This window comes from Fukomys damarensis, unplaced genomic scaffold (assembly GCF_012274545.1).
Source record: "Fukomys damarensis isolate Sample0158 unplaced genomic scaffold, DMR_v1.0_HiC HiC_scaffold_8, whole genome shotgun sequence".
Classification (NCBI taxonomy): domain Eukaryota; kingdom Metazoa; phylum Chordata; class Mammalia; order Rodentia; family Bathyergidae; genus Fukomys; species Fukomys damarensis.
The window spans coordinates 16,453,971-16,526,059 of record NW_022900920.1 but is presented as its reverse complement, the minus strand read 5'-3'; positions in this window follow the sequence as shown (position 1 = coordinate 16,526,059).

Sequence of the window (72,089 nt, the reverse complement as noted above, 5' to 3'; positions counted from 1 at the left end):
ACAAATGGCTCTTCCCAAACCCCCATCCACTGAATCCTACCCTGACTCCTCAAAACCCTCTCTCCATTATTCTGGAATAAACTTGATCTAGAAACCGGCTACATTATTCAAGTCTACCCGGTTTATTGTTTCCCTAAAATAGAAAAAGCTTCCAGAAAACTTCTAAATTAATACAATTAAATCATGAATACAACTATGTCAGAAGGCAATGCATATAGCCATCCTTCAGTATTAATTGAAGTGTGTTTGTTCCCCACACCCAATAAGGAAGTCTGAGACTTGAAAAGCAAATTATCTGATAAAACTATTAACTACTGCCAACAACCTATAGCTTTTATCTCCTTCTTCCATCCACCTTTAGCCACGTAGCACTTGTGAGCTACATACTGTGAAAAATATCAGCACTTGTGAAAACTTACAGTGTTCTGAACTACAAGGAGGAGGACCCAGTGAGTCTCTTTGGGGGCTCTCAGTCATTCATAAATTTGTATGAATTAATTAAGTCAGGTTACATCCCCTCCTGGATTCTAACAGAGTCCCTGCACAGAGGGAATAGGAGTTTTAATACAAAATGAGATAACAGTACATGATAACTTTGGCCCAGAGATCCTGTGAGAGACTGAGGCAGACTGAATAAAATGCTGCAGTCAGATATCAAGGGATCATGGCAGCACTGTGGAGACGAACACAAAAATAGTCACAGTGGTTCAAAAATGGCATGGGAAGTTTAACAAAGACTGAAAATGAATTTTGGGAAATTTTCTGAGCCTAAAATCCATGAAAATGTTCTACTCAAGTGAAATAAATAGGACACACATGTGTAAATACCAAATAGTTTCTCTGGCATGCAAAATTAAAAGTGTAAATGAGGACCAAAATGTATAATAGATAATGTGAAATAGGAGGAAAAGGTCCAGAGGGGAAGAGGTAGGGGAAGTTGGGGGAGAAGGGAAAGCAACAAATATGAGAAAAGGAAAAAATAGAACCAAAGTCTTTGTAAATAGAGAGGGGTGGAGGGATTGAAGGGAGGGAAATGGGGAAAAAAATGAGAACCAAGACACATCATGTACAGGTACAAATTCCTAATGATGAATGTCATTATAGTGTATACCTAAAATGTACCAATGAACTTAATGAAATATATATATATAGATAGATAGATAGATAGATAGTCAAACTTTATTCCAGAGTCAAATTTAATGAAACATAGTCAAAGATTAATATTCTCACATCAGAGATAGATTCCTTGGCCTTAGAAATATGAAAAGTTCAGAATATTGCGGCCTTTCCCAGTGGTCACAGAGTCACAGGAAATAAGGCAAGAAGAAGAGCAGAGAAGATCCATGTGGGGGCTCTCAAGTTGAATAAAAGACCTATTTTTAATGTCAGAAATCTTCACAAATCCCCTTCATGGTATCATTTTGTCTCTTGATTAAAAATAAAAAAAAATAGAGGGAAGGGCAAGACAGGGGGATGACAGTAGGTGACATGACCAAAGAATGTCACGGACATGTACAAATCTCATTAATCCATATCAGCAAAACAGTGCAAAATTTAAAATACAGTGTAAATTTTTTTAAAGTAAAAAGCATAACAAACATTATTATTAATTTGGAAACTGAAGTGATTTACACTTTTAATCCTGAAAGCATTTCTGTGCACTACACTTGCATGCAAGCTCTGGCGTGCACATGAATCCAGGGATTCTTTTTACCATGAGACCCTCCACCATCATCTCTAGGATATCCCATATGGGTAGAAAATTCACCTGTGAGTTAGAGAAAGAAGGCCCTTCTGACACCAACACACCCATTCCGCTTATGATGCCCACGGGTAACCTCTTTGGAGAGAAACAGAGAGAAAACAGATGCTGTGCTTTGCCTTCTGTGAGACAGGTCAGGGGTGGTTTCGCTTTGGGCTGGACAACCAGAGCAGAGAGTACCTAATGTGATTCCTCATCAATTTCTGAGTTTTGGCACTGAAAATGAGCTATTGCCGCCCTGAGACTGTAACATCTGCTCCATTCTTCCCTCGGAGATATTTTCATTAACTATGCATTTCGCTAAACGAGAGCCAAAAGGGCTTCTTTTGTTGCAAACCGATAAATGATTCCTCCGAGAGCATCTGGTTCCTTAGATGTGTGAAATAGGTTGCCCCAATCACAAAGGCCTCTGGACCCCAAACTTTATCAAATGAAATGTTTTGGAGAGCTTGCTCAAAGCAAAGACAAGGACAACAGTGGGCTGAGTTAGAGAATTCAACTGAAGCACCTGATCCTCACCTGAAAGGTCTGTAACAAGGCAATGTTCTCTTAAGCTCCCCAGTGGGCACACAGACATTCTTCATACTCATTCTATAAATGTTTGTTTGGGTTTGATATTTTATTTTTGTATTTTTCTTTAAAAGGACAGAAAGAACAACACAAGAATATCATAACCAAGAAAGGAAAGATGTCTATAAATGCTAAAGCAATTGCACAAGGGCAGTTAGTAAAAGCCAGTAAATCATCACAATCAACAAAAATGACTCTGAAAGCATTGCCTGCTTTGTTAAAATATCAAAGAGTGAGCGCTTTGCAGATGGGTGATATTTTGGACTGTGAGCAACACTTTAGCAGGGCTGGTGGCCTGAGATAACAAAAAGCTAGCTTTATTCTCTCTAGGTCTCACTTTCCACTTCTGTGATATGTTGATAGGAATGTCTTGACCAGTGACTTATTTGAAAAATGAAATTACAGGAAACTTATAAAATAGTAAGCATGCATAGGAGTTGTGAAATAAATAATAACTCTTATTATCAGGCTATGAGGGAGAGATCTTGCTTAGTGTGGAGGTGTGCTCAGTGCAAAAGGGTCACCAGTTCTAGTTTGTTGCTTTTGTTACTGTTTTTTGTTTCTTAAACTCAGAAACTCGAGTTCTCAGTTTTTATTCCAGAATGAGAATAATGAATCAGAATTTCTAAATTAGAATCTAACCAGGTCCTTTTTTTATTTTGGTACTGGGGATTGAACTCAGGACCTTGTGCTTGGGAAGCAGGTGGTAGAACCATTGAGCTAAATCCCTGGTCCCAGGTGCATTTTATAAAAGCTTGACTGATTTTATAGTCAAGATGAGGTAATAAGAAGGGATTCACTCTCTCATCTGAAATAACCAAAGCCCAGGCAAAACATATAACAACAGGCATCATGAGACTGGGCAATGAAGAACAGTGATCCCTATGAAACAGAAAACAATAGTGAGCCCTACACTTACCTTGAGTGAATTTGAATGATATAGCATGAAACAGGGAAACTGAGGCAGAGCTTCACAGACTCCCTGAGTTAAAGATACAAAACTGAGAGTCAGGGAAGCCAGCTAGAGTTGACAGAACAGAATCCTAGAGAGAAATGAGCTGTCCAGAGAGAGAATCCTCTGAGATCTGTAGAGGGTCCTCTTTAAGGATTCAGCAGAGTACTCACAGTGGATGGGTATAAGAAAACTACCCAAGGCCAGGGAAAGACTCATACAAAAGGATTAGAGAAAATAATGTCTGATACACAGAATGAGTAATAGCACTAGTTCCCACTAGCCAGTCTAGGGGGGAAAAAACAACCTCATGATGCATGAGATATGGTGTAGACTACTTAGATGGCCTCACTTCAGTGGGGGAGACTAATAAGCCCTAGAATGAGCCCTGCTCTGGCCCAACCCAACAAATCGTACATGAAAGACTTTCAAAAACTAAACTACTTCCAAATAATTTAATTGTATCCTAGAGCAAAGCTAACGGGTATTTATAGTAAGACAAAAATACTCAGCACCTAACAAGGCAAAATAATATGATCTGGCATCCAAAGAACACCAGACACACAAAGTGGAGAAAAAATCCATGAAAAGTAGAAAAATCCATCAGTTGAAACTGACACAGATACTGATTTATCTGAGAAGGACATTAAATCAGTTATTATTGAACATATGAAATACAGAGTAGCAGTAAGTAGAAATAGGAAGTAGTGACATGGAAGATATTTTTAAAGTCTCAAATTGAATGTCTATAGATGAAAACTATACTAGATGGGATTAATGGCAAATAAGACATTGCAGATGAAAAATTAAAATGTAAGGCATAACAACAAAAATTATCCAAAATGAAAGTAAAAGTATTAGTTAAAACATATATTAGTGGGCTATGGAATAATTTAACATCAACTAACTTGTAAATAATTGGATGAACCAGTTAATCTTGATTGTCAATTTCACTGGATTCAGAGACTACTAGAAAGGTGATTGGATTGTGAGTGACTAAACCTTCTCAGTTGATGAGTTCATAACTAAATAAGCTATTAGATGGTGGGTCCTACTTGAAGAAAATGGATGGCAATAGCCTTGGGGACTGTATTGGAATCTTGACCCCTTTGTCTCTGGCTCTTTCCATCCCAGTCTGCTTCCAGGCTGCCATGGCTTAAGCAGTTTTCCTCTGCTACACCTTTCCACCATCCAGTTGAATATGGACTACAATCTTTGAAATCATAAGCCATATTAAACTTCTCCTTCTTCAAGTTATGTCTCAGATATTTTGTCTCAGTGATGGAAAGCTAATACCTCAGATTTTGAAAAGAAGATACAGACAGAAAATATTTGTAGAAATAACAACTGAAACTTACAAATTCAATAAAAATTATAAACCCACAGTCCAAGAAACTCAACCAATCCCAAGCAGAACATCAAGAAAACTACAATATACAGATATCATAATTAAATAAATCAAGATATATGGTAAAAAGAGTATCCTAAATGTAGCCAGAAAAACAGACATGTTATGAGTGGAGGAATGAAAAATTAAGAATGACAGCATATTTAAAACTAGAAACAATGTAAGCAAGAAGACAGTGGAGTAACATCTTTAAAGTAAAAGAAGAAATTATCTGCCAATGTAGAATTCTGGCAAAAATATCTTCCAAAATCAAGATAGAAACAAAATACATAGCATAGGGTTAGATTATAATGCAAAGCATAACATAAATATACATAACTCTATGATATATATATATATATATGAATAATTTTAAAAATTAATGGGAGATAATAGACATATCTCACATGTAGAAGAATTTCAAATAATTTATGTAGAGACCACCTCCTCAAAGACATGAAACATAACCACCACCACTTCATCTGAAGTGTGGACTTCATGGAGCAATTGCCTTCTAAAGAGTACACTATAGGAGGGAGCCATTGTGAAGAATGCCTTTAATGGTGGATAAACCTGACATGCATTGCCTCCGCCAGGGGATTATGATCAGCACCAACAGTGATGAGTCACATTAATAGCACGTGACTATAACATGATAAAAAGAAAATTCACTTAACCCCTATGATTTTTCTCCTAAGACTCCATAACTATAGTCTAATTGTGAGACAAACTTAAGAAAAAAAAGTAGCATGTTGTAGGGCATTCTACAAAATAATATCTGAACAGATATGTCTCAAAACTTTCTCAGATTTTTTTCTTGTTCTTTATGGCCTTGAAACTGTCACAGCCAAGAGAAATCTAATAATACATCATGAGTGATTATATAATAGTAATAGTAATCTGGATGGTTTCCTAGAATAGAAAAAAAGATGCCAGATTTAAAAAAAAAAACTGATGTCTTGTTCAATATAGTTCTGGAAACACTAGCCAGAGCAATTAAGAAGAAAAAAATAAAAGGAATAAGGATAGGAAAGAAAGAACATAAATTATCACTATGTGTGGATGACATGATACTCTATATAGAAGGCCCCAAAAACGTCACCAAAAGACTTCTAGATTTGATAACCAAATTCAGTGGAGTAGCTGGAAACAAAGTCAACACTCAAAAATCAATAGCCTTCCTGTATATGAATAATGAATCACTCAGAGAGAAATTAGAGAAACAACACCTTTCACGGTAGCATCCAAAAAAATGAAATACCTCAGAATCAGTCTCACAAAGGAAGTAACAGACATCTACATTAAAAACTAATATACTCTAAAGAGGGATATGGAAGAGAATATCAGAAAATGAAAGGATATGCCTTGTTCTGGGATAGGAAGAACCAATATAGTGAAAATAGCCATACTTCTAAAACTGTTATACAGATTTAATGCAATGCCAATCAAAATTTCAATGACATATCTCATTAGAAAAAACAATCCTAAAATTGATTTGAAACCAGAAGGAACCTAGAGCAGCAAAGGCAACTCTGGGCAACAAAGGCAAAGCAGGGCTGGGGATTTAGCTCAGTGGTTCCGCTGCCTGCCTCACAAGCAAGGAGACCTAAGTTCAATCCCTACTACCAAAAAAAAAAAGAACACTGAATTTTTTTTACAAAGCACTTCCTCATTTATTTCATTTGAGCCTCTGAACCCTGGAAAAAAAAAAAAAAAAAAAAAAAAAGGCAAAGCAAAGGGTATCACAATCTCTGGCCTGAAATTACACTACAAAGCTACTGTGATAAAACATAGCATGGTACTGGCAAAAGAATAGATCTGAGGATCAATGGAACAGACTGAAAGATGCAGCAACAACTCCAGACACACTCAGCCACTTTATCTTTGATAAAGGAGCCAAACACCTTCACTGAAAGAAAGATAGCCTCTTTAATAAATGTTTCTGGAAAAACTGGCTTTCCACAGGCTGAGGATTGAAACTAGACTCATATCTTTCACCTAAAATCAAAATGGATCAAAGATCTAAATATTAAAACAGAAACACTAAATTGGCTAGAAGAGAGAAGAGGTAAAATGCTTAAGGACATAAAAGTAAGCCGAGACTTCACAAGCAAAACCCAGACTGCATGGGAAATACTACAAAGAATCAACAACTGCGACATTGTCTTATTAAAAAGCTTTTACACAGCAAGGGAACCACCAACAGCATGAAGAGACAACTCACAGAGTGGGGAAAGAATTTTTACCAGCTATTCATCAGACAAAGGACTACTATCTAGAATATATAAAGAACTAAAAAAAAAATGAGGGCCCAAGGTTTAAAAATTCAACCCAAAAAGCTGGGTGTGATGGCACTTGCCTGTAATCCCAACACTCAGGAAGCTGAAGCAGGAGGATTGCTGAGAGTTCAAGACCAGTCTGGGCTATATGGTGAGTTCTAGGATAGTCTGAACTACATAGTAAGGCTCCATCTCAAAAAAAAAAAAATGTTTTTCAATCCAAAAATGGGCATCTGAAATGAAAAGACATCTCTCAGATGAAGAATTGGAAACAGCAAATAAATATATGAAAAAATGAGGAACCTCCCAGACTTTGTTTAGTCATTCCACCTCCCAACCCTGCTATGTGCTCTGGCTGGAGAAGAGACAATTTGTCTCCTCCTAAAGTAGCAATGTTCTTTGCAGCTGCTCTTCCAATTCCAGCCCTTCTGGGGGCAAACTGTGGGTCTAGTTTCTGAAAAGTTCCTTCCATGGGACAAATGGATTCCTCTACAGTAAATCTATGTCCCTGCCCAGGCCGATGTAAGAACACCCTGTAGAGCCCAGGTAGGTTAAACCCTCAAAAGAAAAGAAATCTAGGACCGGAGATTTAGCTCACGGCACTGTGCCTGCCTTGCAGGTGCAAGGTCCTGAGTTAGATCCCCGTTACCAAAATGGTCCCAAGCACTGAGACATCCAGGCATCTTTCCTGTCTCCTTCAGGGAGCAGTTCTCCTCCGTGGACACCCCTGAGCAGGGCCTGTCTGAACAGCAACTCCAGAGGGCCCCAGGGCTCAGGCTTACCTGACCCAAGGAAGACACTCAGGAGCAGTGAGTGTGTTGTCTCACACAGTGAAGTGCTCCCAGATAAGCTGGCCCCTAACAAAGAGGCCTTATATTGTGCCGAGAGGGCAGCCTCTGACATTTGCTGCTTTTGTGCCACAGGCTAAAAGTGAGTTGGATGGCAGAAGCCTCTAGGATTACCACAAGATCATGTCCTTTAAACTAAGTGGCTCCTGGGCCACAGATCTGAAGGGCAAACTGTCTGCTCTGGGTAAACTCTTAACCCTGGGAGGAGAGAGATAAAAGAGAGAGAAAGAAAAAGTACTCCCTGTGGCATTCAAGCCTTGCCTGTCATGGCCTCCTTTCTGGATTATATCACTGTGTACCTGAATTCAAACCTGCAGGACACAAGCAATGCTAGGTTTCTGTGCTGCTGATTCCCAAAGTGCCATATTTGTGGACTCTGCAGCCCATCTCCCCACTGCCCTTCCCCAACCCCAATCGGTCAGCACTGCTGCTGCAAGCAAAGGGGCTCCGGGCACACAGCCTGCACCACCTCTCTGACTGTGCTGAGCACACTGCAGGGGTTCTGGCCAGCCCCACCTAGCCTGGGGATGGGGCAGGGGTGGCGGGAGGGGAAATGTCACACTATGAAAACTCACTGTGCCTGTACCCAAGACGATGGTCAGATAAAGAAACCAAAGCAATCCAAAGATCCCCTCTGCAGGTGCCCCGGATTCTCACCCAGCCAGCTGCACGAGGCCCAGGGGGCCTGCTCTTGTCTTTGTTTGGTAAGCTAAGAATCAGTACCAGGGTCTCATGTTTTGGAGGAAAGAGTAGGGTAGAGGGACAGGGTAGGGAAGGTGAAGCAGTACAGAAAGAAAATGAGAAAAACAGGCTGCCAGGTGGCGTGGCTTGAGGGCCACAGCACCCACAGTGAGGTCTCAGACAGGCGGCAATGGCATGGAAACTTGTCAGGAACGTCAGCTCTCAGAGCCCACCACGGCGCTGCAGAATGGGAGTCGAGGTGGGCCTCCAGCGGGGTTCAGCCAGCCTCCAGCTCAACTCGGAGTGGGCAGTTGGTCTTGGCCTTGGCTACACACTGGAGTCTCCTGCGGGAACTTTAAAAACCAGGATGGTGACGCCTGGTCTCCCACCAGTGATGTTAGTTTCATTCATTGACGTGGCCAGTCTGGCCAGTCCGGGCTATAGCCTGGGCATTACAGTCTCAAGCCTGGCTCTTGTCAGGTACCGTGGGACCTTCAAAGGAATACCACTGTCGTGCTAAGCTCTCCCCCTGGGTGGATGGATTTCGAATCTCCAGGGGGGCAGGGCATTTCTCGCAGGCGCCTTCCACCCATGTGGTTCCAATATGCACATAGTTTTTGAGAACTATAACCTTAGGAATTCATCTCAACAACTAGTTCTTCCCAGCCTAGCCAGAGGCCGAAGCTTCTAACACAACCCCAACCCTATTCAACCAGCATGACATTCACTCATTCAGTCAACGAACAACATCTCCCATGCCTACTCTTAGTTGTGTGCTAATCGCTTTAAAAACGCAAAAATAAGCAAGGTGCATCTATAAGTTGGCCACATTGTAAAATGAGAGTATGAGACCGGGGACAAGAACAGGAGATGGATAAGGAAGAATCAGAAAGGTGATTTTTTTCCCCCAATATAATGGGGATAATAAAATGAGGTGAGTCAGTCAGGAATCTCTGTGGAAATACCCAGGAAGGTCTGCGCACAAGAGCAATAAATGTTTCCCTTCCCACGCCACCCCTGCCCCACTTATTCCTAGGGAGGTTAAATAAACAATTTGTTTTGTCTTTTGAAAAGGGGTGTAGAAATCCATCACCAGGGGAAAAAATTAAATAGCAGTAAGCCAGCTGAGATACTTCCAAAGAACATAAAGGCCAGAAACAGAGAGCAGACATGCATCGAGAGGAGGGCGATGAGACAGATTAACCCGTGAGCCACCTGCCAACTCCAGCTGCCAAGCCAGGAGGGTGAGGCCCGGGGGCGGCAGCCAGAGCAGGGCAGAGCTGGTTCCGGAGCACTAAGTCAACAGCTCTGGAAGCAAGTGGTGCTCTGGATGGAGGCCTGGGCTCTCACCCGCCTCATAAATAGCTGTATTGTGATCGCTTGTTTACATGTCCCTCTCCTCCACCAGACGAAGGGCTCCTGAAGAGCTGGGACTACTGTCATCCATCCCCTGGCTCCCAGCATCTGGCACAAACCACCTGGCAAGATGTTTTCTGAGGCCCTACATAAATAGGCTATTCTTCAGACGCGATCGCGAAGGTTACATAAGGCTCTGGCTAAGTTCACACGGTAGGGGCGTGGAACAGGGAAGTTCATTATCTCAAAGACCAGCGCTGCACTATGAACGGTGTCATTGAGTAGGACTCCCCCCAAAATCCGTGTCCATCTGCAACCTGAGGTTGTGACCATATTCGGACACAGGTTCTTTGCAGGTATAAAGACCGAGATGAGAGCCTGGAGAAATAGCCTCCGGATCCGATGAGATCATCCTTATCAGGGACAGAAAAGGACACACAGAGACACAGAGAAGCCAGGAGAAGGCAGAGACTGGAGTGAGGCTCCCAGCAGCCACGAAACATCTGGCACCTGCAGAGCCGGAGGAGGCAAGGAAGGATCCTCCCTGCCAGCTCTGGTGACACTTTAACTCGAGAAACCTTGCGACAATACATTTCTGTGGTCTGAAGCCAAGAAAAATCGGTAGTGATTTGTTATAGAGGCTCTAGAAAACAAATACTGGCGATGATTTAAAAATATGGTCAATGTTTAAAAAAAATTGTTAACTTATTACAATAAAAGACACCACTGCCAAGAATAATCTGACATGGGTGTTTGAAGTGAGGGGGGATAGTTTCAATACTTGGAGGGGGAATTCGTGGCAATGTGTCTTATACCGTAATATTTTTTTTATTTAAACATTCATATATGTAACAGCAATCTCTGTCAAACATAAAAACATTACATTGGGTCCTCACCCGCAGTATTCACCATATCTGGTGCTGTGCAATTTTCTGGCTCTTCCCTCAAGTCAAAACGACCACGGAAAGTAAACATTTTTGAATCAAATGTCCAAGGCAGCAACAATAACCCAACTAAACGTGGTCACAAAAGAGGACTTCAGACTTATTGCAGAAAGTGGCAAAAACAATCGGTGTGTTCAAAGTGGAGGGGAATATCCTGAGGGGAACCAGTGACAATTTATCTTTCACTGTAATCATTTTTGTTTTCATTCAAACACCCATCACGGGCTGGGGATTTAGCTCAGTGGTTCCAGAGTCTATCTCGCCAACACAAGGACCCGAGTTCGATCCCTGGTACCAAAAAATCAAACACCCATCATACATTCTGATCACACCTGTACAAGCTGCCCCAGTGTTTGGACTTTAGTGCTCACTAAACTAGAAAGGTAGCTGTGCGTGTGACTTACAGGCAGGGGAAAGGACTGAGAGTAATGAAAAACAGTCGCTCAAGTTGGCTTTGCCAGGAACAGAAATCAGAGACTTGTTGCTTTTCTACCCCAGTAGAAAACTTCCAAAGGAAGGGAAATGAAACACTGGTAAAGCAGCAAGGGAGATGGATGGAATTTGCCCAAGGTGGGATCCCCGTACACATGGCCTGGATCACAGACCAACAACTACTCTAGACCAGGCAGGCCACAGATACGCTCCTTGGGGTAACACCGCCCAAGACGTTTCTGCAGGACTCTGGTGTTTATAAGGAAGGCTTCACCTTCCCAACTACAAAGACTTAGAGAGACAGGATGCATAATCAAAATGAACACATAAAAGGCTGAAGTACATATGCTAACCATAATGTGCTATTCCTACTTAGGGAAAAAGAAAAAACAGTCCATGTATTTCTAGAGTAAATGTCTGATGATTCTGTTACAAAATGATAGTAAAAAGCTACTTGATCTGACACAGGCATGTTAAGATCTTAAGGAGGCAGGAAGGTAATAAGGAGACATTAAAGAAAACAAAAACTTTTTTTCATTCTCGCTCTTGTTGGCACTTTCTTTGAAGGGTATTTGAAGTTGCTGGAGGCCTGGAGAATGTGGCCTTCCATATTTAGAATTCCTCTTTTTCTCCTTCACAACAGAAAATGCTTAAAACTAGAAGTGACATCCCTATTTACCCATGAAGTTGTCTTGAATGATTTTGAGGCTCCTGAAATATAATGGATGAAAAAAGGCAAAATAATCTCAGTTGTCAAAGAGCCTGCTTGCCTGCCTCCCTGTCTGGGCATGAAATTGGAGACTCCTTCATTGAGCATTCAAGGTATAATAGGGTTGTGAAGTCATAGCATGAGTTACTTCAAGTCCCAACTCCTTGGCACAGGCATTCATGAAAATGAAAAAAAAAAAGCTTTTATTTTAAAATCTACTTAAATTACAACTCTGCACGTTCTGAACATTTCTTTCTTCATCATCCCCCAGTTTACCCTGATCCCCACCTCTTCCGGGAAACCTTGCTTGGATGGAGGAAGTGGTAGGACAGGTGAACCGCAATGGACAAGAGTAGGAACGGGGCTTGGAAGGAGGTTTGCCAGATTTAGCAAATGAAAACACAGGATTCCCATTTAGGTCTAAATTTCATATTCTAGGGGCCAGATATTTAGCTCAGTGGTGCCACCGCCTGCCTTGCAAGCGCAAGGTTCTGAGTTCGATCCTCAGTACCAAAAAAATAAAATAAAATAAAAAGAATCTCCCCCTAAATGTCATATACTAAACAGCAAATGTTTTGTAAGAACATCTGAACTCATGGTTGGGGCATACATATGCTTCACAGCATTATTTGTTGTTTGCCTGAAATTGAAATTAGACTGGGCGCCTGTATTTTTATTTGCTAAATCTGGCAGCCCTGCTTGGGAGACAAGTCTGGATTTGCATGCCAATTCTGCTACAAATTATTCAAGCTGGGTAGGTTAGCTAACCTCTCTGAGTCAGCCCTCTTCGCCGTATAATGTGGACAAGTCCCAACCAAGGTGATGCTCAAATCACCAATATAGGGCAACCAGGGTCCTCACACTCAGTCCTTCTAGCTGTGTCTCTTGCTACCCCATTCTTTATGGTCCTTTGGCAATTACAAGATGCTCGGAGAGCCCCGTAGGAACCATGTTCTTTCTTACCTAATACTTTTGTTCATGTGGTTACGTTTGCCTAACACATTGTCCCTACCCACAGCACACACAACACACACATACACTCATCTCTGTCTCTGTCCCACCTTTTGCTGGGCTAAACCCTGTTAATCCATTAAGTCCTGGCTCTGACATCAATTCCCCCAGACATCTCTCCCAACTTCACCTCTTCTCTTACATGAGGGATTATACTGGCCCCCTACACACTCCCATCACCCCTGTGCATACCCTGGCTGTTCTGTAGAACACCCTTTTCTTTAGGAATCTGTGCTGCCCACAAGTCTATGGACTTCCTAGTCCTACTAATCTGTTTATCCCTAGCATGGTGCTTGTTGACAGTGATAATCTACCACATCTGCGTTCCCTTTGCTTCCCCCAAATCAGCAAACCTGGGTAGAAAATCTCAGTTGCTAGTCACTCAGCCCACAGGACTTCTGGAGACCTCCATCATTGTAGATTGTCTTTCAATTTGCAGACAATGAAGTCCTGTTGTACTTGAGCTATTTCCCATTTTCTGACATTGTTTGCAAGCCACCAACTATGAGTTCCTGTGTGTGATAGTTAACTGATTGCGCAAACTTGAGTAAGAAACACCCAACTAAATTGGATCAGCATAGTTCTGAGTGTGGCTGAGGAAATTTACTTGAAGACCGAAGATCCATCCTAGGGCAGCTTGTTGCCTGAATGAAAACAAAGAAGGAAGGATGGGATGGCATCTGTTTATTTGGGGATCTCCAGTCTTGGCCTTCACCTTGGACATTGTCTCTTGGCTTCCAGTGCAGACCCTTCAGCCTCCTGATATGGACTCACACAGGACATGACAGAGGGCTCCAGACCTTCAACTGGATCCTTCCGATCTCTACTATGAAGACACACCTTTCACATTCTTCTCCATCTCATTTTGTGGGCAGCCACTGTAAGCCAGTCTTGTAAATTCATATATATATTTGTATATTTTACATTAAATCTGTTTCTCTAATAAGCACTGAATGATACACCATGAAAAATTAAAATGCCTCGTTTAAAAAATTATCAAGAGTTTCAAGATAATAACAACAGAGGAGTAAACCAAGTAATGCCCCTCTCTAAGTGTGGAGACCTGGGCATCCACACAGGCCACAAGCCCACAAAGCTACCCTCATCCCATACTTGCTGTTCTTCCCAGTAAGCTGTGCAGAATGTTGTTCACCTAACATCTGTAGAATTCAACCTCCTATCTCCACCCCAGGGGTGCTCACCAAGAAATCTCTAGGCCTAGCTGTTGTGACATCTTCTGGGTCCCTCTTGAAGCTGGCTCTGGAAAGGACAATGAAATAATGTTGGATTGTTATTGTAAATAAACAACCAAACATTTTGGCCAACAGTTTCAAGTACACGGTCAGATATAAATGCAGCAGCTGAAGGCCTAGAGGCACATAGAGGACCTTACCTGCCAACTGCTCCCACTCAATCAGAGACCTTCACAGCTGCCTCCAATTCAGGCTAGAGGCAGGAGACAAGCAAAGCCAAGTGCTATGTTTATCTCCCAGAAGAGAAAAGCAATATAAAAAATCCTCACTTTATGAGGTAAAGAGCAAAACAGAAAGGCTACAACAGCATGGAGTCAGGGCAGTATCTGTGCACAAGCCACTCCCTGGCCTCATGAGCTGAGCCTGGGATGTACCCCAGCCCCCACACCAATGTAACCTGTCTTCATACAGATATAAACATGTGTTCTACCATGCAGCCACCCTTCCACGTGCCACCAACTCCCAGGCTCAGCATATACTCTGCCCTCCAACACTGCTGGTTCTACTGTCAAGTAAAGATGGCCTCATGTCTTACCAATGGTCTCTTACTTCAACTCCAACAATACATACAGTGCTAAAGAACTAGGAACTGCACAGAAGGCACTACTCAGATGTGTGGCCTAGATGCTACTGTTTAAAAGATCCACCACGGTAAGCTCGGAGTGATGGTGAATACCTGTAATCCCCACTAATCAGGAGGCTCAACAGAAAGATTGCAAGTTCAAGATCAACCTGGGAAACCTAGCAAGAATCTGTCTCAAAATAAATTTAAAGGAGAGCTAAGGATTTAGATCATTTAAAAAAGAAAAATGGTCCATACCAGCCTGCTCTAACCCTGCCAGAGAATGGGGTGAGAAACTGACATTCAACAACTGCCCATACTGCAGCCAACAACATGCTTATCATTTTGGCTCACCATCTCATAAATCTGCAAAACTAGCAGAGGATTATCACAGGTAACCAGTTAGCCAAGGTCTCCTGGACAATAGCAAGGTGATGTGAATTGTGATCATTTCATTTGGGCTCTGACACTTCTTTCCCTGCAATCACCCTCAGAGGACACCTTGTGTGCCCAAAGTTCAAACTCTGAGTCCCCTAGAGTGGAAGGCGCCCAGCCAATTCCTTTAGGGCTGAACAGGAAGTGTCTGCCTCTCTCCAACTCAATGTTTAAATGTCATCCAAAATGAGCCTGAAGCACTCCACTGACACAGGAGATGGTATCACAGGAGACAGGAAGGGGCCTGGGCTAGGGGATTGATCTTGGACTCAGCAGCCCCCCATTCAGCCCTGGCAGGAACCACAGGAAAAGGGATAGGCCTCAGGGCTCATAGAGAGTTCAGCCATGCTTCTCCCAGTTCTTGCCTCTGGTTCATGACTGGGGAGCAGTTCCTCTAACCCCCCTTGCATGAAGCCGACACCACCATTCTGGTAAAAACGTATCTCCAAATAACCAACATTAAAATGTGCAAACTGGCAAAAGTTTATGAGTTACCTACTTTAAATTCTCCAAATGGACTTTATGTGACTTTATCATAATCAAACTTAGGTTTTGGAAGGCAGCAAACCAGAAGTGATGCATTGCACTTTCCTCCCAGCCTCTCCGCTATCCTCTCTGCTCACCAAATCTCCACCTCCTCCAAAAGCCAGCCCAGGAGACTCTGCCCATCAGCAGCAGCACCCTCTCCCAGGGTAGCCTTCCTGGGTAGCTCTGGTGCTTTAAAATAGACAACTACCATTTTCCCCAATGTTACTATCTTCATGCATCTGCTATACAAAATCTAAGACCCAAATGCTTGTTTCAGTAATTTATCAACGTTAGCGCCTTTGGCCAACTTTTAGTGAGATTACCACCCCATGGCCCACACACATGAGAATTTTGGAGGTGCCACTGCTCAGCCCAAGCCCCTAGTGTAACCCTAGCCTCCAGCCCCAACTCTTCCACATACAGTGTACACGCCTGAACCTACAGCATGTGTCAAATACTGCCTGTGTTCCTGTGCCTATTCACTGTGTGACATAAACCACCACAGGGAGACATCAAATGCGAGAGGAAACAGAATTCCAAGATGGCCCCAGATTCCTACTCCAGCTTCTGTACTCTGTGTCCTGCCCTCCTCTAAGGTGTGAGTGGGAACAGTGATGCTAAGGAAACACCCACTCTCTGGACTAGGCTACATTACACAGCAAGTGAAATAGGCCAGTCCCTGCTATCATTGTGCTGCTGTATCTGACCCTCCCTCTGGGCAGATTAGAGAGAGATTCTCCTTTCCTGGTCTGGAAGATGTGAGCTACCATCTGATATGGAACCTTCAAAGGAGCCTCGGGGCAAAGCACCGTGGGTGACTTCTAGGATCAAGAACAGCCGGCATCTGACATCAGAAAAGCAAAGACTTCAGTTATCTTCTCCTACAACCACAAGGGCTGAATTTAGCCAGTAACCACAGGAGCGCTGAAGAGGACCCAGGCTGAAGAGTGAACCTATTCAATTACACCTTGGCTACTGCCTGTGACACCCTGGGCAGACGTTCTGCTAAGTCCTGCCTACTTTCCAACCCACAGAAACACAAAGGATACAAATGTATGTTTTAAGAAGCCAAATTTGTAGTAATATGTAGTAATAGATAACAAAGGCAAACAACCTAAAAGATGTTGAAACACCGTGCTGCCCAAGCATCTGCCTTCTACAGTCTGTCTTTACAAAGCTTTCACTACTGTCACTTCCCTCTGCGGTGCAGGGCTGATTAATGAAGTCTGCATAAAGAAAACAGTGGAGAGCTCTTTGCTTCAGCCTCCTCCAGCAACCATGTCCTAGAGCCAAAGCTTGGTGTACTAATCATGGCAGTGTTTAAAATCTAATATAAACAAAGTAATACTCCAAAAGCTGCTCCTGGGAAGAAGAGTTTGTCTGTGTTATTCCTCAGTGTCGTTATGTATTTCTCCCCCTGATGTGAGTCCCACACTCCAGAAGACAGTGCAGTGTACACAACAGCAACTCATGGGAGAGTCTTCAATGGTCTCCCAGATGTGCGCCTGCCCTGTTACAATTTCCAAGGAAAGAAGCATCGTCATTTTCTGCTAAATGTCACAATAGTCATAAACAGGGTTGATCTACCAGCTATCTGCCCCTCAGAGGTCTTTCGTCACTCACAGTAAAATACGTATCATTGAACTTCTTTGTCAGGTCACAAACTTGTTCTTCCAACCACTGGAAGGAAAACCAGAAGTTGTGTGTCCTGCACCAATTTAAATTAGGTACATGATGAGGCTGGTAGAGTTCTATCAGACCTCCTTTCATTCATATCTGTGCATAGCCTGTGTTCTCCACTAATAGTGTATGCAAAAATGCCAAGAAAAATGATACAGTATGGTAAAGGAAGTAAACTGTCAGTGCTTGTGATCGAAGTTCCATGTGTGCGTATGTGTGTGTGGGTAATGTGTTATGTTAAAAAGTGAGAACACTGAAGAAAGAGGTGGTTTTAAGCAGAAAACAGACTTTTTAAAGGATCTGAAGGGGAAGGGAGAGCATCTCCAGTTTTTGACCCCACACTCACTTCTGGGATTTGTCCCTGATGTCTTCTGGATGGAGAATCTTCCTCTGAGCCTCTGGACTTTCAAGATGATTCTACCTGTGAACAATGACACAAGGCAGGTGACTGAGGCCTCAATGAAGATATTCCATCTCCTGGAGACGCGTGCCCAGTTACAACCACAGAAACAATGAATGAGTCTCGCTGGGACTCTTAGGGAAACTTGTCCTTTGACTGCTGAATTCGAACAAAAGAGGCTGAGAGCGTGGAGCTGATGACAGCCCGTTGCCACCACTTGGAGCTGGAAAACTGAGTCACAACCAAGAGAAGAAGCAAGCAATGCAGAGAAGCCAAGACTTTCTCCCAGCCTCTGAGCTCTGCATCAAGGTATAGGTGAAATGTCTATCTCCCACATTTCACTTACTGAGTTTATGCATTATTTCTATTGGTTTTTCAGTCACTTGCAACCAAACTGTCCCTTCTTAGGACAAGAAGTTCTTTTAATTTTATAAATAATTCTTTGTTGCATTTCATGGGCCACTGATGTGTGACAATGGAATTAATCAAGTTCTCAGGACACATCTTTCCTGTACATTATATTGACTCTTCTTTAAGAGAACTTGTCAATCTTCCCTCATTTTGTTCTCCACTAATTAATAATTACTTAGTAAGGAATGCTTTCAGCTTCAAGTAACAGAATACCCAAGTAGCTTATGCTATTAGGCACTTAACAATTGGGCTAGATATTACCCAGACAAGACTGATTAAATAGCTCAACAAAGCCTCCAGCAACCTTGGCTCTTTCTGTCCTTCTGCTCTGGTATCCTCACACATTTATAAATCTCTCCTGAAGATCACCTGACAGCATCCCATCCAAACAAGAAGGAAGAGGTATATTTCGATTTAGATCTAAAATGTCACCCATATGTCTCACATTCAGAAAGAGAGCCTGGTCAGATGGGGAAAGTCACTAGTGGTGTGATTTGCACTTTCCCCCTCGGATCTTTCTTTCTCTGTCTGTTTCCTGGCCACTATGATGTGAGCAGCTTTCTTCCACACCTGGTCTTTCCACCGTGCCATTTTTCTGTGTTTGAAACATCTAAAGCTGTGATCCAAAAGAAACCTCCCCTCCTTTAAGTTGTGGGTATCAGGTATTTTGTCCCAGCAGTGGGACAATGATTAATACAGGGTGGAAGCAAGAGGGCTTTCTTCTTATAATGCCTCCATATGAGAAGTGGGGTGAGACAAAAGCTCACCGTGTAGTTCAGGTGGCACTCAAACTCACAGTGATCTCCCACCTCAGCCTCCCGAGGATTACAGGTATGCTCCACCTTACCCAACTTCCCTTTTTTTTTTTTAATCAAGAAGAACTTTTAAAAAAGAAAAGGAGAAGGAGAAGGACTTTGCACAAAATTATTCACATACTCCACATCATTGGGCAGAACTGGGCGTTAGGGTCCCCATAAATCACTCCTCAGTGAAAAGAGTAGAATTTCCATGACTTCTTGAGAGCTGTTCTATATCATTTCATAATTAAATTATCATTAGGGCTGTCTAAGGCTTAGTCTTCTTGCCTGTGAGCCAGGTATGGTATGCGGAAATATAACTCCCTTTTGCCTCCAGTCACAAATTAAGGCCTCCACGGTCCCATGATATTTTGACACTCAAGGGCAAGATTACATCAGTAGAAGACATCCTATTTCTTTGAGAATTGAATAATAAAAAAAAAAAGAGAGAGGAAGATTTCACCTGGGGGAAGGACAGATTCCTTATTACCCTGCTAGCTTGTCCCACCTACTACTGTAAGAATGCTTTGCCCATCTCACTGTCCTCATCAATATAAAACTCTCATCAACCTAAGACCCTCATTGATCTAAGATCCTTATCAATCGAAAATCCTCATCAACATAGGATTCCCACCACCCTCTGAGTCACCCAATGCTCCCTCTGATTACTGTGTGCACCCAGTAAATAGTGGCTAGCTGGGAGCGTCTCATCTCTGCCCACACTCTGAGGCACTGACCTCCCAGCCCCCCATGTACTATGAAATTACATCTCTACTGTCTTTCCTTCTTTAGCCCTTGCTACCTCCCTATGTAGGCAGATTGGAGGGTGGATCAGACTCTGATATTTGGTGCTCGCATGTGGGGCCAAAAGGCCTGAGCGGGAAGAACCTATTTGAGTGGAGGAAAGAATGCATCATAGAGAAGGTGGAGAAAGGACTCCACCGGATGGGTTCAGAAAGCGTCCAAAGAGAAAGTTAAAAGTAAAGTGCTTGGCGCCATGGGAAGTTTCTGTAGCTGGGAAAATAGGGAAGACCCAATCTACAGGTTACATCCAACTCTTATGTAAGCTGCTTAAACAAGTTAGAGCTTGAATTCATTCTGGCATCTTAACTAAAATGGTGTGTGGGATTATTAAATTCAATCCTTGGTTTCCACAGGAGGGAAACTTAGATTTAAAAGATTGTGATAGGATTGGTGAATTTAAAAAGAGTTCATGGCAGGGGTGAAACATTATGCCAATGCTAGTGAAACCTGGGGAGGATAATGATAGAGAAGATGAAAAATCAGATAGAATAGGGAACCAAAAATTACAACATGAAGAAGGATCGATACATGAAAAGATAAAAACTCCAAACACTCCCTCTACAATCAGGGAAGAACTAATGGTAGATATGACTGCTGGAGAAAATTCAGGGCCAGCACCTTCAGGCTATGTAGATGAGAAATGCCCTGCACCTTGCATGACTAGCTATCAGGCAGCCGTTGGAGAAGCAACAAGGCAGGGAGAAATCCTTAGACCTTGCTGCTTTCCAGTGGTCTATAGACCTGACCCGGCCAATTAATATCAGCTAATAGTGGAACATCAAGCTTTTGACTTTAAGTTGTTAAAGGAATTAAAACAGAGTGTAATGAATAAAGGAGCCCAAAGGCCATTTACTTTGGGTTTTCACTTAGATTTTTTTGTGGAGACTTAATGCCTAATGATGTGAGACATCATATCCACTCCTGTCTGTCTCCTAGACAATACTTATACTTTAATGTTCAATTACAAGAGCAAGCCATGGATCAGACTGACAAAAACGGGCATGATAGGGCTCATATAACTGCAGAAATGTTACTGGGAACCGGAGACTTTGCAGATGTAGTCCAACAGTTGCAGAACACTGTTCAGACTTTTGAACAAACAGGACAGATAATGAAAAGAACTTGACTAACTGTGCCCAAGGACTGTGTCCCAGTCTTTTCTTAATATCATACAAAGGCCAATCCCTGGCCCAACCACAAGAAGCTATGTGCAGACAAATTCCTCATGCTCAACCAGCAAGCATAGTTGTCCCCCAACTCATCTATGACAATGCTAACCAAGGCTGTAAGCAGGCTCTGGCCACTATGTGGACCTCTAAAATTGTAAACAGTTATATTAAGGCTTGTTAGGATATCAGTTTGAAAACTCATAGGGGGTCTATGTTCACTCAAGCTATGCTGGCTCTTATAAAACAAGGTAAAAATAATAATGCTAAAAATATTCAATCCTTTAATTGTGGTCAAATGGGACATCCTTGCTGACAATGTATGTCTGCAAACCAAGGTAATGACTCTAACATTTCTGAAACTTCCGCTAATTCTAATCTGGGATACAATGAGGCTGCCCAGGTTCCCAGCAGTGGGCTAGGCATGGGCAGGGACCAGCGTAGGTAGGCATGGCCTGCTGCTCACCCATGGTCCAGGCTCAAAGATGCTCCAAAGGTGCCAGTAGCCATGTGCAGGCCCAATAACTTACAAGGTTAAAATCAATCTGGTTGCTGGTGGCTCTAAACAAATATTTTCAGCTTTTTTATTCCAAATATATAATTTTAAAGACTAAAACTTTCATTTTATCCCATACAGTCCTCAGAGACAAACAATTGTCTAATGAGCCTATCAATCTTTAAAGCACAACTTCTAAAACCAAAAGGGAGAGTACAGTTACCTCCACAAGCCTGATTAGATCCTGTTATTTTCATTTTAAATATTTTAAACCCACTTGTGGAAAGTAAATATACTCCATCAGAATTCCACTGGCACAAAGGCATACCCTAGACACAGGTGGTATAAAAGGATGTCCTAACTAAAAGGTAAAATAGCTCAATATAATTAATAATTATATTATTGGTGAAAGGATTTGCTTCTGTTTTAACAGAAAATGGAAAAATGCTGTGGCTGCCACCCAGAAAGCTTGGGTTGCCTTTTTTCCAGGATAAAGTATGGACCAATAGGGATTTGATCTCAACATAGGAAAGAAGGATCCTATATTTAAAGCTACATAAAAATGTTCACATTGGTATTTGTAGCTATAATCCTTACATTTTTCTTTATGGCAGAGGAACCTGGAGAAAAAAGACTCCTTTGATTATGATAATTGTGTACCCAGTCATCCTTACAGACATGAAAGATAAAATAATTGTTAATTATACTCCTCGTTTTACTCATCCTCCTCTGTGTGGAAGACGCCTCCATGCAGTCTAATTCTTACTATGCCACCTCATTTTAGGCTTGGTTGGCTCGTCCATAATCCTGAAAACTTTGTTATGTTAACTCTGGGGTCCATTCACGTGACTGGAGAACAAATAGACTCCTTCCTACCCAAATATCCAACTTGACAGGCTCATATTACATGGAATGGATTTCATAAAGACGCGCCTTCACCATGGAATATCTGTAAGAGCCGACAAGGAATATATGGAAAATTGGGAACATATGAATTCATTGACTGGGGACCATGGGGAAATTTTATGAGGGGAAATGGATAATAATAGAGGATGGTATAAATTAAACTGGACTAACTTTGATAATGTAATTTAAAAAAAATCTGTCCCCACTAAGCAAATAAGTTGGATAGAAAAAATGCTTAATACACCTTATCCCCAGTTTTTACATTGTGTTGAGAGCCATTCTACAGGATTTTAGGGAAAAATCGTTTCATACTTCAATTATTACTAGGGCTGTCAAGGGCCAATGTCTTCTTGCCTGTGAGCCAGGTATGGTATGCGGAAACATAACTCCATTTTGCCTCCAGTCACAAGTTGAGGCTTCCATGGGCCTGTGATACTGGGACACTCAAGGGCAAGATTACATCAGCTGAAGACATTCTGGTTCTTTGAGAACCAAGTAGTAATACAAAAGAGAAAGGTTTCACCTGGGGGAAGGACAGATTAGCCTGTTATCTCATCCCACCTACTATTGCAAAGTGCTTTGCCCATCTCACTGTCCTCATCCACATAAGATCCTCATCAACCTGAGATCCTCATCCACAGGATTCCCACCGCCCTCTGAGTCACCCCATACTCCCTCTGAGTACTGTGTGCTCCCAAACAACAGTGGCTAGCTGGGAGAGTCTTCGTCTTTGCCCACGCTGACACACTGACCTGCCAGCCCCCCATGTATCATGAAATTACACGTCTCTATTGCCTTTCTTTCTTTAGCCCTCATCCTTCCCACTTTCTAGGCAGATAGGAGGATTGATTGGCCTCTGACAATTATGGTAAACTTGGGCCTGCCCCAAAAATATTATGGAAATTGGCTCTTCCCTATATTGAAGGAAGCATATGGACTGGTAATGATTTAAAATCAGACTCTGACAACACTCTATTGTTAACAGAGTACTATTGGCCTGTTCGAACTTTTATATGTATCTATAACCCATATGTTTTATGTATGGGAATATACAATGGGATACTAATACTTCTCTTTTCTTTCTCTTTTTTTTTTTTTTTCTTCTGGTACTGGGGCTTGATCTCAGGACCTTGCACTTGCCAGGCAGGTGTGGCGCCACTGAGCTACATCCCTGTCCCTAATACTATCACCTGTCAAAAATTCACCTTGAGTCATTGTATTCCCTTTGGATCTGTACAAAATAAGACTCCATTGATCCTAGGGCATATGCTAAGAATATGCCCATCCTGTTAATTTAACTGAATCCTGGTCATATACACCTACCACTCATTTGCTACAAGTCTTGCTTGATCATCTTTTATACATAGAACAAAGCGAATGCTGGGACTGATCCTCATGCACCTAAGATCCTAAGCAACATAGGATTACCACCACCCTCTGAGTCACTCTATACTCACTCTGATTATTATGTTCACCCAATACATAGTAGCTATCTTGGAGTGCCTTTGTCTCTGCCCACTCTGAGGCACTGACTGACTTCCTAAGCCCCATGTATTATGAAAGTATGACTCCATTGTCTTTCTTTCTTTAGTCCTCAATAGGATTGGTCAGCCTCCCATAATGACTGGTTTATACCAACTGAGGTCTAAACTTTATCAAGTAGGAAGACAAAATAACTCTAGGAAAGTATCTAAAGGTTTCATTAACCTATCTCTTGGAACCAGGACTCATGCAAAGAAGGCAGGTGAATTCACCAGGCAGATGAATTTCAGTTTCACCAAAGTCATGTACAGCATTCTTCTTTGCCCTTTAAAGTAAGATCAGAACGCACCAGAGGGAAAGGATCCAATGTGAAAGAAATTATATTTGGATCCCCTAGAGCTAGAAGAGACAGGTGAAAGCCAGAGGGCAGGGCTGGCCCGATGCACAGCTTTATCTGCCCCTGGCAATGAAGTCTAAAAATACAGACCTTTGACAGTCATCTATTTTAAATAGCAAACTCCACATATAAAATCTCTACTCCTTCCTTGCTACATATTAATTTTTCATGATGAAGGAGAAAAGATAGGCACAGTTTGCTTTAGTAGAAAAGGAAAGGTGACATGTGGAATCTCAGAGCTAGCATTTTCTAGCTGTGTGGCCTTGGGCAAGCCAGTCCTCCTCTCTGTGCTTCTGTTTCTTGGGTGTAGGGCCACAGTGTTAATAGTATCCACCGGGTACGTGCCAGCTGCGGGCTGAGACAAGTCAGTTCGGTTGCTTCTTTGGGGGAACTATTCACAGTTTCCAGCAAGTAGATGCAGGTGGCGTTCTACTCTCGTCCTCACAAGCTCCTACCGAGGTTATAATGAAGCCTATCTCAAACCAAATTGTGCCTCAGATCTGACCCCTTATGGACCGGCTGGCAGAACAACATTCACACTGCCTGTGCTATAAATTGGGGAAAATCTTAGCCCTTCTTTTAGGTGCTCCTCTTGCATATGCATGAAAGGGCCATTCAAGGTCAGTACTGTAATATCCAAGCTTGGACGCAGGCAGCAAAAACTGTCCATAACACTGGATCAGTCCAGCATCGAGCCTGCAGGCCAAATCCAAAGGGATTAAACTTCTGGGCTCCCCAGATTCCTCCACTTGCTCATCCAGTTGGGCAAGGCTTGTAAGACATCATAGCCAATGCACACTGAACATGTAACCCATCGAGGAAAATCATTTCTCTCATCTGTTAGGCTGTCAACAAAGCCTCTTGTCTTGACTGTAGATAAAGCTACCTAAAGCCATTCAGTAACTACCTCTATGGCTTCCCTTTGGAACAATCTTTCAAATACTAGGTGATCTCTTCTGGGTGAATGTTGAAGCTTCGGAGGGAAAGAATACCTGTGAAAGGCTTAGAACAGGAACTTGCAATCAGTTAGAGCACAGTACCTGTTCGTGGTACTCCATACTTAAAGCCAAAAGTCAGTACCTGTACCTTCTCCTTTGGAGGAAGTACCATTGCTGTCCCGTGCTCCTGGCCAGGCTCATGAATGCTGGAAGAAGGCATGATGCCCCTCAGTCAGAGACCAGGGATTTTATTGCTCACAACACAGCAGGGAGCCTGAGCTTCACTTTTATAACAGGATGCAACCAAAGCTGCCTGAACTTTGAAGCAAGTAGTATTTTTATTTTGCCGGACAACAAATAAACCTATTTTTTACCCCAGAGGAAAACACTCTTCTGGGGCTGTTTATTAGATACACTTCCCTGGAAAGACAGTCTGGACAAGAGTCTTGGTGCCTTTTGCTCACAGGACATGCAATGATACAGGCAACTATGGAGCATATATCTATCCATTTCTATCAGTATATACTCAAGCATAACAACTCAACCGGCTCATTACCCTGTGCTCAAAACATTTATGTACATTTTTTGTGTGTGGGTGCCAGGGATCAAACTCGGAACCTTGTGTGTACAAGGCAGGCAATGTACTCTTTTTTTTTTTTAGTTTTAATTGAGTTTATTGGTACATTTAAGGTATACAGTATGGCTACATTCATTATTGGGATCTTGTACCTTTACATGACAGGTCTTAGTTCTCATTTTTTCCCCTTGTCCCTGCCCTCCCTTCACCCCCTTCTCCCATCCCCATTTACAATTTATTTCCATCTTTTCATTTTCTCATATTTTTTCTTTTCCCTTATTCCCTTTCCCCAACCCTTCCCACTTTCCCTACACCTTTAGCCCTTTTCTTCCCATTTCACATTGTTAATTATCTCATTAGGATCTTATGTACTAGTATAGTTTTTCACACCAGAGAAACTATTCAGTATTTATACATGTGTGGCTTATTTATTTCACTTAGGAGTATATCCTCAAAATGTATCCATTTTCCTATGAATGAATCTAATTTATCATTCTTTATTACTGAGTAGTATTCCATTTTATAGAAAAATCACATCTTCTTTATCTAGTTTCCAACTAATGGGCAAATGGGCTGTTTCCAAGTTTTGGCTATTACAAACTGTGCTGCTTTAAACATAGGTGCACATATATCACTGTGATATGATTCTTTTAATTCTTTTGGAAAGATACCCAGCAGAGGGATGGCTGGGTCAAATGGAACCTCTAATCCTAGTTGTATGAGATATCTCCATATTGATTTCCACAGTGGTTGCACCACTCTGCACTTCCACCAGCAATGGAGAAGGGTTCCTTTCTCCCCAGAACCCCACCAACATTTGTTATTGGTTGATTTCTTGATAGCAGCCATTCTTTGTGGGGTGATGTGGAATCTCAGTGTTGTTTTCGTCTGCATCTCTCAAATGACCAGTGATGCGGAACATTTTTTCATATATTTACTTGATGCTTTTACTTCTTTGTCTGAGAAATGTCTGTTCATTTCAGATGCCCATTTTTGAATCAAGTCTTTATATTTGGGAGGGCTGATTGTTTTGAGTTCTTTATATATTCTAGATAATAGTCCTTTGTCTGAGGAGCAGCTGGTAAAAATTTTTTTTCCACATTGTAGGTTGTGTCTTAGTTCTGTTGATGGTTTCTTTTGCAGTGCAGAAGCTTTTTAATAAGATGAGATACCAATTGATTCTTTGTGCTAGTTCCCATGCTAATGAAGATTTGTTCATAAAGTCTTTTCCTATGTCAATATCTTCAAGAATTCTGCCTAACTTATCTTCCAGCAAGTTTAGTGTTTCTGTTTTAATATTTAGATCTTTAATCCACTTGGATTTTAATTTAGTGCATGGTGAAAGATAAGGGTCTAGTTTTAAACTATGGCAGGTTGAGATCCAGTTTTTCCAACACCATTTACTAAAGAGGCCATCCTTCCTCCAGTGGGGACGGTAAGCTCCTTCATCAAAGATGAGGTCGCTGAGTACATCTGGAGTTGTTTTTATGTCTTCCAATCTGTTCCACTAATCCTCAGGCCTATTTCTTTGCCAGTACCATGCTGTTTTATCACAGTAGCTTTGTAGTGTAGTTTCAAATTGGGAATTGCTATACCCACTGCCATGTGCCTGTTGCCTAGGATGGCTTTTGCTATTCTAGTTCTCTTATGGTTCCAAATGAATTTTTGGATTCTTTTTTCTAGTTCTGTGAAATATAGTGTTGGAATTTCAATTGGCATTGCATTGACTCTGTGTAGCAGTTTTGGCAGTATGGCCATTTTCACTATGGTGATTCTTCCTACCCAGGAGCAGGGGATATCTTTCCATTTTCTTATATCCTCTTCTATCTCTTTTTTCAGAGTGCTGTAGTTTTCAGTGTAGAGGTCTTTTGCTTCTTTTGTTAGGTTGATTCCTAGATACTTCACTTTTTTGGATGCTATTGTAAAAGGAATTGTTTCCCTACTTTCTTTCTCAGTGAGTCTGTTATTTGTATACAAGAAGGCTATTGATTTTTGGGTGTTGACCTCGTATCCTGCTACTCTGCTAAAAGTGTCAATTAAGTCTAGAAGTCTTTTGGTGGAGTTTTTTGGGGTCTTTAATGTAGAGTATATCATCAGCAAATAATGACCGTTTAACTTCTTCCTTTCCTATCTTTATTGTGTTAACTTCTTTCTCTTGTCTAATTGCTATGGCTAATGTTTCCAGAACTATATCAAAGAGGAGTAGTGATAGTGGGCATCCTTGTCTTGTTCCTGATTTTAATGTGAAGGTTTTTAGTTTTTGGCCATTTAATATGATGTTGGCTGTTGGTTTTTCATAGATAGCCTATATTAAGTTGAGATATAGACCATCTATTCCAATTTTTTGCAGGGTTTTTATCATGAATGAGTGCTGAATTTTGTCAAATGCTTTTTCTGCATCTATCGAGAGGATCATGTGGTTTTTGTCCTTGACTTTGTTAATACAGTGTATTACATTTATTGACTTACATATGTTGAACCATCCTTGCATCTCTGGAATAAATCCGAGTTGGTCAGGTTGTATGATCTTCTTGATGATCCTCTGTATTCCGTTTGCTAGTATCTTATTAAGGATTTTTTGCATCTATATTCATTAAGGAGATTGGTCTGCAGTTCTCTTTTTTAGTTGCATCTTTCCCTGGTTTGGGAATCAAAGTGATACTTGCTTCTAGGAATGAGTTGGGAAGTATTGCTTTCCTTTCAATTTCATTGAAAAGTTTGAAGAGTAATGGCAGTAGTTCTTCTCTAAATGTCTTCTAAAATTCAGCAGTGAATCCATCAGGACCTGGGCTTTTCTTTCTTGATAATTTTTTGATTACATTTTCAATTTCACTGATTGCAATTGGGGTATTTAAAATGTTTTTATCTTCTTTGTTCAACTTTGGTAATTCATAAGTATCTAGAAATCTTTCCGTTTCTTCTGTGTTTCCCATTTTATTAGAGTACAGGTTCTCAAAGTAGGTATTGACTATCCTCTGGATTTCTTTCGCATCTGTTGTGACTTCACCTTTTTCATTCCTAGTTGCATGGATCTGCGCCTTTTCTTTCCTTTTTTTGATAAGCTTAGCTAAGCGTTAATAAATTTTATTTATTCTTTCAAAAAACCAACTCTTCAATTCATTTATTTTTGTATCATTTTCTTAGTTTCCATTGCACTGATTTCTGCTCTAATCTTTATACTTTTCTCTCTTGTTCAAGCTTTGGGTTTCTTCTTGTTGTTTTTCTAGAAGTCTAAGATTCATCGTTAGGTTGTTTATTTGAGCTCACTCTGTTTTCCTAGTGTGGGCATTCAGTGCTGTGAATTTTCCACGTAGAACTGCTTTCATTGTGTCCCATAGATTCCTATATGTTGTATTGGCATTTTTGTTTATTTGCAAAAACTGTTTGATTTCTTCTTTAATTTCCTCTGTGATCCATTGATTGTTCAGGAGAGTGTTGTTCAATTTCCATGTGTTTTTGAAGTTCCTATGGTTTCTTATGCTATTGATCTCCAGCTTAATTGTACTATGATCTGATAATATACAGGGAATAACTTCGATTCTTTTGCATTTATTCATACCTGTACTGTGAGTTAGTATGTGGTCTATCTTGGAGAATGAGCCATGTGCAGCTGAAAAGAATGTATATTCTGATTTCATGAGGTGGAACACTATAGATGCCTCATAAGTCCATGCATTCAACAGCTTGATTCAGTTCTTGTATTTCATTGATGATATTTTGCCTAGATGATCTATTTGTGATAGTTGGGTATTTAGATCCCCCACTACAATTGTATTAGTGCTTATTTGGTTTTTCAAGTTTTTTACTATTTGTTTTATATAGTTGGGGGCATTTATATTTGGTGCATATATGTTTATGATTGTCATCTCTTCCTCTTGAATTCTTCCCTTTACAAAGATGTTGTGGCCTTCTTTGTCTTCTTAATCAGTTTTGGTTTGAAGTTTACTTTGTCTATGAATAAGATTGGTACCCCTGCTTTTTTCTGGGCTCCTGTCACATGGAGAATTGTATTCTACCCTGTCATTTTCAGTCTATGGGCTTATTTTTGCACTAGGTGTGTTTCTTCTATACAACACATTGTTGGATTTTGCTTCTTAATACATTCTGCCAGTCTATTTATCTTGATTGGTGAATTGAGGCCACTGACATTGATGGTTATAACTGATATGTACTGACTTATTATTGTCATGTTATTGTCCTTTTGTTGACTCTTTTTAATTTTTTGCCCTCTCCTTTAAATTTCTTGCCTTAACTATTTGATTTGCTCTGTTGGGACTCATGGTGTTGTGATCTTTATCTAGGATATTGTTTAGAATTCCTTGTAGTGCTGGTTTGGTATTCATGAAGTTTCTCAAGCGTTCTTTGTCATAGAAGTGTCTTATTTCCCCATCCATTTTGAAAGAGAGTTTTGCAGGATACATTAGTCTTGGTTGTAGGTTGTTTTCTTTTAGGACTTGAAATACTTCACTCCAGGCTCTCCTTGACCTGAGGGTTTGTGTTGAAAAGTCTGCTGTGATTCTGATGGGCTTTCCTTTGCGTGTGATTTGTTTCTTCTCTCTTGCTGCTTGTAGTATTTTGTTCTTCTGTTGGGTTTCTGGGATCTTGATTATTATATGTCTAGGTGTAGATTTCTTTTTTCTTTTTTCTTTTTTGTTTTTGATAGTGGCTTATTGGAGCCCCATATGCCTCCCTTATCTGTATGTCAAATTCTTCCCCTCTGTTTGGGAAGTTTTCTGTCATTAATTCTGTGAACAGCTCTTTTAAATCATTTGTATTTTCTCCTGCTACTTCATGGATTCCTATCAGTCTTATGTAATTCTTTGCATCATCTAGGAGTTGTTGGATCAATTTCTCATGATCCCTTACTGTTTTTAAGAGATCTCTCTTTTCATGGTCATTGTCTGTGATCCTATCTTCTACATCTGAGATTCTATCCTCGCATTCTTTTATTCTGTTGTGTACACTTTCAATACAGTTTTTGATCTCCTGGATATCTATTTGAATCTGTTTAATGGATTCCATTTCTTTCCTAAGTTGGGCATTCATTGTTTCCATTTCTTTCTTATGCTGGGCCTTCATGGCTTCTATCATGGTCCTGAGATGATCTATTTTTTGTCCATTTCTATTCTAGAGTCTCGAATCATGATTTCCATTTTGCTCACCACCTCTATGGTTATCTGGGAAATTATTTCTGTTTTGAATTTTTCTAGAGCCTGATTGATCTGTTTTGTTACTTCCTGTGCTGTGAGTTCTGAGTGTCCTGGTGATTCACTATCAGACTTTTCATCCTCATTTGCCCTACTGTTTGCCATTGTTGAACTGGAAGTCTGTGTTTGTGTCTTGCTTAAGTGTTTTCTCATTTTTATTTTTGCTGTTGGGTTGTCCTTGATTCAATGTCTGGGTTATTAAATCTCCCTTATATATTTGTATCTTAGCTTTTGAGTCTCTAATGACTCATAGACATTCTCATTTTCACAATATCAGAGAAAACAACTCATCAAATCAATCACTATCCCTTATCCCAATCAATACAATCAGCAACACAATTACATCAATCACAACTTGCAAATTGACCACTTGTGGTAGTCATTAATCTATCAGCTTTAAACTATGGGAATTAAATTAAAATCAAGAAGCAGCCCAAAATACGTTTGCAGTGAACAAACTCCTCAACATAGCATATTTACCATTTAGGATGGGGGCCTAGACAGAGTTAGGACCAGAGGAGTAGATAAGTAAAAGAACTGGAGAAGGTTTCAAGTGAAGCCAGAGGACACAAAATGACCACACAATCTTTAGGAAACTGTTAAACTCAAAAGGGATAAACAGAGTGCAAGTATAAGGACAAGAATATATCCCCTTAACAGCAATAGGGGCTCACTTTCCCTTGAAACTACTGACCCTTGAGTGAGGCACAATGATAGAAAAAAAGAACATTAAGAAAAAAGAAAAAATTATAAAAGAAGGAAACTGAGTCAGGGCAGGAGCAAGAACAGAAAGGGAGATGAGGGACAATATGGTGGAGGAAGAGACTGAGTTGGTGAAAGAGGACAGAAAAAAGAATTTACAGACTGGAATGAGGAAAAGAAAGAAAAGAAAAATGACTTTGAAGGGCCTCTTTCAGACTATATCTCTGCTGTCATAATACACATCGTGTGCAGCCATGTGCAGAACCAAATCCCATCTCAGCTAGCCAATGGAAGACCCCCATGATGCAGACTGACCTCAGACCTCAGGCCCAAATTGAGCTCCCCGACCTTCTGCAGGGTTGAATTCCAGACAGTTCTACTACAGGTTTCCCCCTCCCTTTCTTTAAAGATGTTCAAAGTTGGGAGCTCAGAAAATTACCCTTTATAACCCGCTATGCCTCTGTGGAGTGGGTCCAAGGACTGGCACAATCAGAAGGTCTGAGGGGGGGTGCTCAGGGTGCTGGAGCAGCAATGGCACTGCCCGCAGGGGAGAATGCGGCTATCCAGTCCCCAGGACTAGGCCCCAGCAGGCCAGAGGGAGAGCAGATGTCAGCAGCTTTCCTGAATCTGACCTTCCTGGCATTGGAGCAGCAATGGCCCAGGCAATGTACTCTTAACATTCATGCTTCTCTTCATGAGGCTATGCTCTTCACAGTTTGTTTACTCTTTTCCCCTCTCACTCTCCACTTGCAGGGACCAATATTATCTGTATCCTGAAAGGATGCCAAACACTCTTCACTGTCTCTTCCCAGTCCACCTTGCACATACTGTGCCTTCTAAGAACAGACATTGAATTATTCTGTCCCTGATCAGAAACCCCACTGCCTCCTGGATTAAGTCCTAATTCCTTCAAGGTATTTCATTCCTTATTAAATAATGATTATCTTTAGAAGAGGGAAACTGGGTCTTAACCCTGACACTTTGTGACAAATATACTTAGATGTAATTATATGATGGATTTCATAGCTGTGTAGCCTTTACATGCAAAACATGTAAGTGTGCACTAAAATTAGGATAAGTTAGAGGGGAAAAAAACAGAAAAGTAGAAATAAGCCATTAAACAGGCAGATTTTTCCCTTTGTGAAATGTTTTGTTTTACTTGGGACATATCTTTATTTAATCAAACTCTGCCTCAGACATCCAAAATGTAGGGCTTCTACATGAAGGAACACAGGAACTGTCTTTTGGCATCCCCCTTCCATGGCTTCTAGTGAGGGAAGAGGGGCTGCCAGAGCTGAAGAACTGAAACCCTACCCTCCAAGCCACAGTGCCCCATAAGTGAGAGGATTTTTTTTGTGGAACTAGGCTAGGTCAGACAAGTGTGGTTGTACTTTCAGGAGTACAGTTTTAATCTGGGTCACCCTTTTTTTAAATTCAAGACAGATGGAATGAGTCTGAGGCATTCCGAGGAAAGCAACATCACATCACTCCTTTTTAAGTATTCTTCACCAGCTACAGGATGAATGACCCGGTGACCCCTGTTGACCCTGTTACCCATGGTCAGCTCACACATCATTAAAAAGAGTCAGTTCAAGTCATGGGAACTTTCCCCCCAAAGACCCAATATTCTGTTGCCATTAGCATTGTGTATTGTTCAGAATTTTCCGTACTTACTGAGATTTGGTCCCTCAGGAATAATTTTTAAAGGGTAGAATTTTAAATAACAGCATCAGGAGACAGTGGCCTATATCCAGCTCTTCTCCCCCAACCCAAGTCCTGTGCTACCTAAAATAGCCCGGCCTGCCATCCTGAAGCATATAACTTCCATCGAAGGAAGGGCAACCAGGACAGCTACTCCCCACCCCCTCACCCCACAACCCAGCTGAAGAACCACTGGCTGGGTGGTTTAAACAGGGCTGTGCTGGAGCTGGCTGCACCCACTCACAAAACCACATTCTGTAGTTCTCTCCCCAGCTCTGTTCTGTGACAACATCCTGGCAGCATGAAGTTAGCCCTTGCTGGAGTATTTACACCATGGAAATGGGCAAATGCTACAGATCAGGGTACCTTCCACCAACCCCCTACCCCTGGCATGCTCCTACTTATTTGGCAACCAGCTGCAGCTCTTTTCTTTGCTTCAACAACACTTCTAAATAGAAACTCGAACAACCCATACTTTACTTTGCAGAAGTTACAATAAAACTTCCATGAATTCCAACAAAGCAAAGATGCATGACTTCTGCTGAGAGGTTGGGCTGCCCTCCTTTTATCAAGCTGTCCTCTAGAACCATCTCTCATTTCGTCCATTAAAGCACTTCCTAAGCCTTTCCCCTCAAAACTTCGCAATAAAACAAACTACTCTTTATTGCTGCTTCTCTCCAGGCCCCCTTGAAATTACATTTTCCAGTCTATAGCAATCTCTTCTGCTCCAAGGAAGCCTGGGAGAGGAGTGCCAGGTTTGATCAGGTTTCACTCTGTGTTTTTCTTTGCAGTCTTGCATGGACACACATTCAAGAACTCCTTTGCTTAAAAATCTTCAAGTTCTGCAAGAGCTTGCATCAAGCTCATCAGGAGGTCACATTGCTCGATGGATTCCCAGCCTCTGTGACTCTCTGTTGGGCAGTTCGAGAGCACTGGACAAACTTGAGGTGCACCTAAGCTTACAGTCTATGCCTGGGCCTGTGCCAGTGCAGAATTGTAGGCCTCTTTCTTGCCATCAAGAAATAGAAGCACCGAATAGTCAGCAGATGGAAAATCAGACCTGAGCTAGTTGCTGAACAGATTGTCCTGTATCCCCTTGCAGTGCTTGACCAAGGGCCTCAGGCCCCTCTACCAGTGGATGTGCAGGCTCAGCCTGTTGAGGAATGATTCTGCTTGGAACCGGCCTTGTCTGAACCAGGCTGTCCCCTGTGACTGACACAACACTGAAGTTCAGCCTTCCACAGAGCTGCTCAGAGCGAGTAGTATTTGGACCCTTCACCTGAGAGTCCCTCCTGCTTTCCTTTTCTGGCCCCTATCACCCCTTCCACATCATTCTCTCTGCCACACCATCCTTACTAAGTATCATCCCCAGAATGTGTAAATACATGTCTCCTTTCAAAAACCCCTGAAGACTAAAGGTCCTCCACAATCCAGGAATGGGGCTCATCAGGTAGACTCTGATCACTGCACAGGCAGGTGCATGAATGGTGAAAAGAAGGTGTATTAGGGCCTCCCCACACCTAATCTGTGCACCATGAGTAATCACTGCTCTAGCTTCACATGTGACCTACTCCCTCCTCCTGTGGAAGATGCCATGTGATGAAAATTAATTATTTAATCCTAGCAGGGAGAAAACAGATTGTGCACCTCAGCTCATCAGAGCCACCATTCCAATAAGCTTTGAGATCAAAAGAAAGCCTACAGGAGCATGTTTTTCTGCATGCTTCCAACAACGAGACTTGGACCAGGCCAACTTTGACCTCAATTCCAACCAATAGATAGAAGTGGTAGCCAGCATAAAGACTGGAAGCAGCTAGGATACATGCATAAATGCATGTACATGTATCTACTTGTGTGGAAGACAAGCAGATGCACTTGAACGCTCAGGCAGAGAGCACAACATCCAACAAGGCCAGGCTGATGAGTGGAAAAAAGATACAAAGAAGGTCACTTGCTCCCCAGTACATCATCAGAAGTTGTTCCAACTGCGTCACCAACTGACCAGAGATTGAAACCTCTAATAGAGAGAGAGCCACAGTGAAATGATCCTAAGCCTTGCTGGGAACCAGCTTTTCAGTAAAACCTCGTGTATTCCTGTCTCTGAACAGGATCCAGGCCCATTTTTTTCTATTCCAAAAATTTTCAGATCCGTTTCCTTTTGCAAATATCATTTGAATGGGTGCATCCTGTGTACATTATGTGGTACAGGGTCAGGTTCTGAGTGTGTGTGCGTGTGTGTGTGTGTGTGTGTGTGTGCATGCATTTTAAATCAGGATGCTGGGCCTTTTTCTATGCTTGAAGCAACCTTTTACGGGCATAAGTGCACAAGCCAAGTCACAATTTGGCAGTACCAAGGAACAGCTTAGCACCATGATGTATCACCCAGTTCAATTTTGACCACCAGGAAAAAAAAAAAAGGAGCTACAAAGCTTGGCATTGAGCTTTGGGATGAAAGCTGGAATTTTCCGACCCACAGAACCACAGTGCCAAGCACACAGAAAGAGATCAGATATAGAAACATGGAGGATCACCCTGTTATTTTTTTTTTAATTAAGAGTTCTGTGATACCCGATGGAACAATCCAAGCCCTAAATACCAGTTGCTATGGTGAGACAATTTGAAGGAGCTTAGGTAAGCACAGAGTTTCCATTTTTAACAACTTTGGCCTAGGGCAAAAGAGATGTCCGCTCATAGGAATTGTATCTAGACTTCCTGCATGGTAGAGTTGAGGGAGGGATTTCAAAAACTATGTGGACCCCATGGTGACCCTTGGGCAGAAAAGAAGAGTGATTAGAAGGTGATCCAAGGAGTTCTGGATTCTAGCATTATTTTTTTTCTTGAGCTGGGTGGTATTGACACTCAGAAATGCTCACTTTGTGGAAATTCACGTTTTTATTCTATGCATATTCCTGCATCTATGTTAATTTTTAAAAATTAATTGTTAGATTAATAATTTTTAAAAATTATCATTTAGTCTCAATCCCTTTTCCTATGGACCAAATTGTGTTTGTCAAGAAATTCATATGTGAATGTCCTAAGTACTGCATGTATTTGGAAAATAGGAGCCTGGTCTTAGTCTACTTGGGCTGCTACAACAAAACCCCTTAGACTAAGTAACTTATAAACACAGAAATTTATTGCTCAGAGTTCCAGGGCCAAGGAACAAGTAGACCCAGAGACTCACTGCTGCAGGGACAGCACCATCTTGCTACATCTTCGTGTTGTGGAAGGGAAAAACAAGTTCCCTGGCCTTCATTTATCAGTGTGCTAATCCCATCCATGACAGTTCTGTCCTCATGAGCTGCTTATTTACTTGCTAAAGACTTCACCTCTTAATACAATTACCTTGGGAGTTAGGATTCAAGGTATAAAATTTGGAGAAATACAAACATTCAGACTGTAGCAGGTCTTTAGGAGAAAGCTAAGGTTGAATTAAGGTAGGGTTCTGATCCTACAGAGTGAGTGTCCTCATAAGAGACCTCAAAGTACTTTCTTTCAGTGTGTGCTCAGAAGAAAGACCATGTAGAAAACAGCAGCCATGTGCAAGCCAAGAAGAGAGTCCTCATCAGAAGCTAAGCCCTGCCTGTGCCTTAATCTTGGACTTTCCAGAATGAGAGAACACAAATGTCTGTTGTTTAAGCCACCCAACTTGTGGATTTTGTTCTGGTACATTGAGCAAACTAAGACATCTTCACATTACAGGAGGGCAAACCAAGACTCACACAACCAAATCACAGGAGCAAATGGAGGATGAGAACTGAGCATCTTCTCAGTTTAATTCTCTACATCCCATAATTTAGTGCTACTTAATGTACAGCCTCTGTGTTCCATGGATTAACAAGCATGCTTCCAAATGGACTGGAACCATTACTAATGAGTCCTTATGTTTTCTATCGCTCACTGATTCTCTCTCTCTCTCTCTCTCTCTCTCTCTCTCTCTCTCTCTCTCTCACGCACACACACACAGAGTGCTTGAATCATGGCTGATACTAGCCTATTAATCAAGCTGACTGTCTACCAGTCACCCTGACTAGCAGTATAGAGCAACACTGTGGTAGGAAAGCTCTAGAACTGGTCTTAAGGTTGCTCTCCTTGTTCTCACTGTCTGGTCTCCTGCCTTAAACGTCTACTGATGGCTTCTTTTCATCTACAGGTGCTTTGTTCTCATTCTCCACTGGCTTTTCTAGGCATTCCTGTTGCTATGAGTAAGAAACTGCCACATTTTTCCTGGGCCTCCATGAGTGTAAATGAGGGTAGAGGGAGGAAAGGAGAAGATTCAGTCATGCAGTGGATCAATAACTGGGAACTGAAGAGAGTCAGAAAATAAGCTAAACTGGACAATATCAAAGTTAATTGTACATGATCTAGACCACTGAGAAAATCTCAGAATTCAAAGATACAAGACAAAACTGGAGGATGGAATGAAAATTGGGGGAGTGGCATGATTCTCAAGACCTCAGCATCCAGGAGGAAATGAGCTAGGCACATTATTTTCTGAGAGCAAGAGATGAAATCAAGGAGGATTAACAGTCAAATGATAGGATATTCCTTGCCCCAACCCAGGACTTCTCATATTGACTTCATTCAACCAATAAAGGTGTTACACTACCTTGAAGGCCCATCTAGTCCTTGGAGTTTTCTTAACACATAAAATTATAAAACAGTGAATATAATGAGCTATAATAAAAAATGTGAATTCCAGGAAAGATTTTTGCCCTCATGTAGAGAATCATGCCCCATTTCTAGAAAGCCAAATTTCTGGAAAGCCAAAAGAGACCTATTTGTGTAAAATGTAAAAGGAAGTTAGCTGCTATGACACTTGTGGTTTTGCCAAGTAAATAGTCTTGTATGAACCTGCTGGTTAAACTTTTGTGTATTTGGGCTTTCGTAAATAGTGACCTGTGCTTAGGGAGGTCACCCAGGCTGCTAGGGGTTCTTAACAGAATCTAAATGTTGGCCTGAGTATGCATATTCAGGGAAATGGCTCTAGTCCCTTGCCATGTCAGGATGATAGAATCCAGGAATTCGCAACTGACCTCCACAGAGCCAAAGACCAAGAGCCCAATTTTGGCCTGTGCTCCACCACTGAAATTCAGCTTCCATATTAACATTCTAGACTGCTACTTCCACTTTCTGTTTTCTTAGCAATGAAACCCACAAAGCTTCTATTTCTGAACCTCTGCCCAGTTTGGGAAGCTAAGCCATCAAACTGAACTTTATCTTGTGAGGGTTAACAAGTTTGAATCCAAGTGCAGCAGTCCTATACACCTATCAAGATTTATTATCTATTTATGTCCACGTTTGCACGAACAGAGGTTTAACAGCCTCTGTTTCACCAGAAACCATGCGGACTCAGATACTGTGGTTTTGACAATGTTGATATTGAAAAGAAATATGTTATTTCTCCAGTGTTGCTCTGGAATGAAGGGACCACATGTGAATGTGTTTCTTATAAGTTTACAGGTTGCTAAGTGTGACGAGCAGGTCTCATACTTCTCCCTCATTGAAAAAAGAGGAAGCAATCCCAATATCATACCAGGTCAGTAGCAGAGGGCAACCAGCTCAGTCCACAGCACCTTGTAGCATGGCATATTGCCCCTCACATGGTAAGTGCAAAGGAGGACGTGTCCTAGAATATGTGCGTTGTACAACAGCCATGCTCACTGTTCCAGGTAGAGCAGGAGCACAGAGTTTGGCTTCCTGCCATACCTACAACCTTTACCTTAGGGGAGCACTCAAGAATCTCACAAGGGTTTATTAGCCATTCGACCCAGAAGCACCATTCAGTATCCTATAGATTACTGTAGATCATTCTGTCTGAAGCAACCCCAGCATGATGGATTGGTACCCAACACCCACTCTACCTTCCTTCTTACACCCCTACTAGAGTTTCTGTGACCAGAAATCTTAAAACTACATTTCCCAGGACTCTCCAACTAAAATGCCAGATATGATCTAGTCTCAGCCAACCAGATGCAAGCATGCACAATTTGAAGTGGGGAAGGAACAGTTCTGTTGACTCTCCCTACTGTTGAGCTTGGACTTGGAGCCATTTAGCTTTTCTGAAGCATGCTAATGTCTCAGAAGCATTTATTTTTAGGGTGTGGATCACAGCAGATGTGACCTGGTTCTAGAGCTAGTAGAAGCAGTGCTGGCCTCCTGCTCACAGTGGCCTTTGGGTTGCAGAAGTCAGTGGTTTCTTTTCCCTAGAAATCCCTCCCCTGGTGTGAATTCTGCACTCTACATTTGGGGCTCCTTCTTGAAAGGTCAACCTCAAGTCTGTTTCTTTGTCTTTCTCAACAACTCTATAAGCCATGTGATATTTGGGATGGGGTGGGGAGTAAATAAATAAAACTCTACTTGCTTAAACAGTGTGAGTGATTCTGTTCTCTGTGAATAAAATTTAAGTGATATGTGAGAGAGAAGGCCCAGACTAGAGTAACCTACATTTCCTGTGTGCTAACTATGAGTTGGGAATTTAAACTGTTAATCTTCAAAAGACTCTCACTTAATCTTTGACAAAAAGTCAAAGAGGTGAGCAACTTCCCTAGGTCCCAAAGCAGCAAGCAGCAAGTACAGGAGGAAAGGAGATGTACTTTCATGTCCAATCTGGTCTCGGGGGCATCATTAAATGCTCCAAAGTGATTTGGAACTGGGTATAAATGGTCTGGTCTCATAATCCCAGTTCTGCTGCTCATTCCAGCTGAGGAACATTTTAGCATCTCTGTATTTTGGTTTCTGTTTTTATAAGATGGGAATGAAATAGTTCAAACCCTATAGAATTACTATAAAGATTAATAAAATAAGCTAAAACAGGTAAACATTGATCCATAGTAAATCTGAGAAAACCATCAGCTACCATCTAGGAACTTCACATCCAAAGGAAGGAAATGAACCTCAAGAATGAACATACAGGTATCTACTGACTGTTCCTCTTACGTAAGGCTGATTAACACCTCACTAACACTGACAGACCCAGGTATCACCTACAGATGCAGTGTGACACTAAGAACTATCTAGAGTCTCTGGACTTGGGTGTGACTTCAAGTTCTGTATCTTCCTAGCACAGTGACCTTGGCCCTAAATCTCTTAAAAATCTCAGCCTTTGTTTCTTTATTTGTAGATCTCCACAGGTTGTTACTAAGTTAAATGAGGAAGAAACGCCTAGTACAGCTCTAAGCAAAGCATTCCACTCACCAGGATTTTTTAGGTTGAGGTAGACCAAACTCCATTTAACACATACCAGGCAGAATACAATGCATAAAAATTGGCGAGATGTGAGGTGTCAGGTATAGACAGGAAGTGGTATCTCTCTTCGTCTCCGTTGTCTACCAAGGTTTAAGCATCTGTGCATTTTCTCTCACTAAAGACTAGCTTAGAGTCTCAATCCCCCAAAATAAAGGTTTGATGTTCTCTCCAGCCTAAAGTACTCAACTGCCTTGCTTTGCTAGGGGCTAAAAAGTTTCAGTGTTAAAATTAGGAAAGTCCTGCGCAAACTGGGACATGTTGGTCATTCTATTCTGCCATCAAATTCAAAGACAAAAGATGAATTTGTCCAGCTTAGATGAGAGCTATCCTATACCAACTCTCAGTGGCCAAAAGTACATGTCACACAGGAGCATGTAACTCTTATTCTTATTCAACATGGGAATGAGAGGTCTTCCAAAATAATGATAGATGGAGATCCAAGGCAGAGAATCCTACAAACATCCATCTTGACCCTCAGACAGACTCAGTGAAGGGTCCTACATTTCTTTAACATGTATTCCAACCACTTTATGTGTGTACCTCTCTACAACAATGGTAAGGAACTCAGTGGAATCTGAACCAGGAAAAGTGCAATAGATTTCCATGTGAAGTTTGAGTCACAAAGTCGGGGCATAAAGTACAAACTATATAGTACAAAAAATGCCTACTTATCTATAAGCCTTATAACCACACTCAGCACTAGGAGATGCTCTATGAAAAGAAGTAAGCAAAGGTTGGTAATGTAGCTCAGCTCAGTGGTACAGCACTTGCCTAGAATGCATGAGGACCTGTGTTTGTTCCCTAGTTGGGGGGTGCGAGGATCTGGAGCAAGCTGAGGAATAGATTCTCACCCACCACTGCAAAGAGGCTTCAGGAAAAGGGGTAAACTGTCCCACAAAAATGAAATAGCTTTCCCCCTTACCCAGAAGTTGCACACATGGTATTTTTAGATGCTGGAAGGTTATGAAATGTACTTAAAAGATTAAGCCTCTTAGACCTCAGAGGGCCAAACAGAAGAGCTAAACAGCTCTCGAACTTCAGAAATAAAAATCAGTTACATGGATGAAATGAAGCATTTATCCTCCACAAAACAAAGATTTCTTTTTTCTTTCATAAAGAATATCCAATAGTGAGTTTGTAGTATTCACCAGAACAAGTCACCACAGCCAATAACTATGCAAACAATGGTGACAGCACAAGCCCACTTTGCCTGGCTGAAGGGGTCCTGTCTAGGCAGAGCCCCAGACAGCAGCACACACAGCAGATAGGCAGGACAACAAAGGGGTGCTTACACAGTGGAATGCAGATTTGAACAGAAAAGCACACCAGAGACTTTCATTGCTTTCTGCATGGTAGCTAGGAAAGCAGGCAATTCCCCCAAACTATTGGGAATATGGCTGAACCACTGCTTTCAGAGAAAATTTTGAGAGCAATTTACATCTGGGATTGACTTTCGCTCTTCAGCCTCAGTTTACCTGAACAGGTGGGAAAGAGGTGAGCTCCTACCCACCCTTCACTTGGATCTGGTGGCCTTCTCTGAAATCTAATCCCCTGAAACCAGTGCTCTCACAGCCATCCCTAATGAAGTCCGAGTCTTCTGCACCAGTGTGGCTTTCTCGGGGACCTCGTTGGCCCTCTCACAATGTCCTGACCACCACCCTTTCGAGCTCAGGTAAATGAGTCCGTTCTACTCTTCATCTCTGCCTGCTTCTGTGATAAATAGCACATACAGTTATTCCTCCACTCTTCCTCCCTATGCCCAACCCCACTCTTACATTGAGAGCAGCTCTGTGCTGTGTGTAGTTGACATCCCTGCCTTCTCAGACCCTTGATCCATCTTCTCCACCAACCTTGTTCTCCTCAGCCTTCACCTCTGTAATCACAGCTTCAGACCACTTCCTCACTTCCTTCCAACTTGCTTCTCTTGTGAGGACCAATACTCTAGCCATTGTCCTCCCTCCTGCCTCTCCCCCCTTTTCCCTCTACTTTCCTCCATTTCAACTGAGGTTGGATTGTTGATTCAAACTTTTTCTTACCAACATTCTAAATTCCTTGCCTATTATTCTCCCATGGCTGTCACGGGGGGGAAATTAAAAGCCAAATCTGTTCAGTGCCCCATCTTCTTCACCATATGCAACCAAACTGCTTGGTATTGTTCGAGTGACTGTCACCTCCAGATGGATTAGTGTAGTCATATAGTCACCTTTACCATAATCACCAGGGCCTCTCATTCTGCCTGATAACCGCGTCTCCTTGATGAACTCAATCTCCCACTGTCCAAAACAATTGTTTCTCATTTTCATTTGGCTCAAAGATTCCCAACTACACTTCATTCTCAGCCAGTGACAGAGAAGAAAGAAGAAGAAGGAGGAGGAAGAGGAGAAGGAGAAGTAGAAGAGGGAAGGGAGGAGGAGGAGGAAGAGGAAGAGGAGGAAAACACTTTTGTTGGAGGGGACTCTCTTCTATGTCCACCAAAGCCCAAGAGCTGCCTGTCCTTCCCATCTTCTCTCTTCTCACAAAGAGGTGGCCTCAACCTCCTATCCAAGATGAATCTTGTCCCCCAAGTTCTAGATTCCACCCCCTCCATGTAGAAGCCCCTTCTATCAGCTCATTCCCCAGTACCTGTGTCCCCACCCTGCATCCTCAGTCTCCCTTTCTCTAATGACTCCTTTCTATCAGCATTTAGGCTTCTAAAGTCACTTACATCTTAAACAAGGCCTTCCTTCGATCCTTGCTGCTTTCAGTCTCCACCATAGTTTTAGCCTCTCCTTGTGTTCAGACTTACATGGGAACACATGCTTCCCAGTTGTCATCTTTAGACAATCTGAACCAAATCATCTAGGGAGTTTTTAAAAATATGTAGCAAAAGAGAAAGAAGCCACATCCTTAATACTACATATTGCACATAGTGTTAGATGAAATTTCTAGAAAAGGAAACACTATCAAAACATCAGTGGCTGAAAAAAAAAAACTCAGTGGCTTCCTAGGGCTGCGGGTGAACAGTGCTAACTAACAGTGGACACAAGGAAACTTTCTGGGGTACTGGAAATGTCATAGACCTGGACTGCAGAGATGGCTAAACCTAAAACTATAGAGGTGTTCCACAGCCATATAAATTTGCAAGCACTTGTCAAACTGTATATTTAAAATGGGTGAATTCTATGATACATAAATTATAACTCAGTATAGTAATCTGTATGTACATAAATGTTTTAAGTCAGAAAACAGAAAGAAAAGGAATTTCCAGTGCTTAGACTCAAGAGGGTCAGACAGGGACATGAGCAAGGAATTGACAGGAAACAAGTTGAGTGCTGGATTTCCAGGATAGGAGAAAGGGAGCTGGAGGGTAAGCTAACTTAGACAATCACAGGTTCCCCAAAAGGAGTCCGCAGCCCTACACACACATGCAGGCTCCTTAAGAATTGAGTGTTAAACCTGGGTGGGATCCCAAGAATGTGGCCAAACTCCAGTTGCATTTTGTCTGGTAGTCAGAGCCCCAGCCCATCTGAAAGGGCTCCCTGCCCCTGAGAGGTGTGGAACAGCAGATACACCCAGGGTGCCCTGACATGGTATAGAGACCATCTTACCTGAGGGGGACCCATCCCATCCTGGGAGGTCTCAAAAGAGAATGAGAAAAAACCAGCAGCAACCTTCATGGCCCAGGGCAGGCAGTGCACAGTTCTGCAGACGTCTACATGAAAAGGAGACTGACTGACTATTAAGGACTCGTTCTTGCAATCTCATAACCTTGGCACCTGGAAAAGAGGAAAGTTTCCTTAATGATGAAGCTTTGATTCCAGAGTTCAGCACAGGCATTAAGCCGAGAATTTACTAAATAAAGAATTCATCATTTTGGATACTTGAGTTGAGGAACCACTACAGAGTTCTGGGGTGACACCCCAGGGTAGGCATAGGGCAAGGAGACCCAAATGACACGACAGTGGCCTGGCTCTTTCTTCCAAGTGACTCAAAGCCGGGAACTTTATTTTTCCTAGGTTAGCAATGACAAACTGCATAAAAGCCTTAAAATGACAGGGAGGGCCAATGGGTTTTTCCTTGTCTTACCAAGTCAGGCGATGTACTAATTGGGTGTCAGAGTAACAGATGGCTGGGAGTGCCAGGATTGAGCATGAGAGAGTGGAGCAGGGCAGTGTGGGAGGAAATGGCCTCTCAGTCCTGCCTGGCCTCGGCCACAGTGGCGGGGGGCTTAGCTGACACTCGGGGCACACAACAAGGAAGGAGAGACAACCCCCTAACCCACAGCCAGTCTGAAAACAGAGCAACATGCAGGGCATAGGCAAAAGACCTCTGTCACAAATGCAAGAGCTTTAACCCAACCATTGCCATCCTCAAAACCCTGAGCAGATTAAAAGGCAAGTCGCTCACTGTAGCAGGGAGCAAAGGCAGGAGAATTGGGTCTGGACACACATCAGTCACAGAACTGGGCAAGTTATTCCTCCTCCTCCCAGCCTCATTTCTTTCTAAAAGGCTGCTGGCTGGGGAAGGCAGGGAGACAGCAGCAAGGATCAATGTGGTCCCTTAAAACTGAAGCTCTGATTCTATTTCAGATACTTTAACCTGGCCATCGTACTCCTGTGGGAAGGAAAAAAAAGGCTCATAGTACATCCTGTCTCCCGCATCCTAGGTTTATGCAGTGCTCCCAGCTCCCATCACATACTCAGCAAACCAAGAGTTGGGATTCCTTTTTGTTTTTCCTACTCTTCCTTGTCAAACAATTATGCCACCAGAACAAACACTAAATATATTTTTCTCAGAGATTGCACAGATCCAAAAATCTACTGTATTTCTTTCTTCTGAGAAAAAGACTGTGGAGGCAAGAAAGAACTCCTGGAAATGGACATTTAACCAAAATGATACAAAATCCAATTGTGTGGTCCCAGATCATAGAAACATTCCCCACCCTCCTACCCCCAGAAAATAATTTGCTTTTTCTCTTAGGGGACAGAATCACAAGGCAACACACATTACACCTGGGTCCTTGGCCAGTCATTAGCAGTAGGAGCAAAGCGTGCTGCTCCATCTTACTCCCCCTGTGACCTGAAAAGTCAATGAGGAGTCAGCAGTTGAGTTCCAAGTCTTCTCTGGCAAGAAGTATTAGCGGGGCTTATCACTAGGGAGCCGGGCCCTGAACACAAAACTCCAACACGGGAGGAGGACACACTTCCGGGCGCTTCTTTTGCTTCCTTCTCTCAGTCTTAAACTCCTTTTTTTTTTTTTTCCTTTCCTTTTCTTTTCTTTTTTCAAAGAAATGTTTGCTATTCTAGTTGGATTGTTCGCTCCAACTACGGTTTGGAAATTTTTTCTAACTCTCAGAAAGCAACTGTAACAGAAATTCACACCACCTGGGAGCTCCTCTGCTGAGGAGACCAGGTCATCATAGCTCCAGGCCAATCACCTCAGCCGGCGGAAGGTGATCTACCAATGGTCTAACAGCCATTTCTATTAGCGTGAGGGCTAATTTCTTTAGAAGGACGTTTAAGGTCGCTAAGACTCAGACTCTGAGGTTAATTGGTCTGTTTGCCGCTGTTGGTCAGAGCTGTCTTTCAAGACCATCTTCAAAGACTTGCTCTGACACTGGCTCCAGCGTGGTCTGAAATGCCTCAAGATGTCTTTATCAATGCCAAAAACGCAGTGAGTGAAAGGGCTTTTTATTTAATTATTTCTGAAAACCAAAAAGGGGCAATCCATGTAGACAGATAATGAGAATTGACACGGCGAAATTAAAACGCATGTTCAAGCGAAGAAAGCCAGAAGAGCTCGACTCCCAAGGAGAAAAGCGAGTGGGAGAGCCCCGACTTGCCCCCGCCCTCTGCATCGTACTTGCTGACGGATGCTTCATTTTCTTTCTCTTGGAATGGTTTCCACCTTCAAACTGGGCCTGATTGGGTTGCACAAGTTGCTTAGCAACCCATAGGCCCACAAAGATTCGGTTTTTGAATGTCAACATCTGCGCGGCATTCAAAGTATAATTTTTAATTCAAACCCTTATGTCTGGAGACAGGGAAGAAAACGTATCTTTAAAAAATAAAACGAAGCCCAACAATGAATGTACCTGTACTGTATCCCTAAAATGTACCAATAAACTCAATTAAAGCTGAAAATAAATAAATAAATAATAAATAAACAAAAATAAAAAATAAAACAAAGTTGTGTTTACTTAGACAATTCCTCCACCCACTGCCCCCTCAAGCAGCTCACGGGCTATGCTGCTGCTTTCCACAGCTTCGCGTCTCTGCCTCTATTTCTCATTTCCTTCTTAGGCAGACAGGACGAAAAGGGGGGAACAAAGGGAGACATTTCTTCGGGTATCCAGGAAAGAAAGTAAAAAGGAAATGCATTTTATGTTAAATGTAATTAGGACCTCTTTAGAGTAGAAAAGCTCTATTGAAAACTCCATTTTATTGAAAATTATGGTTATTATGGGTCTGAATTGCTGCCAAGTCAGATAGGAATCAGGACAAGTATGTTGACAACCTTCCTGTGTTGGGTCTCCACTAAAAGATTATTTGCTACATTAGGAGAACCCAAAGCTACTTCCTCCCCATGAAATAACTGGACCCACAACCCCAAAATGAAATCAGGAAAAAAACCAACAAGCAGAGAAACTCAGATGCGGGACGCCAAGTAACTTTCTGCTCTCTAAATAGAGCTCACTTTTTGAGGCCCTAGGTCTCCATTGTACCTCACCCATCTCTGCCCTAGTGTTGTTTCAGGCTTGGCAAGCGCTGGAGTTTGCAACTTTCAGTTCTCCTCGCTGTTTGAACGCCCAGGTATCAACATATTTGCATGTTGTTTGGGTAAAAATGCAACAGAAACCCCCCCGCAGGGACATCAGATTCCCTTAAGGCCAACTCCAGAACAACACCTTTCTTTTTAAAAACTCCAAATGGCACTGAAAACTGATGCTATCATTCAACTGGCCTCTGCTGGAGTGAATACATTAGCCTTTGCACCTTCCAATCTGGGGAGGTCCAATTACCTACTGGAAAGCAGAGGAAACCCTAAATCATTTGATGCAAGGAAACGAGCCAGGAGAATTTGAGCAAGGAGGAGAACTGAGGACCTCCAGCTAGGGTAGGTCCCTTTGGCTTTAATCAGAAGAAACTTCTGTTGACAAAAAAAAAAAAAAAGCTGGAGGCTCCAATAAAACAAAAACACATACACATTTTGGTTACCTTACCTTTTAACATAACACCCCAACCTGTTGTGAGGTTTTTGGCCATTCTGTTTTTTGCCTAGAGCAGAGATCTGATTACTGTTATCTCCACTTGCATAACTAGAAATGTTATCATTACTTCTCCACTGATATGGCTCTGTTTTACAAACACAATGGAAGACTGTGTGTACACTTGCCCGTTCTCCAAAAAGGGTTGCTTTAGAAGAAAAAAGAGAGAGAAGAAAAGGGGGAGGAGGGACTCGAAACCAAGGGGGCAAGCCTGTTGAATGAGCCTTTCAGAAAGAATTATGCCATCGGTTTTGTGTGTGTGCTGTTTAAAAACACTGCCGCCAAAGCTAAGCATTGAAAAGTATGCAATGGGCATCATGTCAGAAACACAATGACTTATTTTGCTGGTTCATTTTCAAACGAGAGCTTTCTTCTTTTCCCCTGAAATACATTTGGAGCCTGAATCTTCAAACTGTGAGCAACAGAAGTTATGCAGAGAGCAGGGTCTGATTCAAGATAAACAAGGATTTGATTATAACTATGACAGTGGCCTCTGAAGAGCCATTTCTGTGCACCCAGACTGCAGCCCATTTCTCTATCCAATAACACATAGAGCTGGAACCAGGGCCCCTCTGGCCAGCCACCCTCCTCAGTCCCACCCGCAGGGGTCAAGGAGGATCAGGTCAGCGAGCCCCTCGGACAGTACCAGCTGATCTTCTCCCTAAGGGGACCAGCGCCATACCACAGTGACCAGCAAGTCTCCCTTCCTTCTGGCCCTCTGGCCATACAACCTGTATTTGGTTACACTGGGACACAGACAGCACAGTGATGCAGATCAAGTGTTTCTTCAGCCCTTTTTTGTTTGGGCTCCTTAGAGAGTCTTGTACTTGATGTGTTTTGTTTTGTTTTGTTGTTTTGTTTTGTTAAACATTTTTTAATTGAGATTAGAAAAAATAAAAAATTGAATAGAGGCCTTATTCACATGCCATCAAATTTCACTCTTTTAAAGTGTTCAACTAGGTGATTTTTTTAACATATGGTACTTGCGAAAGTGTGCAGTGATCACCACAAATTCCAAAGCGTCTCACTGTCCCCAAGGAAACACCACCTATGCATCCCTGAATTCTGCTGTCCAAAGAGGATCCCAAAGTGTTTAAACCTCAAGCACCATAAAAATTAAATCCACCCCAGGATTCAGGAAATTTCTATAATGCAGCACCATGCCAACCCTTCCAAAGATCACTGAGCAGCCAGGTGGACTCCAGAACCAAGTGCAAGAGGGAAAAAGGCAGAGATCTCTGAAATGGATCTCTCAACCTTCTTGGAGTTTTGCCAGCCCTTTCCCCAATCACGGTGGGCAACTGAATCCCCAGCTAGGACTTTCTTCCTTCCCTGGATCACTCCCCTATCCTAAGAGCCTTGGGGCAGGCAGCCTATTTCTTCATCTATTTCTCCTTATAAACTAGAAAGGCAAGCATTTGGCTCTTTTTAGAGATCTCTGAAATGGATCTCTCAACCTTCTTGGAGTTTTGCCAGCCCTTTCCCCAATCACGGTGGGCAACTGAATCCCCAGCTAGGACTTTCTTCCTTCCCTGGATCACTCCCCTATCCTAAGAGCCTTGGGGCAGGCAGCCTATTTCTTCATCTATTTCTCCTTATAAACTAGAAAGGCAAGCATTTGGCTCTTTTTCTTCTCTCTCTCTCTCTCTCTCTCTCTCTCTCTCTCTCTCTCTCTCTCTCTCTCTCTCTCTCTTTCAGTCCTTTGGTACCAGGGATCAAACTCTTGCCCCTTGTGGGGCAGGCGGCAGAACCACTGAGCCAAATCCCAGGCTTGGCTCTTTTGTTCATTGAATTGTGTCATCCCTTCCCTGAGGCTGTGAAGAGAAAGAGGTAGCTGCCTCATTAAAGGTCACAGAACAATGGAAAGTAATGGTTAATTCTCCCAGTCACTCCCAGTCGCTCCCTAAACACACAGGGAACCACACAGCTCTGGAGGGACACTACTCAGAGGTCCCCAGACGGAGCTATCAAGGTGGATGCCAAGGGCCTTTGTAGCGGGGACTCCCTTAATCTGAAAGGAAATAAGCAAATGATTTTGGTAGCTTTTTTTAAAGTTGTTTTTTCAAAAGGACCCAAGATTCCTGTACCGTTGGTACTGTAAACTGATGGATGAGGGAGTAAAGGAGGCCAGCACTTTCTAGTTACTTCTGTGTCAGAGAAGGTAGGCAGGCCTGAGTTGGAACCATCAGGAAGGGTCAGAGAAGGGTGCTGACTAAGGCGAAGACAGTGACGGTGGCAGCCACTCCCCTGAGCCTTCTACTTGGCAGAAACAGTCCTGTGCTGAGCAGTTGGCATACAGGATGCTGTTTATTTCTTGTGGCCATCCTGAGAAGTACTGTTGTTAGTCCCAGTTAATGGTTGAAGAAAAATCCTATTAAAGAGAATAGAAGTTTTCATTGGTTGCCATACAAGTAGGGATTGAGAGAGCAGACTTTTTACCCTGTCTGTTTACCTCTTGGGCTCTTGCACTTAGCCACTGTTCTATGCTTCTTCAAGCATTTCAAACCCAACGTGGGCCACTCTCCGATTCTGGAGGCCAGACACAGCCTCTCCTACCTGGACCAAAAGTGAAGTGGGTTTAAGCTTCCCTCGGGTCAGGACTGAATTTATGTTGCTTTGCTTACTGAGGGAAATCGAGGCTGTGTGACCTCAAAACCAACTTCTTCAGTTTTCTAGGGGAAAAAAGCGTCCTTCCCTACTTCACATTGTAGAACCAGATAGTGCCATGTGCTTCAAAGGTTAAATAATGCACTGAAATCACAAAGATTCAAAAACAAATGAAGATTATTTATAATATTGGAATGAGGAAGGCTGTTGTAAATAGCTACTTCACTCTAAAGTCTTCAATAATTGAAACACTTTACCTGAGTTTTTTTCCTGTAAAGAAAACCAACACTATTTATAAATCTAAAGAGTAAGTGAAAAACATACTAGAGGTTCATTTCTCATTTGCTCCAAAATTGTCTCCTATAAAACAAAGACCAATAATCCAACAGAAAGTATAGATTAAGGCTACAAAAAAGTTCATAGCAAGGAAATGATAAAAGTCTCTTAAAATATGTGGAAAGTCAAATGGCTAAAAGGGATTGGGAAGGGGAGGGGAAAGGAAATAAGGGAAAAGAAAAATATGAAAAAAAGAAAAAATGGAAACAAAGTCGTTGTAATTAGGGAAGGGTAAAGGGGGTGAAGGGAGAGCAGGTGAATGGGGAAAAAATAAGAACCAAGATATGTCATGTAAAGGTACAAGATCCCAATGATAAATGTAACTGTATTGTTTGCTTTCAATGTACCAATACACTTAACAGGGGGAAAAAATTACATGGAAAATGTACGACCTTGTTCATAATTTTTACAAATCCAAATTAAAACTACTCATCTAGTTGTCAAAGATCCAAAAGGATCAGCAAGATGGTGGGGAAAGGTTCCTCAGCAGTGCTGTGGGGCAGCACACACTCAGCCTCCAACTAGAGCAGCTGGGAGACCCACGTTTGATCCCCGCCTCCACTGTCAGAGATGCAGCCTACACACATATGCTCAGAAAGGAGAGAGTGCTTATACACAGGGGTCGTCCTTGTCTCGTTGGTCTTAGCAGTAAAAGGTTGGAAGTAACCCAAATTGTACAGATGAACGGAAAACTGGTTAAATAAACTATGGAACAAAATGTTATGCAGAGATTTTTTTTAACTATGACGCACGGGCAAAAGAATGAAGTTGGATCCTTTACTCACACTATATACAAAAATTATCTCAAAATGGATCAAAGGCTTAAACTGTGTCAAAACAGTGTGTGTGTGTGTGTGTGTGTGTTGCTGGTGGTCAGATTCAGAGCCCAGTCCCTGCTAGGCAACTCAACTGCCACTAAGCTGCACACCCAACCCCTATAGATGTTTCTTTTTTTAAATTTATATATATTTTTTGCTGTTCTGCATCCATATATCTTTATTTTTAAAATTAATTTTATTGGTACACTTTAGGTATACATAATGATCACATTCATCGTAGGGAATTTGTACCTGTACATGATATATCTCAATTCTTTTTTAGCCCCAACCCCCTCCCCTCCCTTCTTTATTTACAAAAGTTGTTTTCCTTTTTTCTTCTTTTCTCTTTTTTCCATCCCTTCTTTTCCCACTCCCACCTTCTTGTTCCCATTCCTGTTTGAAAATTTTCTTCCCATTTCCCAATATCGATTATACATTTTGGTCCTTATTTTCTCTGTCATTTTCACACAGCAGAGAAACTATGTGAACATATGTCTCTGATTTATTTCACTTAAGAAGTTTCAAGGTGCATTAATTCACCTAGAAACATCTCAAGTTTATCCTTCTTTATGGAAGAATAGTACTCCATTGTATAAAAAAACTACATCCTTATTCATTCATCCATTGAGGGGCAGTTGGACTGTTTCCAAGATTTAGCTATTACAAATTGTGTGCTATAAGCATGGGTGCAAATATATCACTGTAATAGCATGCCTTTAGTTTTTTGGAAAGATACCAAGCAGAGGAATAGCTGGACCAAATGGAATCTCTAGCTTTAGTTTTTTGATGAACCTCCACACTGATTTGCACACTGATTTTCACCAATCTATACTCCCACCAACATTGGAGAAGGATTCCTTTTCCTCCACTGCCTCACCAGCGTTTCCCTACATGTCTTTTAAAAGAAAATATAGAAGTGAATTTTCATGACCTTCACTAGGTCATGGACTCTAGATAGGGCTCCAAAGGGCCAGGAATGTAGTTCAGTGGTGCAGAATCTGCCTGGCAAGCATGAGTCAGAGTTTGATTCCTGGTACCAAAGCGGGGGGGGGGGAACTAAAAGTAAAAACAAGAAAAGAAAAAATAAATAAATTTTACTGCATCTAAATTCAAACCCTTTTGTGCATCAAAGGATATTATCAAGAAAATGAAAAGAGCCAAGCATGGTGGCACACGCCTGTAATCCCAGCACTTGGGAGGCAGAGGCAGGAGGATTGCCTGGAGTTTAAGGCCAGCCTGGGCTATACAGAGAGTCCCTGAACAACATAGTGAGACCCTGTCTAAAAAAATATAAGTGGCAAGATAATCCATATAAAGCGAGAAAACATTTGTCAAGCCTGTATATCTGGTAAGTGTTTAGTATGCAGAGGATACAGAAAACTCTTAGAACTCAACAACCACAATGGGGGGAAAAAAGATCCAATCTAAAAATGGGCAAATACCATGAGCACATATTTCTCTAAAGAAGAGATACAGCCAACACCATTGGTCACTAGAGAAATGCAAATGGAGACCAGCGGACAGTGACTGTTGAAGAGATGCCAGGGTGTCAAAGGTGTTCTGCAGTCAGACAGTAGTGGTGTGAGTGTACTGGAATTTTACACTTTAGTTAAGGTGGTGAATTTTATGTTATATAAATTTTACTTCACTAAGAAGAAAGTTCTTTATGTAGCAATAGGGATACTCCTCAAGATATTCTCAAGCAATACACACACACACACACACACACACACACACACACACACATTTTCAAAGCAAGCATCCAACTTCAGAACAGAAGGTCTACATGCTATCATTTATGGGATTTTTCATGCAAGTCTTAATATGGTTTAGCACCTTGGGGGGAAAAGCTGTGTGAGAGTCCCACACCTGAGCCATATCTAAATCAGGGAGGAACACACCTTCCTCCAGGGGAAGGGACACAGGCATTGGTGACACAAGGTGCCGGATCAGGCAGGCAGTCTGGTTCACTAGTCTTATGCTAAGCCACAAGCAGGCAGCTTCTCCCTGAGGCTCACATCCTCCAGCACAGCCACCTCTTTTGGACTTAGCTATAGTCAGTTGAGCAGGGGATCTAGGAAAGCCGATCAGTGTGGAGTCAGTTGTGCACATTTTCCTTGCAACCAAAGCTCAGTCCCCCAATCTGGTTGACTGCACTCACTTCCATTCAGCGGGTTTGCAAATTCAATTCTGTTACAGACTATATTTTTGTGCCTGTCTCCAATTCATACGTCAAAACTCTAAATTCAAATGGATCAGGAAGTGAGACTTTGGAAAACTAATTAGGTTCAGAAGAGTTCTCAAGAGTAGAGTCCCTAAAGATTAGAGACTAGAACTTGCCTTCTCTGCAATTGTGATACAACCAGAAGGCAGCTGTCTGGAAACCAAAGCGAGAACCATCACCAGATGCCAAATCTACAGCATCCTGATCCTAATCTAGTTTCCAAACTGTGAGAAATCAATGTCTCCTGTTGAAGTCATCCCATCTATGTTAGTCAGCTTTGTATTGCTATGACAAAATCCCTGAGATAAATAACTTATAAGAAGGAAAATTTTCTTTTGCCTCAAGTTTCAGAGGTTTCAGTCCCTGGTTGGTTGAATCCATCACTTTTGAGCCTGTGGAGATGATCGTGACAGGAGTATATGACTTGGAAAATTGCTCGTTGCATGGTAGCCCAGAGGCAAAAGTGAGACAAGAAGGGGCCAGAATCTCACGATAGCCTTCAAGGACATGCACCCAGTGACTTAACTTCCTTCAACCAGGTCTCACCAATTGAAGATTATACCATCTCCAAAAAGTGCTACAGGCTGGGGACCAAGCCCTTCAACACATGAACCTGTGGGGATACAGAAAAACCCTGGTCCCATCTGTGATATCTTGTGACAGCATTCCGAACGAAGAACAGAGAGAATAATGAACCACATTCCCACCTGCCCAGCAGAGGTGAGCAGTCAGCTGGCACTGGCAGCCCCATCCTGCCCTTGACTCCTGAGCATCCCTCCTCCCCAGCTGTGGGCGATCTCACCATGCCAAGTGCTATTTCAGCATTTTAAAAAACAGCGTGTTCATATTGCCTGACCCAGGAATGCAAAGGCAACTGCTTCACCTGTGCTCAATTGAAAGAAAAACAAAATGCAACTCACACTGTGAACAGTTCCAACACCAAAGGAAAAGCTGGTTGAAAAGAACTTTTTGAGAGACAGCACAGTACTATATTTTATGGACAATTTCAGGGATTTTTCAAGGGTAATTTTGACCATATGTGATCTTAACATTTGAATTGTGACTCCACTGTAATAAGAGGAGGACGCAGTCAGCCCCTCTGCTCATAAAAAACAGTATCGCTGCTACCCAACTTTTTCCCCAAATGTCCTGCATCCTCCTCTCCACAAGTCTAAACTGATCACACTCGTTACACGGGAACACAGGGAAGAGTCTGCACGTGTTCCAAGGGTGATCTGAGTGCCAATGTCACCCAAACCCATGGCATCTACAGGAGGTGGGAAATCTTCTCTTCATTTACAGGTAGAGGGGAAAGCAAGGCTCTGCCAGTCATTATCATCAGTCGAGTGTCAGAGCCAATAGTGACCACACCTGAGATGCAAAGCCCACGCCTTCACCATTCTACCTTCCAGTTCTGGCCAAATTGCAACGATTACCTCAGCTCACCTGCTTCCCCACCATCACCCTGTGCTAATTTTATTTCTTCAATTTATATCCAAGTTAGCCCCTCCCACCAGGCAGCTTCCGTGCCTGCAAAGCCACACTGGGGAGACCATCTCCAGATGACTCCTACCCAGACGTGTGCTGCTTTCCGCTGGAACACACACACCCCGACCAATCCCCCGGTGCCTGAAACTGCCCCTGCGGTGCAGACCACCTCCTGCAGGGGCTCCTTCCCTCTTCCACTGCCATTTCTAGCTTCTTTCGCACCCCCTGGTCGCCCAGATACTGCTTGCTTCCAGGACTACCTGCAGCTCTTATTATTTTCCTGCCACTGATTGCACGCTGGGGTTTCTAACAACCCAGCCCAACTCCCAGGCTTTCATTTCTTTCTCCGTCCTTGGAATCTGAAGCATCTCCCAATTTACTACCATCTGCTACCTTAATTAATAGGCTGTTTACCTCCCCTGTAAGACCTCGCAGATTCTCTTGGGCTCCATCCCTAACACTGTGCAGGTTGTGGGCTCTCATTAGCCTTGGTTTATAACCCAGCTTTCAATCTATTTGACAGCTCCCATCTCCAAGCCAATTTGAATTATATTTTTCTCATAGGATTTCTTAAGACACAAACACACTTTATTCAAGCCTGGAACAAATTACATCTACAACATTCCCTCTGTCCACTCCTTTTATAATCTGAAGGGAACAAAAAAAAAAAAAAAGGAAGAAGGAAAGAACATTCATCTGGTTTGTTTGATATAAATTCACTGGTTTCTTCTCTGCATCACAGTCTCGGGTGGGCATGAACATCTCCCAGAAGTTCTCCCTTCTACATGGCATGACAGGGTCCCTTCCGCCTTCCCCGCCCGCCAGTCTCTTCAGCAGATTTGCAGCACATTCAGTGCCCCTCTACTCCTATGCATAACAAAAAAAATGAATAAAATGACTGGCTTTATAACAAGAACTGCCAAACCCTTCATAGTTGGAAATGACTGATTACTTGTCTAGAGTAGAAAATCAGCTATTATTAGAGTTTCTGATGTTATGATATAGTCATCATTGCCAACGTCCCTTAAAATGCGATCATTCTTTGTTCTTTCTCCACAGTAGAAAATAAAAAAGAGAGAGACTGCTGGCCATGGTGGTGTATGCCTGTCAGCCTAGAACTTGGGAGGCTGAGATCAAAAGACCTCAAGTTGGAGGTCAGCCTGGACAATTCAGCAAATTCAAGACCAGCCAGGACTACATAGTGAGACCCTGTCTCAAAAAAGCTAAAAGCCAGTTTTTCTTGTAAAAGAAACTCAAGCTATAAATAAAGAGCAAAATAAAAGATAGATAATAGGAAGTAGGGAGCTAGATGTTTCTCAAACAGAGAAGAGATCAAAGGATAGAGGAAGCAGAGAGAGGATTAAAAAGAAGAAATTAATGTATGCTATGTACATATACCAACTCCCCTCCAGGAATGTAAACATTATGTACTGCAAACACATACCAAAAAAAAAAAAAAAAAAAGCCGGGTGTGGTGGGGCTCACCTGTAATCCCAGCACTCAGGGGGCTGAGGCAGGATGAATGCTATGAGTTCGAGACCAGCCCAGGCTACACAGTGAGTTACAGGTCAGTCTCAACTACATAGTGAGACCCCGTCTCAAAAAACAAACAAACAAACAAACAAACAAACAAAAAAACTAAAGGCCAGGTGTGGTGGCACACACCAGTATTTCCAGCATTCTGGGAGGCTGAGGCAGGAATATCACAAGTTCAAGCCCAGCCTGAACGGCATAGCAAAATCCTGTTTCAAAATTTAGAAAAATAAAACTAGAATGGGGCTATAGCTCAGTGCAAAGGCCCTGAGTAGTTCAATTCCAAGTACCAGGGGGGAAAAAACAGGAAAAAGATGGATGACTGCCTCAAAAGCACAAGGACCTGAGTTCGAACCCCTGTACAAAATAAATAAATAAAAAGATGGACAAGAGGGAGGAAGCAGTAAGGACCAGCATTCACCAAGCTTCTTCTTTGAATCAGAGTCTGAGTGTGGGGGTAGCTTCTGAGCTGGATTTCAGTGATGAATTTTAAACCTGTTTCATCTACTCCTAAATATGTTAGTGAAGATGCAGACCTCCAGGCCTCACTCCTAGACACTTTAAACTCAGAGCTTGGGAGTGGGGTTCAGGAATCCGTTTTCCTAAAGTCCCACCAGGTACTTATTTGATTAATAAGTGAATGTGAGAAGCATAGATTTTTTTTCTCAAGATACGATCTTCTTGTGTATTCCAGTTCAACCTGTATTTTAGGCTGACATTGAACTCATTATTTAGTTTATGCTGGTCTTGGCTCATGGCAATCCTCCTGCTTCAGCTTCCCAAGTGCTGGGATTACAAGCGTGCAGAACCACACCTGGCCAGAAGTCTTAGATTTTCAAAGCAGCCCAGAAATATCATCTAGTCTTTCTCATCAGCCATCTGTTAACTGAAGGAACTGAATCTCAGGCAGTTTAGATAGATAATCTTCCCAGTATCCCAGACTAGAAACTCATAAACCTAGCAGGAAAAGTAAGGCATTAAGACTCAGTAGCCCATGCTTTCTCCATGATCCAAAGGGCCACCATTGTAGCAAGACACTTAATTGTTTTATGGTTTTTTGGAAATACCTCAGTGCCTCCTCTTTTTTATAAGAAGAGTATTCGGCCCTATCAAAAGACATAATATTCATTGCAACACTAGTCATAATATAAACAAAGATGTGGAAACAACCCAGTGTCCAAAACAAATTCATGGCTAAACAAAATGTGGTATAGCCATACCGTGGAATATTATTTACCCATAAAAAGGAATACAACTCTTATATTTGCAGCAACATGGATGAACCTTGAAAACATGCTACATGAAATAAGCCAGACACAAAAGCACAAATATTGCCTGGTTCGACTTATTTGAGATATCTTGGATAAGAGAATCCACAGACACGAAAAGTAGAATAGGTGGAGCGGGCTGGGGGTTACTGTTTGAAGGGACACAGCTCCTGTTTAGGATGATGAAAAAGTTCTGGAAATGGATAATAGTGATAGCTATATAACACTGCGAAGGTACTTAACGCCACTGAATTGTATGCTTAAAAATGGCTAAGATAGTAAATTTTGTTATGTACATTTTATCACAGTTTTTAAAAAGCATAGAAAAAATACGGATACAGTGGGAAATGAAACCACATATACGTGTCCCCTGGAACATTCTCTAAGAGCAAGACTATGAAATAAAGCCCTGAGGTTTTCTCCTACTTTCCCCCTCAGTTGAAAAAAAGAGATTTCTAGTTAATTGAAGGTTCTGGATGGTTAAGGCTTTAGAGTGTCTTATTATTAAATCTTCTCTTTCTTTTTTTTTAAATTTATTTTGACAAATTTATTTTCACTATGTAGTTCAGGCTGGCCTTGAACTCACTATGTAGCCCAGGCTGGCATCAAACTCATGACAATCCTCCTGCCTCAGCCTCACGAGTGCTGGGATTACAAGTGCGTGCCACCACACCTGGCTCATCTTTTTTTCTAATGGAAAAGAAAGGGGTGCTGAGTTAGTTACTTTCCTTTCATTGCTGGGACAGAATACCCAACACCCAGAGTTAAAAGGGAAGGGGTTTAATTGGTTACAGTTCATAGAGATTTCAGTCTATCATCAGCTCGCTCTGGGACGGCAAACAAGCATCACAGAGAGAAACAACATAGTGTGTACAAGGCAGCAAACTAACAAGAGAGTTTTACAGCATTACCTTGCCCCTTTCATCTTATTTAGACTTAGAGCAGGCAGCACTCACACCCTTAATCCTAGTGCCCACGAGCCTAGCACTGCATCATGAATCAGTTCCAGCTTCACACTCTAGATCAAGCCTATGACCACAGGAGGCTTTGGAGGGACACCTAGACCCAAACCGTAATAGGTACATTTTGACACACAGACGAGTGACCTTGCATTGTGAGACAGATCTACTCTACTGGGGCATCGGCAGCTGTACAGCAATGCTGCCACTCTCCTGAAGCACAGATGAATGTTCTCGGTGTCCCTTTTGCACCTATAAAAGGGGTGTGCCCAGCCCATGCCTCTCCAGGAGCACTGTGTGCTGGGTGGAGCACATGACCTAAGTTGACCAAATCAGATCCTTCCCTGGATTTCCTCCCCCCCACTCTTTTCTTTTTCTCTCTTCTTTCCTTCCTTTTCCTCTCTTTCTTTCTTCTTTTCTTCCTTTTAACGCTACAGACTCAAAACATCCTCCTTTCTCTTTTTGGACATGCGCTCCAAAGATGCGACTCTAAAGGGGTTGCCAGGATTGATTACCTAAGGTGAAAAAGCTCACAAGAGACACAGGCAGCCAGTATTGCAGCACCTCCTTCCACAATCCTTGAGCTTCCCAGGCCTGGACCCCACCCTTTGGTTCTGGGGTCTCCCCTCCACCTTCCCAATAAGACAGAGGGCCCTGGCAGCTCCTTTTCTTTGAGCAGGGTCTTTGGCATAAGGAATCTTAACAACAATGGCATATGTTTGATTAAAAGATTGCTAAGACTTCTCCTGGTTTAAAAAAAAAATTAAAAACAAACTTAAATTCTCTGATACTGAAATATCATCCCATACCAGTTGGACCAAACAAAAACCGTCACTTGTGAACACTGTCTCATCTAAGACACAAGGTAGCTGGCCAGCCCGGATGACACTCAGACCCTTTATGGCTGCAGAAATTTCTCATTCAAAAACCAGATGAAAGCAGGAGATAGGACAGGGAGATTCCTGAAAGAATTCAAAATAATTAATGTCCGCTTTTAATCTGGTTTGAGAAGTTACTTAAGAGCATTTTCTCCTCCTCTGGGCTTCACTAGATGATTGGTATCTTTAAGGAAAATGTGATGGCGTGCTCCAGATCAAAGATACTAAAACAAGAGGCCTATAAAAGAAGGTTCCAGTGCACAAAAGTTATAGTGTGTGTGTGTGTGTGTGTGTGTGTGTGTGTGTCTGCGATGAAGGATGCAATCTGTTCAGTCTGAGGAAGAAAGGAAACAGGAATCTCCCATGCAGCCTGGCATCAAGCTCCAAGCACAAGCTGGAGGAGAAACGCCCCAAAGATCCTATAGCTGCAAGTTTTTTGACTGCAGTGGACAACGAGCAAGGAGCATCCATCCCATGGTGGGAAAGGAGCCAGCTCATTTAACATCACAGTGAAGGCAAACGCCACTAATCCCAGCCGGAAGTAATCTACAGATCTCCCCTGAGCCAGGAAAAGTGCAAGACCTAAGGAGGGACCTAGGAGAGGTGCATGCCTTAAAGAAACTGCAGCTTGGATTAGAAACACTTTGTGTCCCCTTTTAATAGTTAACCTGACCGGAACTCAAGAATCTAAGATATTAAGGAGTCTATTGTGCACCTGGAGAAATTTTGCAAACCTGAGCAGCTTAGGATCTTGGTCAGCAGTCATCTTGGCAACACGGTACGACTGTGCTCTCTCCAGCTCCCTGATGCTCAAGATCAACATTTAGCTTATCTCTGGCCGGAGACTAAGGTTATGGGTTTTTTTTTTTTTTTTATGATTTTAAAACATAGCTGGAGCAAGTCTGCATCTTATCTGTGAGCAGAAGTGGTATCGTTTGCCAGCGCAAATATTCTAGAAAGAGTTTCCCTCTCACTCAGCCCTGGCAGCTGCTTCTCACAGCCGGACCAGGCTCCTGCTGAGATAAAAACACAACTCATTTAGGTCAATGATTAAATTGAAAGTTATAATATTACCAATTAGGCTTAGCAAAGAGAGAAAGAAAGGAAACAAATTGTTTGAGAGGGTCACTACCGTGCCTGTTCTCTCGTCCAGCACACAGCCACTCCCACCGGGATGGTGGAAAGTCTTGCAAAAGCACTGGGGCAGACCTCCCCCAAGCCCTGTCACTGAGGTCTCCAATCTCAGTCTCGGAACAACTACTTATTGTCTGCTGAGCGCATTTTTATTTGAGAGTTTGTGTGCTCAGTGGGCTGTGGGAGGAACGTCCCAGCATCAAATACATTTCTGGAGCCTGGGAGCCCCGAAGGAGGCAGGGAGAAAGATGTACAGAGGGTGGAGAAATCCAGGAAACAGCCACATGGAGAACTGCTCACAATGTGGGTAACTCAGGTGTGGTGAAGCCAGGTAACACCTCATTTAGCTACCAAAGTAAGGCATGTTATACTGCAGGGCCAGTACTAGGGCACACAGACTAAGGAGAAAGGTGCCCTGAGCACTGTGCAATCCTGAGAGCCCCCTTAGAGCCAGACGCCCCAGGAGCCTCTCTCGTTTGTGCTCTCGCAGGTGCCAGCCCTGTGGTCCAAATCCCCAAGGCTAGCTGGCTAAGTTTAAATATGACCGAGGAAGAGGAAACATTCCAGTGAGCCAAAGTTTTTCTGCTGGCACCAGCCACTGACTGACAGTTGCCATGTTTTCTGACCATGACTCTATCACCAGACACCTTCCTGTTGAATTCTTAGCCACTGGAAGCCCCAGGTAGACTGGGGAGAAGAGCTCGAGCTCCCTCCAGACCTCCCTGGGCAGATCCTCCAGCCATGGGAGGGGGGTCACCCACTGTTCTTGCTCTTTATTGTGCCCTAGAGCCTGCAGCCCCTGTCATGCAGGGCTGGGAGGTCTTTCCTGTCACGATGCCCTCTGTCTCGAACAGGCCTTTAATAACTACTCTCACTGCCAGAATCATAACCTTCAAACCCTAGTCTATGATGCGGCAGACTGCAGAGAGGATGTCCAGGGGGAAAAGATCCCAAGACACTATTGCATCTGGGAGAGTGAAGTGTGAGAGGCACTGTGTCCCACTGTGGGGGCCCAGTCAGGTCACTGCCTCAGAGGTTTTTGGACCACACACGCACCCACACCATGGAGGGCCCCACAACTTTAAGCACAGAGGAGCACTAGCCTAAGGATTTTTGTTTTTAATGTACTGCTTTAAAGGGCACTTTTGGTTTACAGAAAATGATTATAAAATAAGTTCCCTCACACCACCCCCATGCTCCCCTATCCTTAAATCTTTTTGTGTGTGTGTGTGTGTGTGTGTGTGTGTGTGTGTGTGTGTGTGCCAGGGATTGAACTTGGGTCCTTGTGCTTGCAAGGCAAGCGGGAGGCAGCACCACTGAGCTAAATCCCCGGCCCCTATTCTTAAATCTTGGGTTAGAATGGTACACTTTTTAGAGCCAACTGGCCAGTGTTCACCCATAATTGTTCACTGAAGGCCAGAGTTTGCATTAGGGTCCATTCTTGTCCTTCTGCATTCTGTGAGTTCCACAAATGCATAGTGACGTGTATCCACAGGTTTACCATCATGCAGAACAGACCCTGCTGATCCCCTGTGCTCCACTCGGTTAAACCCTCTCTGACCCAAAATGGGAGAGGTAATTTTTGTTATCTCTAATTTTGCTAGAGAAGTAGATATAGTCTTCCTGCTCTTCCCCTAACCTAAGTGCTGGTGATTGATTTGGGTCACAGGAGCATCATAGAGCCGAGGTCCCCCACCCCTCACCCCACGTCCCTGTGTAGTGTAGGAACAGCACCCGCTGTCACCACCAGCAGTTTCTCTCCAGGATCCCAGAGGGGAGCCAAGCCAGGTGGCTGCTCTTTTCTGGTTTAAAAGGACAAAGGCAGAGCAGAGGCCTCCTGTTCTCACCCATGCAGTGAGCCCTGCCTGGGAGGGGCATGCGTGAGGTCTGGGCTGTGTCCTAGAGGATGGGCAGGAAGTGCTGGGACTCGTGAGGACCAAGAGAAAGACAGAGGTCTTAAGTGGCACAGAGCAGCGCTCCTCAAAGTCTGACCCAGGCACTGATGAAGGGTCCCCAAGACCCTTTCCAGGGCTCATGAATTTCAAACAAGTTTTATAGAAGTAGTAAAGTACACATTTGCCTCTTCCGTGCTCATTCTCCCAAAATGTGCTGTCGGCTTTTCCAGTCTGTACATTATGTGGTCTCACAACACACTGAATGCATAAGCAAATACCAGCAGCCAGCTGTCTTCTGTTAGGGCAGACAATAACGAATTATGCAAAATGTTAAAAATGCCGCTTTTCCCTTTTTTGTTGTTTTGGAAAATATAGCTAATTATCATTTTAAAGTTATGTGTATTAATGTGTGCTGGGTTACTTTATGAGAAATAAGAACTTTCCAGTTTTTCTTAGTTTTAGTTTCTTCCTCTTCCTTTTTGTTATGGTACTGGAGATTGAACCCAGGGTCACTGCACTGAGCCATATATTCAGCCGTGTGTGTGTGCGTGTGTGTGTGAGTGTGCGTGTGTGGTTATTTTGAGCCAGGGTCATACTAAGGTACCAAGTTGTCCAGGTGAGGCTTGAATTTGTGATCCTCCTGTGTCAGGCTCCCAGAAAACTAGGACTACAGATACGCACGACTGTGCGTTGCTTTATTTTTTTTTTTTTTTTTTTTTTTTTTTTTTTTTTGTACCAGGAATTGAACTCAGGTCCTTGCGCTTCCAAGGCAGACAGCAGAACCACTGAGCTAAATCCCCACCCCTTAATTTCTAATAGATACAATCATCCTAAAAGCTTTTGGGAACACTTTTAAAGTATAAAGAAGCTCAGGGAACGAAGGATTTGGAATAGTCAGACCTGGTTGAAAATCCAGTTCCTGTGGATAAGTTAACACCCTCACCCCCACTCACACCCCCACCCCCGGAGGTTTCTGGGGGTCCCTCCCTCCCCTTCCCACTCACCCTCCTCCCTCTTCTGCCCTCCTCCCTCTCCTATCCTCCCTCCTTCCCTACCTTACCTCCCTCTCTTTCCCCTCCCACCCTTCCCCCTCTCCCCGTGCTGGGGATCAAACCCAGGGCCTTGTCCATGCTAAGCACAGCTATACTCACCCCAGACTCTTCACTTTGTTACGTGTAAAACGGTGCTAAGAATGGGATGGTTGCAAAAATCAATGGCCTGGCATTCAAAGCGTCTATGCCTGCATGGGGCCTGGCTGCGGCATGTTGGGACAGCTCCATTTCTGCTTCCAGTCACAGCTGAGACCGCAATGGTCCCATGATGCTGTGCTACTCAAGGACAAAATTACACCAACTGAAGAGCCCCCTGGTTCCTTGAGAACCAGAGAATCCGGTAGTAAGAGAAAAGATTCACCTGGGAAGGGACAAATTCCTTATCAGCTTAATTCCTCCCACCTGCTATTGTAAAAAGGCACCATAAAAACCTGGTGGTCTAAGATCTTCATGAGCAGGAGATCTGTGTCGACATAGGGTCACCTGAGGCTCCTCCAATTCCTGTATGCACCCAATAACCGCTGGCTAGTTTAGACAGTCCTTGTCTTTGCTCACTCTGAGGCACTGACCTCACCCCATACTTTGAAATTACATAAATCTCTCTTGTCTTCTTTCTTTAGCCCTCTCCATCCCCTCTTTTGAGGCAGTTGGAGGACTGATGGACCTCCGATAGTGTTGTTCACTTCTGCACTGCAAACTATCTTCTCCTGACTATAAGCCCATTGTCCCGGTTCCATTAGAGACAAGCTCCCAAAGGCAGGCGCTCACACATCATGCTTGGGTGTCTATGTAGAGGACCCTGGAAGGCTCCCCTCCGGCTGCACTTCTGGAGTTTGGATCACTGTGTACAGCTTTCCAGGTTCTGATCTGACCCTCCAACAGTGCCTGGGTCAGACTTTGAGGAGCACTGCTCTGTGCCACTTAAGACCTCTGTCTTTCTCTTGGTCCTCACGAGTCCCAGCACTTCCTGCCCATCCTCTAGGACACAGCCCAGACCTCACGCATGCCCCTCCCAGGGCTCACTGCATGGGTGAGAACAGGAGGCCTCTGCTCTGCCTTTGTCCTTTTAAACCAGAAAAGAGCAGCCACCTGGCTTGGCTCCCCTCTGGGATCCTGGAGAGAAACTGCTGGTGGTGACAGCGGGTGCTGTTCCTACACTACACAGGGACGTGGGGTGAGGGGTGGGGGACCTCGGCTCTATGATGCTCCTGTGACCCAAATCAATCACCAGCACTTAGGTTAGGGGAAGAGCAGGAAGACTATATCTATTTCTCTAGCAAAATTAGAGATAACAAAAATTATCTCTGCCACTTTGGGTCAGAGAGGGCTTAACTGAGCGGAGCACAGGGGATCAGCAGGGTGTGTTCTGCATTATGATAAACTGGTGGGTACGCGTCACTACGCATTTGTGATCTGAGTCCAAGCAGCCTAATCACAGATCCCACACACTTAACCACTAAAATTCACTTTTTTATTGAACTTTCAATAATATTATTTGTGCAGGGCCTATGTGGGAGGCATGGGGAAGGAACACAGCGGAGATCCTCAGAGCTCAGGTCCCTGTCCTGCTGGCACGTCCGGTGGGCTTTTGTGTTTATAAGGCACTGCTAGGACTTTAATCCCAAATATCAAATCCGGAAGAGATTGTAAGGAACCATGTCTAAAGGCCGTCCTAAACCCTCTTTGCCCAATTTAATGGGGATTCTCTGGGCCGCACCTCTCCTTCTTGCAGCTGCTGTGCTAATACCTCTGTGTCTCTCTGGGGACAGATCAGACCTGCCTACCAGTACTTTTGTGTAGCATGGAGCACTTTCTCTTGCTATAGTCCCCTCCCCCTTACCGGGGCCAGACAGAACCGAAAGCACCCTTCCTCATAGCGGTCCCCACCTGCAAATGTGGTTATCCTTCCTGGAGAAGAGTCAGACTGGGGACAGTTTTTATGATGCCCCATCCTGCTCCAGCAACACACGAGTTTGTTCAAAGGAAGGCAAAGGCCCATCAGCCTCAGCGTGTCTGTGCGTGCACAGGTTCTGCCTCTGCCGTCCAGATGCACCTGCATTTCCACCTCTTTGCCTTGCAGCAAGCAGGCCCTGAAGACAGCATCAGCCGCACAGCTCAGAGGCCAGGCTTCTCTGGGGTGGAGCGGGGAATGCTCATCACTACGGCCAGCAGGCGCGTTGTAAGACCTGTGATAATCCTGCTCAAAAGGGACGCAGATTGCTCCCACTTTATCTAATCAGGTGATTTTCAGGCCTTTCTCTTGGATCGCAACTGCATTTTTTAAGAAAAACCATTCAGGGACCACAGGTTATTGGATTTCTTTCTTTTTCCTTTTTTTTTTTTTTTTAATCATAAAGATTAGGCCTGGGTCCTACTACTTGAATCATTTTTTTTTTAATGGATCATATCAAGAGTCCTTAGTTTGTGAAGTGCCGCACTGAGGAGCCAAGCTCCCGGTCTGGCTCCGCCAGCCACTTGACTCTCCATCTGCAGAAGGGGCTCCTGTGACCCGGGTGGAGGGGAAGGCCTCCAAAGCTGGGTGGGGCGGGCCTCTTGGAAGATTACCAAGGGTAAATGCAGGCATAAAGGGAGGAACTGGATCTGCTGCAGCCAAGGCCCATGCGGGAAAGCCATTGCCGAGGGATTATTAAATTCTTCATTCTTAAAATTTTGGCCAAGCCAAGAACATGAGAATATACATGAGCCTAGAGAGCACCACAAGCATCTACCCCTTTCCTCCAGCAGATACCCTCCTGACCACCCAGATCCCAGCTACACCTACTGAAGAGGAGGAGGAGGATCTGACCACAGATCCCAGCTATGCACAAACAGACCTTTGCATGTATATACACTTCTGCACACACGTGTACACAACACCTGTGCAATCCCACACACACACCTGGGTACACCTGTGCACACATTGCACGATACACATCCGGACTTCCCACAGCCCTCTTTCTCAGTTTCTGTCTTTCAGATCCTCTAGCATTACCCTTTTCTATTCCCATCCATTATTCTCAGGATGTAGATGCAAGCTGGGGTCCATCTGAAGTCAGAAGGGGAACAAGGTGCCTGCCTAAGTCCCTGAGCAGAGCCCTTCATCTGCAGGTTTTCGTTCAGCTAACACGACTTTCTTCCCTGCTAGCTGTTCAACTACTCAGGGCAGGCGTAGATTTCACAAGCTCTTGTGCGCCCCCGGAGCCACACAGAATAGGTGAAGAGAATTAATGAAGAGAGGTTGGAAGACTGAATGGAAGGGTGGGCGATAGAGCCGTGCTGGGAGAAGAGTCTGAGTCGGGGGGTGGCACCCGCTTGGGCAGGCCAGGAATTCCGGAGACGCAGATCACCTCCATTTGGGCTTCAGCTCATGGCACAGTCTTCAGTGCCTGCTCCCCCTCTCCAGCCTCAGCTTCCCTCCATATGGTAAGCTGATGGGTTTGGGCTATCTCTCAGATCCCTCTTTACGTCAGAAGTATTTCCCGGCAGCTGGAGAGAGGAGTTTGTCCAGTCCTCACTCATGATGTGCTGGCTTTTCCTGTCCCAGAGCTTCAAAGTTTGAGGGAAGCAGGAGAGCTCTCATAGCCCCTGGGAACAGCTCCCCTGGTGCCAGTCCCACTGGCTTCTACAAAGATGCAGGCTGCAGGTTAGCAAGGCTGAGAATGGCAAGAAGGCAGTTTTCTGAAGGAAGAACCAGAATTCGGTGTGATCTCCATTTCCCAGGCTTGTTGTCACCACTGGCCTGCTGTCCAAGCTACCCTCAGAATGACCAGTCAGCCCTGAACATACCAATATTTTCAGACCCACATTTCAAATGCAGCCCTGGCTCTCAGCTGTTAGAGAGAGGAGGAAAAAGACTTAGTCATAGCCCGAGGATCAGAAACCTTATGGGTTTCCCAGGCAATGCTTGATACCAGGTGCATTTCTGGCTTTCTGGTCACTCAACCCAGCTCTTTCTCTTTAAGCAACAGCATCCCACTTTCCTTTTGGCAAATGATCTCTTTCTGCTTGGACACAGTCAGATGGGGCCATCATTCAGTGATGACAGAAGAACTATACTTACAGAACTATCCTGCTCTTTCTGGAGCCTGACTCATGAGCAGACAACAGGATAGGAAACACTGAGACCCTTTCCCCACAGCAGTGTTGTGAACAGACCTTCCACCTCCTTCTACCAAGGGACCTGCAGAGTAGTTCAGTCTCTCGTGCATTTGGCCTAATCATTCTGCCTTCCCTCTGGTTCTTTAGGTGCACTGTATTCTCAAATTCCTATTCTGTTGCTCACAACCAATAAGCCTTAACTGATTCACCCTTCACATCCCAGGGCAAAGATGTGGAGACTACACATATCCAGTCATTTGGAGGGAAAGGAGCACACCACTGTCGCATCTGGAGACAGAGATCTCCACTGTGGCACCACCACAGGCAAGCCTGGAACTCTGCACCTGATACCACCTCTGAGCTTCACAGCCTTTGTCTCAGAACTTGACTTCTCTGAACCTCAATTTCCTCATCTCTAAAATAGGCAGGTGCTTGCCTCTCTCACGGGACTGGGGTGTGGGTTACTAAGATGCAGAGGGAGTCCCTGGAAACCTGCAGATTACTGAAGCATAGACAGTGGTAGTGGGCAGTGTTCTAGTCAGAAATCTTCCTTCATAGCCATCCATTAAGCCCAGAATCTGTCTGAGAATCCCACTCCCCTTTCTGCTGATCAAGTACACTGAAATCAACATATTGCTTTTTGGCTATACAAAACATCAGGTTGCCAACAAAAGCCTTTCAAAGCCCCTCTCAGCAAAAGGGCTTCTTTGTCTGACTTCAAACAAGAAGGAGCCAGTTGCCAAAGTGAAAGAGCACATAAATCTTAGAACCCACAGATTTGAGTGAATTCTAATCTCGGCCCAAACTGGCAGGAGGGAGGGGGGAGGGGGAGGGGAAGATGAGTCAGAGATTCCACCCTTCAGAGGGGGCAGCCTAATATGGCATTGGGGAGCCACGAGAGACAACTTAGGTATGCCTGGACTTTCAGACTGGAGCCACGGCTCTGGCCAGAGACCAGCTGTGCCCCCTCCACCACCTACTCTTGACAATTGGAGCAAAGCCTTGGGGTAGCAAACCAAAACTGAGGTTCAGATTATGTCAGAAGGAGCCAGGGGACAGACTAGCAGCCTGACTCCCAAAATGATGGCACCCAGCCTTCTCCCAGCATGCCCTGGGTCTCAGGCCAACATGACACTGTGTGGTCCTGGCTGCCTGAAAGACCCTCTGAATACAGGCCACCCTGAGTCTGCAATGTGGCACAAAAGCCATGTGAACAGCAGGGAGGATTCACCCTAGATAACCTCAGAGCGTGAGAGTTTCAACCCTGGAGAAAAAGGCCTGGGGAAAGAAGGAACTTCCAAAGGTGAGCTCTCCTGTTGCTACAAGAGTTTTACAACTTAATGAAAACACAATGATGCTCTTAAAGAAACAGGCAGGAACAAAGTCTAGTTCTAGGCCTGAATCAGCTCCTTACTATCCATATGCTGGTGAATAAGTCACCTCGCTGTCTGGCTCTGGCACCTGTATTTTTGTTGTTGTTGTTGTTGTTTTCTTTTCTTTTCTATTCTTTTTTCTTTTCCTTTCTTTTCTTTTTTGTTTTTTGTTTTTAACCTATGAAATGAACAAAGTAGGCCTCAAACCTCTGCTCCTCACAGTCACCTAGAGGGTATGCTTCCTGGGCCCCAGCTCAGAGATTCAGACTCAGTAGTTCTGAGGCAGGGCCTAGGAATTTGCATTTCTACAGGCCCCTTGGGCTGTAGGCCTTTTCCAGAACATTCGGAGGGAAAAAGAGTTTCACTATGCAGCAAGTCCTCTGACTGGACCAGCTTAGGACACATGCTCGATCCTGGCCATTGGCTGCATGCCTGATCCATGCGACTGATTGGCCAGGTTGAGGTCCTGGACTCCACCTCCAGAGCCAGGAGGTGAATCAGCTTCCCCCAAACCACATCAAAACAGGGATCTAGAATTGCCCGGATGAGTCAAGGGAGGGAATGCCCCTGGAGAGAGAAGCAACAATTGCCCATCTCAGTGGCAGAGCCAGAAGTGGAGCTGGATAAAACTTGGTTCTGAGTCTGTGTTCTCCTTAGCATATCTGTCGGTTTCCACTTGGACCCTCTGTTAAAAAGGTCAACTCTTGGTGGTAGAATATTGGGCAGATCCAGCTTCCTCTGGCCAGGTAGAAAAGATTTGGGAAAGAAACTTCCTTCAGGGAGGATCTGCCTCCAGGGAGGATACTATGTAACCATTCCAGATAGATGAATGGTGTCTGGATCCTTCCAGGAAGGCGGTAACTGATTTCAGGTCTCCTGACTGGTGTTCTTGAGGAAACCTCAGCAGCAGCACAGACCAGTCACCCTGGTCATTCATGCACAGACCTGTGCCCTATAGCAAATGTACAGAAAACTGTAACTCAGTCTTGGCTTGAAATCTATTTCTGACCTCAAAGAGGCTCCCAAGTAATGAGGGTGAGTGATGTAATGAAGGGATAAGTGCCTTTGTCCTTGAGGCTTTGACACTCCCTTTGAGGCAATTATCCAGATCAGTATTTCAGGTTTTAGGTGAGTTGGTCCCAAATTCAGGTTCTACCTGAACTTCCAGTGGGTGGCCCAGGTCAGGAAGTGAAGGAAGCTCAGGAAATAACAACAAGAGATTTAACATTTGGTCCACAGCCCAAATTGCAAATCTCAGAGCCAGGAAAGGATCCTAGAATAAGTCACTACTGTGACTTGCACCTCCAATCTATCTAGAAATTATCAGGGCACTTGACTTGGGATTCATTTACTAGAAAATAGAATAATATTGGGATGCAGCCAGCAGGCCGGTTCTGTGCTCCAACAGCCTGAATTCAATCCAGGCAGTGTGACTTTGGGTAACTCACATTACCTCTATGTGCCTTTGTTTTCTCATCAGCAAATAGAACTCTCATACCTCTTAGGTGTTTGTGAAAATTACAATGCGTAAAGCACTTGAAATGTTGCCTGGGGCCTGACAAGTGCCTAGTAAATATTAACAGGGATGATTCAATATGCAAGATATTCATGAAGCTCCTCCTATGGCTCAGACTGCATCAGTGTTCATAGTCTAGAAGATAAGACACAAAGATAACCATAGTGTGTGTGTGTGTGTGTGTGTGTGTGTATTAAGACAGGGTCTTACTGTGTGGTCCAGGCTAGCCTTGAACTCACTATGTAGCCGAGGCTGGCCTCGAACTTGCAATGCTTCTGACAACCCACCTTCACTAGTGCTAGGATTACAGGCATGCTCCACCACACCCCCGCTTTATGATAAACGTCATAGCTGAGCTTTACTGAAAGTGCCAGCTGCACCTGGAAGAGACAAGGAAAGCCTTCTGAGGGGCGTGACATTTGACCTGGGCCTAGATTCATTTGCCAAGAAACATGAAGCCATCCCCATTATTCAAACTAGAACATTTATATTATAAAAAGACGTGGCTGTCCCTACAGTGATGGTTTCAGACCAACCGGAACATGAGGTTCCCATGGAGGACAAGGTGTGAAACCTCTTCAAAGCGATTGTACACCATGCTCACTTTGGGCTTTCTCTTGAGGCAACAAGATCCAACAAAAGGTTTAAGCAAGAAAACAGAATGGGGTGAGATATGACTTTTGGGGCGCTAAAATGGGTAAGCAGGGTGGAGGGTGGGCCAGAAGGGAAACAGCGGGGCAATGAGGCCACCAGGAAACTGCACCCCAGAAAAGGACCAGGTGGACATGGACCAGGACTCCACAATGGAGATGGGAAAGCAAAATGGGTTCCAGTTACTTTTGTCAGGATGGAGACCAGGAAGTGGTGGCCAAGTGAATATCAGGAAGGAGGGGAAGGGACCACTTCTAAGTATAGAATTTCTAGCTCAGGCTGCGGAGTGGGCATTCTTCACAGCCCGAGGACACAGGCAGAAGAGAAGACTGGAGTGAGTACACAGGAGTGAGAGAGCCAATAGGTGTGCATTGGGTAAATTCACATTTTCT